The sequence below is a fragment of the Coffea arabica genome, chromosome 6e (genome assembly GCF_036785885.1).
Source record: "Coffea arabica cultivar ET-39 chromosome 6e, Coffea Arabica ET-39 HiFi, whole genome shotgun sequence".
NCBI classification, from domain to species: domain Eukaryota; kingdom Viridiplantae; phylum Streptophyta; class Magnoliopsida; order Gentianales; family Rubiaceae; genus Coffea; species Coffea arabica.
Window position 1 is genome coordinate 51,211,761 of NC_092321.1, and position 72,089 is coordinate 51,283,849.

Genomic DNA, 72,089 nt, shown 5'->3' on the forward strand with positions numbered 1-72,089 from the left:
AAAGAGATACCCTTAAACTTAATCTTGTCATGCTTGATCCATTAGCATATATGTGACGCCCGAAAGAAGAAGAAAAGGAAATTTCTGATGAACAGTGAGAATCCGGCCGAAAATCCGGCCAGTTCTTGGCCGGATTGGCTTGGGGTTTTGAAAAAAATGGATTTCGCCACTGCCCCAAATCCGGCCGGATTGTGACGTGGCACCTCAGCAGCCAGGTTTGATCGGCTGTTTTCCAACGTTCTTATCTTGTTTCTTGGCTGATATTTCCTTCATTTCTTTCCTTGGCTTGGCCGAACTCCTTGAGGGGAAAAGAGAGAAAGTAAGCTTCAACTTCATTCTCCATTCTTGCTTCAAATCTTGAGATTTCACCGATGGTCTTGCAAAATACTCCATAGCAGTTGTTGTCTAAGGAAGTTGGAAGGAGTTGGTGGAGTGATTTTGGAAAGGCAACCTCTAAGCTACCATTTTCTTGAGGTTTCAAGGTAATCTTTGCTAGAAATCCTTCTCTACTAGTAATACTAGCATATTTGTGATTTAGAGTTGTAAATAGGTAGCTTTATGAGAATATTTCAGGGGTTGAAGTAGTTCTATGGTGAATTTCAGTTTTATGATGAAATTTTTGCTCTCATGTGATGTTTTGAGGATTGTCCATGTTTTGATAGTTTTATTATGAGAAATATTGAAGGTTGATAGGCTAGTATATTTTGCCTAAAGAGATTCCAGCTTTTGTGCATCAATTTTAGTTCTAGGGTTTCGAATTTGGGGCTTAAATGTGATTGGTTTTGGAGCTATCAATTGGCTCAAATTGAAGGGGTATTATGGCCTAATTAGATGTGTGGTATATCTTATGATTCGTATGTGTAATTGTGGTTATATGCAAAGGTTAGTTTAGAAGAGTAATTTCAGTTTTTGCCTTGTTTCTGGCCTCAACTTGGACTGCACAATTCTCCATGTTTTAGACCGAACCAGCTTTTGGACAAAACATGAAAGTTGTAGATATATGAGTTAGCTATCTACCTGAAAACTTTCAGATCGATTGGAGTACTGTAGCTTGTGAAATGACCAAAATACCCTTGACTGCCATTAAACCCTGTTTCGCGGACAATTTCCATTTTTCTCTAAGATTTCGATTTTTTGACCATGAAAATGTATGATTTGGCTTTGGAGGTCTTCATAAGAAATGTTGGTTTATGTCTTGGCTTCGAAACGCCTTAAGATTTGTTTCAATCCGATAAGTGTAGCTTCAATTGTGATTAAAATGCCAAAAGGTGATAGGAACTTGATGCTTTTAGAATTCCTTTTGTTTGACATGATATTTGTGATCTAGGGTTTGGACTTGAGCAAGGCAATGAGTTATGGTGGATGAGATTCATGAGCTGTGGTTGGTGAGTGATTCCACAACTATTTGCAAAGTTTCTTTTCGAACTATTTATTGCATTACATACTCGATTGCATATCATGCGTGCTTGTGTGTGTGCCATGAAATTTTGGCTCCAATGAGTTCTTAGGAAGTCTTGTGCTTAAAACCAACGTCTCCATTACTGTTTACCTGGAGCACAATGGCTCTCTATTACTGTTGGATTGTTAATTGATCTATTTGAGCGTTGGATGTTTAAGTACAATAATTTCACTGGTTCACAAGAGCAATATACGTACATTTGATCATTGATTCATGATATCATTTAAATGCATTATTGTGACGCTTATTTGCTTAATGACTTTACTGGACACTCGCTGAGATTCTAGCTCACCCCAAAAATATTTTTCTCCCCACAGGGCTCGAGGCAAAGGAAGCGCTTGTATTAAGTTCTTCGTGTGGCTGGATGGATTATCTCGTGTATAGTTTGAATTTGGAATTCATCTTGTGTAATAGTTGGGATTGTATGAATGTTTGGAATTGAACGGATGTATGTGTACGTTCCACGCTTGGAACTAGTATTTGCTTTGTTTTGATATGTATATTCATGGAGGAATTGATGTATATTTGAGATTTACATTGTATTATATTTGAGGACTGTAGTGAGTGAGTGAGTCCCGGCGAGAGCTGGGCAGGCGGTCCGCCGAACCCTTTGATTCGCCTTAGGAGGAGGTGGGGCTGTCTCAATATAAAACCTTAGCAATAGTCAAATTTAAAAATTTAGCCATCGTTGATCAAGAATAACCACAGAAATATACAAAAAGTGACAAAAATTGGATAAAATTCAACAAAGGCGAACAAAAAATTCCAACAAAAATGCCTATACTTGCACTTTTTTAATATACTGCCAATATACTACTCTCCCCCCCCCCACACCTAAATATTACATTGTCCCCAATGTAAAATAAAAAATAAAATAAAATTAATGGGGATAACGAAACTTCCCTGATAACTGGGGGGATCGTGGATAGCTACGGGTGAGAGGCAAATGACATGTGGAGCTCGACGTTGGCCAACCAACTATTTATTTAGTGAACTCGCTCATGCAGATGTTTCAACTCGGCAGCCCATGTAGTAGTCTTAGACATGGGGGTGCCTTTGTCTTAGCCATTTACACGCAGTTTTTGGGATTGTTTTGGCTACAGCAAAGCAAAGTGCCAAGACAGAGTAGCTCCCTGTCGATGTTGTGAGACAGAAACCCGTTGAAAAATAGCACAGCGAACTTCCAATGGCAGGCAAAAGGCAAAGTGATCTTACCCAACAAGCAATCAGCAATAGCAATTTAGTCTAACCGAGATAACTTCAATCCATCTAATCAGCAACATAAATCCTTCAAAAGTTAATCGAAGTTGAGGCAAATGGTAAAACAGCGAGTTTTGTTTTCTTCTTGCAGGATGACAGCTTGCGCGATGAGAAAGAGAGAGATGGACGGTGTGCGGTGGTAGTGGACGAGCGGAGAGAGAGAGACGGCGGCGCGATATGTGGGCTGCAGTTTGGGGAGAAGAAAGAAAAGGAAAAGAAGAAAGAAACAAAGAAAGGAAAGAAAAGAAAGAAAGAAAGAAGAAAAAGAAGAAAAAGAAAAGAAAAAGAAAGAAAGAAAAAGGAAAAAGAAAAGCAGAAATAGGAAAGAGTTTCGGTGAAATTTTTTCTTGTTACCCTTCCCTAGGACACAACGTGGGCACGTCATGATGGTATGAACCCTTCTGACAATGACTCGTTGAATATGCGAGTTGGCGTGGGCATGTTATAATGGTCCAAACGCTTCTGACGAAGAACTTGAGAATTTGCGCATTACCACGCGCCCTCAAGACGTGAGTGTGTCATGTTAGTGGAAGCGCTTCTGATGGTGGAGTAAACTATTTGTGCATTATCACGTGCCCTCAAGGCGCAGGCACGTCATGTCAAGAGGAAGTTTTCTGACCATTGAAACATCAAAAATGAAAATGAAATACACCAAATATGAAAAATCTAAGATAAATATAAACTAATAAAAATAAACAAAAAATTGAATTGGGTTGCCTTCCAATAAGTGCATTTTTTTAATGTCTTTGGCTAGATATTACTCTGTTTGTTCAGGGAGGATAAAATCTTGTGACTCGTTTCAGCTCTTCATCCTCTATATAATCCTGATAGCTCTCGTAAATAAAGTAATCCTTAAGCACATGAGCTATGGTCTTCCATGGACTAGTAGATGGCGCCAAACAAGTCAACAATAATCTTAATTTTTCAACCACTCCTCCATCACACGCACTTATTGGTTCAAGATATTTTGCCATCGCCACTCTTAACTTATTATTGTTATGAAACTCAAAATTTTCTGGTATAATAATGTCAATATCGCTAATAGAAATTAAAGAATAATAGTCAGGAGAATGTTGATTAAGGAATAGAGGAGGTGTCACCACATTTGGAGATTGTTCGCTGGATTCATTCACTTGAACGATTTGGTGTTGGAGTCTCATTTCTTGCACTTGAATTCTGTGAGGACCCGAATTTTTACTTATTTTAATCTTATTTTAATGGCTTAATTAATTATTTATCCACCCGTTTTCTCCAAATAATTTATTTCAACCATTTTAAGTCCATTCATATGGAACAATGTCTTCCTTATGTTTTTAAAACATTCCGTTAGTAAATTTAATTTTCGAAGGTTCGTTTAAGTGAGAAATAATGAGTACATGTGTTTCGAGGTGATATTCTATTTGAGAGTGTAATTATCTTGGGAAAATTAAGAATGATCAATAGTAGATTAAGAAAAGTTAATTGAGGAATTAAAGGTGAATGAAATTCTCCTTATTTTCAATTCCTATTGCTAGCTTATTTAAAATATTTAATTGCCGTTTGCTCCGAATATTTTATTTCAATCTTTTTAGACCTAATTACATGGATCTGTGACTTACATGTATTTTTAAAATGATTCGTTTCAAAATTTAATTTTTGAAAGCTCGTTAAGTAAGAATAGTGAATATGCGTTTGGAGATAATGACCGATTTGAGAGTACAATAAGCTTGAAAAATTGGAGACTTATACATTAGCCTTGAAATAGGTATTTTTATGTTTAAGTGCTCAAGTGATAGTTAGTTATACTATCGTTATAAGAATTTCTTGAAAAATTCACTTTATCGCGCTTAAATCGGAAGTACGCGTTTTTACGCGCGCGATCAATTAAGGGACTTAAGGCCTTTATTTTTTTGACCATTAAGAGTGAATAATAATAGTATGAATATAAGTGCATTAGAGGTTTAGTGCACAAGTGAAACAAACCCGAGAGGAATCGAGCACAAAACGCACGCGTACGCGCACTATTCCTAGTTGACTTTTGAAATAACTTTTGGTCAAATTCTAAAGCTTCTCACGGAAGCTTACTATCAGCATTAGCTCTTCTTTTCCTGCTCCAAAACAGCCGGCCATCAAGAACAAAAAGGAACCAAGAAACACTTCCATTTTCTTCATCAAATCTTGCTTCATTTCTTACACAAATCAACTCAAATTCACACCACACTTAGCTAATCACTTGGAGACCACATTAAGCTACAAAAGGGGGCTGCTTTTCACGGTTTTTCTTGGCCAAGAGGGGACCGAAAATTCTGCCTTTGTTCATCACACAAGTAGGTAACAATCCGACCATCAAATTTTGGTTTATGGAAGTAGAATTACGCGTATAAACTCTTGCATGCATGTGGGTAGTCTTGTTTATGATGGATTTTTGTTTGGTGGGCTCTATGAACTCCCACCTTTGATGGAAGGACTGATTTGGTGATTGATGATGAAAATAATGTTGGTTTAGTGCTTATTATACTAGAAATGAGTGATGCTATGAGTAAAAACTCAAATGAGGTGCAATGGGAAAAAGTGACCATTTTGCCCCTGGTTTGTTCGACCACTTTTGTGCAAAATTTTGAGGTTCTAATGGCTTGTTTATGTTGTTTACATGTTATATTGATTGTGTAAAAAGTTTCATGGAAAAATAATATGATTTGGTTGGTTAAATGAAGTGATTTCCAAAGTTTAGAAAACTGGAAAATGATTCCCGTCACTACCCAGACAGTCATCTTGTTTCGGCTATAATTCATCGCTCCGATGTCAGAATTGAGTGCCGTTTGCGGCACTGGAAACTAGACATTCCCAGATTTCATTTGGTATAAAATGCACATTCTGGTTCCTCTCGAGTGAGCCAAACCATTTGTTTAAAAATTGCTGTCCTGTTTCGTTTGTCACTGGGAGGCAGATTATGAACTACGATTTGATGCTCACGTATGAGCTGGTTATGGACAGATTTTGAAAATGGTTTCTTCTGAGAAAATATAACCTTATGAGTCTATTTTCTAATGCCATAAACCATGCTCAATTCCGAGTTGAATTGAGTGATTTATGATTGAAATTCAAAACTGACTTTGTGAACGAAAACAGTGTTTTGGACTGATTTGAAACTAACTATGGTTTGGGACTTGTTATCTGAAGCTTCTTAGTGTAAATCATCTATCAAATGTACCTTGAACACATTTTGGACATTTCCTACTGGAATGAACCATGTTTGAGATTTCCCTTGACCAAATGTTTGGAAATGGCAAAACGGAAGTCCAAGGCAGATTTGTCTTGGAACTCCTTGGAACTTTAGTGGTTTTGTTAACCATCTTTCCGTGCATATTTTTCTACGAAATTTTACAGAAAAATAGTCCCTATATGGTAGTATTATACTACTAAATTTGGTACCATTTCGAGTCCGTTTTGCTGCTCAACTAAACTACCAAAGTTCATGATTTGAGTTTGGAAAACCCTTGATTAACAAGGAAATCTTAGTAACTTTGAGCTACCATATCTTGGTGCTCAAAACTCCAAATCTCATTCTGTTTGTTTTGTTTTAAACTTAGATTGTAACTCTAATAAAGTTCCAAATTTCAGAGGTTATTTCGGATCAAGTGAATTTTACCGAATTTTCAAAATTGGCCAAAAACCAACCTAAACCTGTCTTCAATGCCCCAGAACAGCAACTTTGAGCTAATTTTTGGATACCTTGCATTTGGAATCAGGGAAAATTTTCTTCTAAGAACTTTTAGTACTTTCTAAGAGGTTTCCAACGGTACCAAGTTTTCCAATTTTGGACTTGTAAAGAGTGAGTTACGATTTTTCAAAGATCTCATATCAAAACTGAAATTTCCAAATCATAAGGAAATGGAGTTTTCGAATTCTTCTTATTCCTTCGATATTACTTGAACGTTGTATACTTGATTTCGAAGATGAAAACTAGATTTCTCTTGTGCTTTAAAAACCCCACTTTTGAGCCTTGATTCGCGAGTAATTTAGGCTCGCTTTCGTGAAATTTTCTTAGATTGTACAAGTGTACAATCATTCGTGATAATTGGGATTTATACATGATAGTTCACTATTAATTGCTCAGACTTGCACGAGAACCTTCAAGAGGATCCCACGGTGAACGCCTGACCTTCAAGTGATATTTCTTCCTTGTTTACTTGGTGAGTGTCAAGTATGTGTTAAATGCTTATGTGATTGAGATATTAGTTGTACAAGTGTTATACATGATGCGTAAACTTGCCAAGTCGAGTGTGTACTTTATCACACTCGTTCTCATTTGAAATAAAAGACTCATACTTGACCTGACTTGACTTGCTTGACCTGACGTGACTTGACTTGAAAAATATGCTACGGCTGCATAAGTCGATTGGAGCGATGTCTCATCGACCTCTGAACGATAGCAAGTATCACACCGATTTGGTGGGAGGTACCTCTCGAATCGTCTCAAACCTATTAATTGAACGATTGTAAGTACCACACCAATTCATGTGAGAGGTACCTCTCGAATCGTCTCAGTACCCTAGACCTCTGAACGATAGCAAGTACCACACTGATTCGGGTGGGAGGTACCTCTCAAATCGTCTCAGAACCCTAAAACATTCTAAGTCGATTGGAGCGATGTCTCATCGACCTCTGGACGATAGTAAGCACCACACCGATCCGGGTGGGAGGTACCTCTCGAATCGTCTCAGAACTATAAACTGAACGATAGTAAGTACCACACCGATTTGGGTGGGAGGTACCTCTCGAGTCGTCTCAGAAACATAAATGAAATATGTAAAGTGCTATGAATTTAATTATTTACCCGGGTGACGGGGTGTCGTCACGAGAATGTATTGAATTGAACTTGGAGCAAAGTAAACAAAGATTTAGCTCCTGAGAGCTCCTACACCCTACTCAAGAGGGTTTATTATAAATTTGTGAATTTCTTGAATGTTATAGTTTTCACTATTGTTCAAGTGCTATTGCTATTGAATTACTTGTCTTGCATGTTTTCTTGGTCTCACGAACATCCGCTCACCCCGTTAGATTTGTTTTTTCTTAACAGGAGCTGAAATGGGAGGAATTTTGGAGAAGCTTAATTGATACTTCACTTGATTAGAATTGTGAATGTATTTGTTTAGAATTTGATTTTGGAAGATATATATTTTGGGAATGTAAAGTAATTGGTTAGATTATGATGTAAGACTTGAACGGTTATGGAGGTATTGACCTTCCTTTATCTCTTCGATTTTTAGTATCGATTGGTTATTATTGAGTGTAAATTGAATTAGTATCGAGTTCTGGCGAGAGTTGGGCAGGCGTTCCGCCGATACCCTTGGGTTCGCCCTTGGGAGAAGTGGAGCGTCACAAATTCCCTTTTCATTTGCATCTTTAGATCTTTTTTCTTGAGACTTTTACAAGTCCATGTCACTTGTCAGGATAATTGTATTCTCATCTTCGTTAAAGTCAATGATGGTCTGTGAGGGCAATTCTTCACACATTTGAGAAGCCAATTGCATCACTCTAGATGCCATCAAACACAGTTGATTCCTTATGTTACGAATGTTCATTTCTGTTTCCTGTTGAAATCGATATGTGTTAACGACTAGTGATTTTATCATTTTTTCAAGAGATATACCTGACGTGGGTGATGGCTGTTGTTGAAAATCTATTGGCTCTGTTGCATAATCAAAGTTGAAGTTGTCCCACCATTCTTGATCACACTCGTTTGAATAAGGGTCATATCACGTTTGAGATTAGGGTGAAAAATCTCCAAAAGTATTGATTGGAGCACTCAGATCATTTTGAAATATGGGGCATATGTTCGTTGAATGATTTCAGACATAATAAGTTCTAAAAGTTGCAACAGCCAATTGACCATTAGAAAAACACGAGCCTCATTACCCCTTCTAGAAATAAAATTCAGTTTATCACCAAAATACGGAATATTAGCAGCCATTAACTAGTAAAAAAGAAGAAAAAAATAAAAACAAAAACAAGATGAATTCAAAAAGAAACAAACTAATCAGGCACCAGGCCCCGAGAACGATGCCAAAAATTGACAGTTAGGGGTGTCAATGAATCGAATCGAGCTCGAATACTAGTTTGATCAAGTTCGAGTTTGACAAAGTGTTTAAGGCTCGAGATCGACAAATATTAGTTTTACATGCTCGAATTCGATTTGTAAGAAAATCGTGAGCTTCGAGCTCATGTTCAAAATTGCTCGAATTGCGTTCGAACTCGAGTTCAAGCTCGAGCCATTAAATATTGTGCTCGTTTAAAAAGCCTATTGAACCAAACAGTCTACTATTCTTAGTAAGCAGAATTTGCTCTTTCATTCAGTCTTTTATCTGCCATTTGCATTTGAAAATTCAAGAATTCCCACAGAAATCTACAAAATAAAAAATTTCAAAATCCAAATTCATCCATATGATTGAGAGTATGAGACAAGCCAGTTTTAAGTAACAATTTAAAGTCCAAAGCATCAAACTGTAAAAAATTTTGCAATCGTTATGCCAACCAATATCCAAATTCATCCATCCATATTTTAACATCAAAATTAGCATCCAAATTCAGAGATAGGTCAAACAACCAACATCCACCAAGTCACACAAATAGAAAAAACAAAGACAAAGTGTCAACATTCAAGTGAATGTCTTCAACATGCAATGTCAATTGTCAAGAAATAACCATACTTAAAAAAATAAAACAAATTTTGCAATTAAAGCAGTAAAACAGCAGCTTGTTGTCCATTCCACAATAAACTTTTCCAACTTTTGTTTATGGATTACTAAGTGGCGACTTTTATTTTTTATTAAAAATCATTTTTAAACTATATTTTGGGCCAAAAATCGTCGTACTTTTAAACCCCATTTAGGCCCATTTTATTTATTTACTTTCTAAAATCCAAAACTCATTTTTATTCAAAATAAATCAAAAATCCATTTTCTATAAACAATTTATTTTTCATTTAAAAATGAGGCGCGACATGTGCAAATCGAGAAGCATTTTCCTCCTATACTCCAATAGGGGATGATGAAGAGGTGATCTACTTTGGAGACTCACGAACTGCTAAAGTTCTGGGTAAGGGCAAAATCTCCTGAAACTTACATCTGGAAAAACTTTGGCCCTCAATGATGTGCTGCATGTGCCAAATATTCAGGCAAATTTGGTTTCTATAGTATTGTTAGGAAAAGTTGGGGTGAAGTGTCATTTGAATCTGACAAGATTGTAATGACAAAAAATAATGTATTTGTGGGTAAGGGCTACTGTAATTAGGGATTCTTTGTACTCAACATTTTAAATGTGATCAATGGAAATACATCTTCTTCTGTTTATATTGTTGATTCAATTTCTTATGGTATACTAGATTAGGACATGCTAATGTTAAGTACATAAAGATAATGCAATCACTTGGATTACTTTCTAGTGTTAATAATAATGACATGGACAAATGTGAATTATGTGAATAAACTAAAATAACTAAGAAAAGTTGTATAACTGTTCAAAGAGAAATTGAATTATTAAATTTAATTTACACAGATTTAGGTGATTTAAAACAAACTATGATTAGAGACGAAAAAAGATATTATGTTACTTTTATAAATGATTATTCTAGATATAATAGTTTATTTACTTAGAAATAAAAATGATACTCATAATGCTTTTTTATCTTATAAGTCTGAGGTAGAAAATCAACTTAATAAGAAGATAAAAAGAACTAGATCAGATAGAGGAGGTGAATATTCAGTTTTAGATAAGTTTTGTGAACATGAAGGTATAATACATGAACTAACACCTTCTTACTCACCAGAATCTAATGGAGTAGCAGAAAGAAAAAATAGAACACTAAAAGAAATGATGAACTCTATGTTAATTAGTTCTCATACTCCAGATAACTTATTGGGAAAAGCTATATTATCTGCATGTCATCTGCAAAATAGAATTTCACATAAAAAATTGGCAAAACACCTTATGAGTTATGAAAAAATTATAAACCAAATTTAAAATATTTAAAAGTATGGGGGTGTCTTATTAAAGTGTTATTACCTGAACCTAAGAAAAGAAAATTAAGTTCTAAAACTTCTGATTGTATGTTTATTGGATATGCTGAACATAGTGCTGCATATAGGTTTCTTGTTTTAAGAAGCGATTTACTTGATTGTAATACAATTATTGAGACAAAGAATGCTGAGTTTTTTGAACATATTTTTCCATTGTCCAATAGAATTTCTCATGTACCTGTTGAAAGAAATAAAGAAATAACCTCTACTGAGGAATTGAGAAGAAGTAAAAGACCGAGAAAAGAATTTTCCTATAGAAATGATTTTCAAACATTTCTTATTGACAATGATCCTTTAACTTATTCTGATGCAATTTCTTCTTCTGATTGCAAGTTTTGGAAAGAAGCAATTAAATCTGAAATTGATTCTATTTTGAAAAATAAAAAGTGGACTTTGGTAGATTTACCCCCTAGTGCAAAATCTATTGGTTGCAAATGAATTTTTAAAAGAAAATATAATTCTGATGGTTCTATAGAAAAATACAAAACTCGTTTAGTAGGAAAAGGATTTTCTCAGAAACAAAATATTGACTATTTTGACACATTTGCACCAGTAATAAGAATTTCTTCTATTCGTGTATCATTTGTCTTAGTTTCTATCCATAAACTTGTTGTTTATCAAATAGATGTCAAAACAGTTTTTTTAAATGGTGATTTAGAAGAAGAAATTTTGTATGTTTCAATCTGAAGGATGTGTTGTATCTGGACAAGAAAATAAAGTATGTAAATTAATTAAATCTCTTTATGGCCTAAAACAAGCTCCTAAGTAGTGGCATGAGAAATTTGATCAAGTATTGATAAAAGACGGATTTTCGTTTGTAGAAATGGATAAATGTGTATATACTAAATTTGTGAATAATCAATATGTGATAATTAACCTATATGTGGATGACATGTTTATATTTGGTACAAGTATAGATATTGTTAATAGTACTAAATATTTTTTTTCTTCTAATTTTGATATGAAAGATTTGGGTGAAACTAAAATGATATTGGGTGTTAAAATCATAAGGAAAATGATGGTATAATTTTGTCATAAGAACATTATATAGAAAGACTTCTTAGCAAGTTTGAAAATTATGATGTGACACCTATAAGTACTCCTTATGATGCTAACATTCAATTAAAGAAAAATAATGATGACCTAATTGCTCAGTCTAAATATGCTCAGATTATTGGGAGTCTGATGCATATGATGAATTTCACAAGATCTGACATAGCTTATGCTATGTGTAGACTGAGTAGATATACTCACAATTCTAAAAGTGAGCATTGGTTTGCATTAATCAGACTAATGAAATATTTGAGAGGTACCATAAATTATGGTATCTTATATTGTGGATTTTTCACTGTATTAGAAGGGTACAGTGATGCTAATTGGATTTCGGATTCAAATGAGACAAAATCCACTAGTGGTTATGTAGTTACCCTTGGTAGTGGTGCAGTAGTACGGAAGTCAGCTAGGCAGACAATCATTATTAGGTTAACTATGGAATCAAAGTTTGTAGTTCTAGAGTTTACTGGTTCTGAGGCTGATTGGTTAAGAAACTTCTTAGCCAATATTCCTCCGACTAAGGATCTGTTGCCTCCTATATTCATACATTGTGATTGTCAAGCGGCAATTGCTATTGCAAAAAATAAATCATATAATTGTAAAAGTCGACATATGAAACTAAGACATGATGTCGTAAAGCAGCTGCTTAGAGATGGAATTATTTCCATTGATTTTTTGAAGTCAGAGTTGAACTTGGCCGATCCTCTGACTAAACCTGTAGGAAGAAAATTAATTCTTCAAACTACAAGGGAAATGGGATTGAGGCCAACAAATTGTCAATAGAGATAGTAACCTAACCTATGTGATTGGTGATCCCATGAAATAGGTTTATATGGATAATAACAAGTCAATATTGACCGTAAAGTACTTCAAATCTAAGTCTCTCCGGAGATAAGTGCTTTGATTGCTAGTAATTGTGAGGATGAGTTTAAAATTCTTAATAAATTCATATCTCTTTAGGGAGGTGTATTTAAAGTAATATACACTCGATGAATTCACCTATATGAGAGTGGAGTGGGGCCGCTCCTATAAGATTTATTGGCCGAATCTTTATAGCTCTCATGAATAACCAGACAGGCGCATGGCCTAATAGCGTAAAACCGCGTTAACAGCAAATTATGGGTTGCAATGTGATTGATAAAATCTCTATCATACATCAAGAGTTATTGGTTCATAGAAATTTATATTTCACCAATAATTCTGTAGGTCATGTTTTGTCAATTTAAGTTTGGTTCATAGTCCAAAAGACACCACACTAATTACATTTCACCCAAATAAATCCAGCGGATTATTTTCTTATCTTTTGACCAAAATCTTTTGAAATACGAAGGAGATTGTTGTAAATAAATGTATTTCAAAAGATTCTTGGCCCATGTTGTAAACTAGAGGAAGTTATCTTGGATAAAAGTTTGACCCTTTCAAAGTTTTATCTGCACAACTATTTCAAAACTTTAGCATGTGCACTCTGAAGGATAAAACTTTACCTACAATCTAATAGCTTTGACCACAACGGTTCTGTTGGTTCCTAAACATTTGCATCACATGGATAAAATCCATGATTCTCTTAACAGTCAACAAACGTGACTTTTGATCCCTTTGCACGTTACTTTTTCTAGACCTATAAATACTAGGCATTCTTGTTTCTCCAAGTACATCACCAAACTTTCCAAAAGTCATTCTCTCTTTCTCTTGCTCTCTGGTCTTTATTTTACTTCTCCTACTCTCTGTTGGATATAGTGCAACTTGCTGTTCTTGTTCCTTCTTGATTTAAGAAGATGGCTTGTTTAATCCTGGGGAAATATTTCAGTATCCCTAAAATAGTTCTTAGAACAGTACTATTTAGCACAACTCAAGCGTGTTCGTGTTCCTCATTTAGTTACTAGTGTTAGCATTGTTAAGCATTTGTTCCTACAGTTAAGTCATTATGTGGCTTGAAACAAGCACCTAAATAATGGTATAAAAAAATTTGAATATGTATTACTTTCAGGTGAATTTAGGTACAATAATACTAACAAGTGTGTTTATTCTAAACTCACTCAAGAGTATAGTGTGATAATTTGTCTCTATATAGATGACACAATAATTGTTAGTAATACCATGAAATGTGTTGAAAACACTAAGAAGTATCTTTTTTCAAGGTTCAAAATGAAAGACCTTGGCCAGGTGGATACCATCTTAGGTATTAAAGTTAGGAAACAATATAGTGGGGGTTATGTTCTATGTTAATTTCACTATATTGACAAGAAGATATTGAACAAGTTTTAGTATCTTAAAATCAAAGAAGTGAGTACTCCCTTTGATCCTAACTTGAAGTGTTATGAGAATTCTAAAATTCTATTGCTCAACTTGAATATACTAGTGCAATTGGAAGCATGGTGTATGCAATGAATTGCATAAGACTGAATATATCATATGCAGTTTGTAAGCTTGCTAGATATATTAATAATCCAGGTATAGATCATTGGAAGTCTATTGAAAGAATTTTTGGTTATCTTAAAAGAACCAAGAGTCTAGAACTCTTTAATAATAAATTTTCAGCACTACTTGAAGGTTTCTCATTTGCTAGTTGGTTCACTAATGTGAGTAATAAGAATTCCACAACTAGGTAGATATTTAATTTGGATGGTGGTGCAATCTCATGGGCTTTTAAGAAGTAAACCATGATTGCCCTCATTCCACAATGGAAGTTGAATTTATAGATTTGGCTGCTACGTGTAAAGAGGCAGACTGGTTTAGGGACTTGTCACTTGATACCAAGTTGCGGCCACAATCTATGCTTCTGATCTCTTTATATTGTGGTAGTGAAGCCACTATGTCTAAAGTCTTAAATAAGGTGTAAAATGATAAATCTAGACGTATTAGTTTAAGACATAAGTATCTTAGACAAATGTTACAAGATCACATCGTGGAGATTGTATTTATAAGAACATACAATAATTTAGTGGATCTGTTGACTACATCCTTGCCAAGGGATTTAGTGAATGCGACGTCATTGATTATGGGGTTGAAACTCTTTATCTAATTAGTTGTGAGCATAGAATTTTCTATATGAAGTTACTCCACTATTGCATAAAAATGGGAGGTTGAATATATGATAAATTATATTTTCAATGAAAAATAATTGTTCTCTAAGTACTTTGTTATATAAAGTTTGAGAGTGTTTTCACTTATATGATCATGGAAGTGGTACTGCTTCTAGCAAAAGTTTGGTTTACTTTTGTCACTGATCACGAAACTAGGATGGAGCACATGGCTAGTAACAGTGTTAAATTCTTTGTGAATTGATCAATATACTTAATGCTATATGTGTACTATTTCTTGACTAAATTACAGATCTCAGTTTAATGCTATAAGCAACCTAGATTTGATTAGTTTTATTGATATATCAACACTAAAAGAAAAGTTTAAATCAAATGATACTCTTTTTTATGCATGGTATTATATGTGTTAGTTTGTTATTTCGTTTTACAAATTAAGTGGGGATTGTAGGATTAGTTTATCAAAATGAAACGAAATGTGACTTGTGAAAATTCAGAACCAAGGATCAGCAGACGGATCACCAGTCCAAGTGGATCCACTCGCGGATCTCGAATCCTGCCATGGATTCCTCGCTTGGATTCTGTTTAAATAGTTTATAATTTTCTATCTAGAATCTGGCCATGAGTCTAGTCTAGATAAATAGCAATTCGAAGCCAGATTATGGTAACGGTCAGAAGTTTTTAGGCATATTTTCATTTCAAATGGTGGTTATATTTGGTACCAAAGGTTGTTTTTGGAAGACACTTACATTGTTTTTGAATGTTAGAAACAAGTGAAAACACCATTTTCTTATAAAAATAAACAAGTCTCAAAAAATTAAACTAATTTTGTTATTTGATCATTTCTTAGTATAGAACTCCTGTTTTTACTAACAATGGTTCTTTCTTTTTGTTCTATCCTTAGCCTGATAGCAAACCATTGAATGTAGTGGGGCAATAAACATCTTAAGAATAGTGTTTAATCACGTCTCAAGAACTTATTAAATTCCTCCTACTTCTTTAGTAACTTTGTAAGAGAATTTTCTGCACTCTTAAAAGTGCATTTGTACTACTTGCATCAACATCCATCTAATCTGAAACCTTCCTTTTCATGCTGTACGGGGTTTTAAACCGTTTTAGATGCTAAACTCGAACTAGTGTATGAAGGCCTATAAAACGTTGCTAGTATGGGTCTTAATAACAGTAATATTACTACAGCGGCAACTTTACCTTCACTTGGTCACGTTTTCACTCCACCCATTAGCGTTTTTTATTTTTCTTTTTTGTATTGCTAAATTCTCAATAAAACACCTGTTTCTGCAATTTGATTATTTTTTTTTTCGAAACGATATTTGATTATATTACTTCCAAAACATGTACAAGTGCGAGCAAAGGCTCGAGATAACTTTACAATCAGTGTGTTTAACACTGAGGAAACAAAAGTTCCTCATCGATTGTGATGCCTAAGGCATATAGACTAATCCTAGAACTTAGATGATTGTTACCACTATTAACTAGACAAAAGGAGCACATATGAAACAGCCCTTTCAATTGTACAATATCCTCCACCAAAGTAGCTATTCTAATATCACTTGCCTTTTGAGATCGTATGTGATTGAGGAGTTGCTTGTTCAGAACCTGGAATTGTACCTTCCTTTGTTGCAAGGTGGTTGCTTTGCACATAGCCAGCTTAAGTGCTACTGCTTCGTCCACTAGCTGCACCCCTGAACTTCTTTCTCTTAATGCCCATCCTATCTTTGGCTCTTGGTTCCCCTCAGCTAAAGTGATTCCAATGCCTAAGACAGGTTTGTCTGTGTAACTTGTTGCCGCAACTCTCATGATCACTGTTCCTCCTTCCGGCTCTAATTGCTGGTCATCATGGTTGTCAAGTGATGTTTCTCCTGTGCTCATCCTAGTTTCCTTGTTTGTTGCTTCTTCAAATTCTAGCCATTCCTCCTGAGCCTTCTTAATTGTCCTCCACGGCTGATGATATTCCCCCTTGAATTCCCAATCATTTCTGGCCTTCCATATCTGCCACAGAATGTTGACAGTTAGGGCCAGATGTTGTGATCCTGATGCTCTATACCTTGCCTCGGTGATTGCTGTCCACCATCTTTTGAAACATCCATGATATTCTTGCGTGCCTTCCCATTGGATAGGTGCAAACTGCCAAATTTGTTTAGCTTCTCTGCAATTCAGTAGCGTATGCTCTACTGTCTCCCTTCCTTCCCCACACCTTCTGCAAAAGGGATCACCTACTTTGGTTCTTCCATGGATGATCTCTCTCACTGGCAGTGCATTATTCAAGCATTTCCACAGGAATATCTTTAGCTTGTGTTTGATTTTGAGTCTCCACATTACTTTCCACATCTTATTATTTTGTTGCTCCCAGCTCGTGGACACCTCCTCCTGAATATCTTTTTGTGACCTTTCTCTACTGGATATCAATGCCTTGTACCCAGAAGTGACTGAGTACTTACCATCAGCACCATGCATCCAGAAGTAACTGTCCTCTCTTCCTGATAAACTAATTGGAATGCTCAGGATTCGTTCTGCATCCACTTCATTAAAAAGCTGGAATACCAAGATCCTATTCCATCTTTTCTGAATTATCAGTTCGTCCACCTTGTGAGGACTGCTATCCAATTGTCTCTTGGTTGTCACCCTCCCATTGGTTGCGTCTGGAATCCATTTGTCATTCCAAATTTGTGTACTCCTTCCATTGCCTATTCTCCTTCTAACTCCTTGTTCCACTAATTCCCTTGCTTCCATCAGACCCCTCCACATCCAAGATGCATTGTTTGGAACTTTGCACTTGAATATGGAGCTCATGGGGAAATATTTGGCCTTTAGTACTTGACTGACTAGGAGATTTGGTTGTGTAAGTATCCTCCACACCTGTTTGCCTAGCAATGCAGTATTGAAAGCTTCCAGCTCCTTGAATCCCAAGCCGCCCTTTTCCTTGACTTGAGTGAGCTTCTTCCAAGAGCACCAGTGAACCTTATTCTTACCATTTACTTCTCCAGTAGTTAGACATAATGGAGCTGATATCTTTGCACAATCTTTTTGGTACTTTGAAGCACGACATGGTATATGTGGGCATAGCCATGGACACCGACTTGAGCATTATCTCCTTTCCAGCTGCACTAAGAAGTCTGTTCTGCCACTTGAGGAGCCTTTGTTGTATGTTAGTTCGTATGAAGCCAAAAATCTATTCCTTTGTTCTTGTGACCACCATTGGCAGGCCCAGGTACTTGCCTTGACTGACCTGTTGCATGTTCCCCATGATCTGGCAGATCTCTTGCTTCTCTACTGGACTCACATTTTTGTTGAACAGGATGGAGGACTTGTCGAGATTTATCAGTTGACCTGATCCAGTGGCATACACTTGCAGCACCCTCATAAGCTCTGTTGCTTGTTGCTGGTTTGCTTTGCAGAAGATTAGTGAATCATCTGCAAAGAATAAGTGCGTAATGCTTGGTCCCCGTCTGCAAATTCTCATCCCTGAAATCTTCTTGCTCTCTGCAACTCGTCTGAGGAGATTTGAGAACCCTTCTGAACAGAGGAGGAATAGATAGGGGGATAGGGGATCCCCTTGTCTAATGCCTCTTCCTGGAGTGACATATTCTTTAACTTCTCCATTTATAGAGAAAGAGTATGTTACTGTTCTTAAGCATTCCATGATCCAGTTTCTCCATTTATAGTGGAATCCCAGTTTTGCCATCATTGCATCCAAGAAGCTCCATTCAACTCTGTCGTATGCTTTGGACATGTCCAGCTTCACGGCCATGAACCCCTCTTTACCTTGCCTTTTGTTTTTGAGATAGTGCAACTATTCATGAGAAAGCATGATGTTATCCAAAATTTGCCTACCAGGGATGAATGCGGATTGATTTTTGCAAATGCAGCAATGCAAGACACTTTTAAGCCTATTCGCTAAGATCTTAGCAATGATTTTGTACATAGTGTTACAAAGACTTATAGGCCTATAGAGTTTCAGAGATGTGGGATTTAGAACCTTAGGAATGAGGGTGATCACTGTGTGATTGACATTTTTAAGGAGATGGCCACTATGAAAAAAAGATTGGACTGCCTTTACCATATCATTCTTAATAATGTTCCAGAATTTTTGGAAGAAAATTGGCGACATTCCATCAGCCCCAGGGGCCTTATCAGGACTCATGGAGAATAAAGCAGATTTAATCTCCATTTCCTCCACAGGTTTTATGAGGTTTTCATTCATTTCCACGGTGATATTGTTTGGAATACCCTCTAGTACCTCAGTTAAGTCCCCATCTCCACTGCTAGTAAGGAGTTTCCTATAGTATTCAGCAATCTCCGAACTTAGCTCCTCCTCACTTTCAGTCCATGATCCATCTTCTCTTTGCAACTTGTTCATTCGATTTCTCCTCCTCCTTCCTTTCACAGTTGCATGGAAGAATTTTGTGTTTTTATCTCCCTCCCTGAGCCATTGAAGCCTTGATTTCTGTGCCCAATACAATTCTTCTTCCTTGTATGCATCCTTAAGTTTCCCCTTCAGAATGTTCATACTACTATTCCTATTGCTTGTGTCCATTTCCTTTAGCTCACTCATTTGTCTTTTGATCCGATCTATCTTCCCTCTAGAGTTCGCTTGGAAAGTATTTTTCCATTTTAGTAGAGCAATTCTGCAATTCTTGATCTTTTTTACCACTTGAAACATCCTTGATCCTTCCGTGTCCAGCTTCCAAGCAGTCTTGATAACCTCTCCTATGTCCTCTCTTCTTAACCATCTCTTTTCAAAATAGAATCGCTTCTTCCTCCTATCTGACCTTGGTCTTGTGTCGATCATGATCATGCTGTGGTCAGAAGCATAAGTATCCAGATGTCTACACTTGACTTGGTCGAAAATCTGGTACCATGAGTAGCTGCATAGCCCCCTGTCCAGTCTTTGTTTAATTTCACCTCCAGATTCCCAATTATTACACCATGTCCACGGGTGTCCCTCGAATCCAATATCCATCATCTGATTTCCATTGATGAACTCTTTAAAGTCCTTAAAGCTTCTATCCTCCCTCCAGTTTCCTCCCCACTTTTCATCATTAGAAACTATGTCATTAAAGTCCCCTGCTATTATCCACCTTTCCCCCCACAATCTTTTCCTTTTCTGAATCACTTTCCATTGCTGTCCTCTCACCTGATTGTCACAGCTCGCATAAATACCGATGAACCACCAATCTAGATTAGCTTCTTGGTCCTCCACATGTGCCTCGATAGTAAAGGCAGATATCAAAATCTCTTTTATTGTCACTTCCTCTTTCCATAGAAGAGCCATACCACCTGTTTTGTTCATGGCATCAGCTACTACAATCTCATCAAATCTTAGAATATTTTTTACTTTTTCCAGGTATTTTTCCTTGTTTTCTGCAATTTGATTAACATTAACCTATTGTACATTTCCAATTGCTGTCACAATTTGGCATATGTTGCAAAAGTTAAATTCTTTCTACTTCATCTCTACTTAAAATTAATTTTTCATTTTGCTACAAGTTTATAGTTATGTATCCTAAATTTTATATTAGTGTCTTTTATTACCATGCCATGCAAGTAAGCAAAAATTTCATAACAATTTCATCCCTCGTACAGTTACCCCTGCAACCACTAGTCCCTCAACAGCTTTTTCACCAACTAACTATGCCCCTAACAAATAATCCTATGACAAATCCACTAGCAAATTCTCCACCATCGACGTCACCTAATACTTTTCCACCGACAATTTCTACACGTCCAACAACTACTCCATTAGTTAGCTCCAACAACTGCTATAGCTAAGGTGAGTCTCGGAGACTCAAGGCGCATTTGATAAAATTGAAATATAAAATATAAAATTGGAATCTATTAAATTAGTGAATTGTTAAGTATTAAATTTGATATATTTGAATGTATATCACATTAAATGATAAGTGAATAACTTATCACTTATTTTTGGGATTAATTTTTACTTGAAAGATTCGGTACCACTTCATAAATTCAGATGTTCTAATTTTAATTATCAAACGTATCTGAATACGTTAAGATCTGAATCTATTAAATTTAAGTGCTGAATTAAGTTATCAAACAGATCCCGGAAGAAATTACCTTCGTGGTAAAAGTGGTTGGCTTCTTGATTTACTTGTGTTGACACAATTGGTACAAGAAGGAAAGGCAAACTCACAGGAATGCTTTGGGACTACTTGCTGGGAGCAAGCATGCTGATATTATAATCGATTCTTAAACTGCCAGTTCCTCAATATACAGCACAAATTTTCAAGTATTTAAGCATAGTAAGTCTTGATCATTGCTCATCGTTAACAATTGCAACTATAAAGCCTTTAAACATAATTTAATTTTTCAAAGTCATGATGCAATTCAACAATGCTATTGTTTTACATCTTTTACTGAAAATGTTTATTAGGTTTGGCACTGGTTTAACAGCATAGACTTGCATATTCTTTTGCAGCAGCGTGACTTCTAATTTTTTTCATTTTCAGAACTGCCAAATTTGGTGATAAAGCTGCTTTTAGAGAAGGGGAAATGAGAAAAAGTTACTGTATGATACTTTCAATTTTTGCTGCAAAAAATAAATCATGCTACATCCTTCCGTCAGCATGAAAGAGAAGAAAAAATATCATGTCTTCGTATGCTTGCAAATTTCTCATGAACCACACACACTACAAATTTATCCACTGGAAGGAGAATATGAATCTAAAGAAACTCCTGCTTATTTTATGGGGATAGTTCATTTTTTTTTTATGCTGCTCCTGATATCTGAGTTGACACTGAAGTTTTGCTAGAACCTGTAGAACAAAAGTTATTCATAGAGAAGATCGGGGTTGGCCAGTATTGCATTCTTAGTTGTAAGTTTCCATTTAGATTTAACAAGTTTCAACTCCTTTTAGATTTCACACCAGAAACTTTAGTCCCTCCATATCATTGAAAAGATCTATTGAACGATAAATTTGCAGACTAGAGATGTACTGATGGACCAAATTCGACCTTGGCGAGTTTTCCTGGATAAGAAGGTTTCTATAATATGAAAGCCTTTATTACTAAATTTGTTCTGTCAATTTTCCTTTTCAAAATATTGTAATATTCTTCTCAGATGATTTTACCTGGTCTGGCTGTTCTGTTGTACATTGAGAGTGACATGCTCGGTTGGTCAAAGCAAATAGGAACACATTTAAGTTGAGAGAATCTTCATTTACTCCTTTTCTATTGGTATTTCTTTAAATGAAGATTCAGAACAAGAATTGCAATTCTCTCAGGATCCAAACAAATAATACATAATGAACTAATTCACAAGGTCTGTCTAATCTATGATAATTTTTAATATGGTTATCCTCTGTGTGTGTGTGTGTGTGTGTTATCCCCCAAGAACAATCCCATTGCTATGCTACACTATCGCCCACAAAAGGCCTTCTATCTTGAAATTTGCAACATTGATGCGCTTCCAATCCCAAATATGCTTTTTGCAGCAAGCGAGGCCATACAGCAAATTTGAAACAGTGAATCCTCACCAAAAATTATTTGGTAAATTTATTGAATTAAGCCATCCTTCTCGAGGTGCATGAGTTCGAGAATATCTTTTGCCTTTGTGCAACTTCATCTTGATAGCAGGAACCTTTCTTGCAATGGCCTGCCATATCATTTGGACTGCATCATTCGCCCTAGATGGGAACTGATACTCAAAGAAACTCTCAACCTCTTTAAGCCTTTTCCACATTCTGGTCCACTCATCTTTTCTGATGCTCCTTGTAAGATTTATAACAAATTTTTCCTTGAGAGCATCTGATGTCCGAATGAAGATAGAGAACTCTGAATAGTCCAAAACGTCTTCATAAGGAAGCTCTATATCATCACTAATGATCACTGGAACACAGTGACTAGCAATAGCATCAAAGAGACGGTTTGATGAGGGAGTGTCACCTGCTATATTGAGGCAGAATTTAGAGGAGTGCATACCCTGGGTAGCACTCTTGATACCATCTTTCTGGACACTTCCAAATGAGAAATGCACATCTTTCTCATCTTTCAGCATGTAAAATAACTCTTGACGAACAATTCCACCCTGAAATATGGAAAACCAATATTACCAAAAAAATCATTGGCCAGTTAGCAGACATGCCTGTAAAAATTAATTTAATGTAGATCAAAGTGTGAAAGTATTTGTCAGACAACTAGGAACTGTAATCCACATTTCATTTCAAGCACGTAAAAAGAACTATGTTTCTTTTAGTACAGGCTAAGAGTTTTTTATTTTTTATTACTCATAACAGTGAACCTTGTTTCAAAATATGCAAGCCTTAATTTTGGCAGTAAAGTAACAAAGTAATCTACTGGTCATACTGGTGAAATTTTTTATTCGAGGGAAGGCAAAGTCAAAGTTGAATATCTGGCTGAGCGAGTATCACAACTCAAAATGTCTGGCTTATCTTAGAAGCCGCAGTCACTGTCTACCAAATTTGTGGGTATGTCATTGTGAACTTCACACTGAGAAAGTGTAGCTTTAAAGTACCATTTGATGGAGCAAAAGTGAGGGGAACTGAGAGTGATGTGGCTGATAGTTGGAACCAAAGTGAAGCATCAAGATGAATAGTAAATTGCATGGAACCAAAGCAAAGAATCTTGGTTGACCAGTTACATGAAGTTAACAAGTTAACAAATTAGACTTTCACAATTTTAAATGGTTCAGGACGCAACTTCACCAGCCCCCCACCCCCCCCCCCCCCCCGGCGGGGACTGAAATTGAAAACGTGAGGAACTTTATAACAGAAAATAACCATCTAACTCTTCTTCGTCTCCTTTTTTTTTTGGCAGAACCATCTAATTCTTCCCCTTTCTACTACTCGTTTTGAGTCGAAAGATAAGACAGCTAAGTACAACAAGCCCCTGTAAAGCTAAAATTTCAATCTCTACTTCATCTGATACAAAACCTTAAGAAGTTAAATGATTTCAAATCATTATTGTTGCTTTTCCTCCACAAACTTCCCTCATGGTTAATGCAACTTTCATGTAGTCGTTACTTTTTTCTACACTAGGATCCTTGTCCACTTGCTTCCCTTACCAATCTGTCCTTCCTTGGATGCATAGTACAACAATCCTACCATTCTAGACTATCTTTTACAGTCAGATTTACCAAATGGCCTTCTACAGCAAAATGGCAAGGCTTAAGCCGTACTTACTGCCTATCAGCTTTCATTTCAGGGAGATCAAATTGAACCATACATATCAGCTACAATCTTGATTGGCAACAAAGATAATAAATGACTGAACTTCATTGCATGCTCGCAAAATTCACATGAAAATTCGAAGAATTTATTCACCAGTCCCTCCCCTCTTTCTTTTGTTTGCCTTCAAAAAGATACTAATATTTCGATATATATTCAATAAAATGCAAATAGTGTATATCTGCTGGACAAAACATGGAGAGAGAGAGAGAGAAAGAGAGAGAGACACACATTTCTAGATATTTCTTCTCTTCAAATAAAACTCATGCAGCTGAAAGTCACAAGAGGAAGTTAATGTAATTCGGACATGGAATCTATCCTTCTCAGTAGCATTTTATGTTGATGCAAACTTCATTGTGCATTTTTATGGATGAACTAAGTAGTAGTGTTACAGCACAAGTACTAAACTAACATTTGTGGTGGCCTGAATTCTAAACAGGAGTAGCAAATGAACAAACACAGGTACAAAATGATGAAAAAACTAACAGCTAACAACACTAATCTAATTGCCAGATGACAGTGGTCAACTTTCAAATGATTAATCCAGCAGTAAAAGTTGAAAATTTTAAGTAATAACAGATAGTTAAGTCATCACAATAATGATGGAGTAAAAGTAACTTACATCTTTTCTGTATATAGCTCCCTGGAAATAGAGCAAAGTTGGACGGGTATCAAATTCAGATGAGTCATTGACAAAACTTCTAATTACATGTTTGTAAGGTGCAATTACATCTTTGTCAACATTTGCAATGGTTGGTGGATACCTTCCGAAATCTGAAAGGATGAACATTGCTGGCCAAAGCTGTGATCTGGCGTCCAAAAGGCTATTAGGATGGTGTGCAACAACTATATGGTCAATACCCCCAGATTTTTGCCATTCCTTCTGAGACGTTACATAGGTAACCAATTTTTGCTGAAGCAAGGTATTGCGAGTCTTCTTTTCATGTGGTTTCAACCTTGAAAACCGGTTGTAGCAGATAGATGAAAAAAATGGAACAAACACAACATCAGCTTCACTAGAATTTCTGACTCTTACTGCACTTCTGCCACTCAAATCTTTGCTTACAAATTCAGAATATAAAAGATCTAATGTCAACCAATACTCTATACTATGTTGCAAGTTCAATCCTCCAGGGTATTCAGGTATATTAATCCTAATATCTGGCCAAACACTTTTGTTGCCTTTATCTTTCCAACCCAAAAGGTCAAAATGAAACTCCGAAGGTAAATCATACATAAAAACCTTCAAGACTTCTTCCCTGTTAGAACTGCATTTTATGACATCCTTGTTAGAACTGCTGACTTCTTCAAAATTATCACCATATCGGGATTCCGAATTCTCGTCATTATCATCTGGCACAGCAAGATCACTGGGGCTTTGCCATATACTAAGGTCTAAAGAATGAGTCCGTCCACTCAAGCGCAAGACAGAGAACCAAGATAATATGAACAGCACAGAAGTTATCAAGAACAAACAAAAAAATGATTTCTGAGATATTAGCCCCATTTCAATTCAAGAATACAGCTAACAACACTTTCTGCTGCAGACTACTAATACTACTTCTCTCTTCTGCCATTTACAAGCCACAACTCCCAAAGAATCACTAAAACTTGCCTAAATTAATCCCATTTCCTATTCCAAGAACAACCCTTTTCTCATTTAAAAGAACGAACATGGGCTAAAGGTTTAATCTTGAACGTTATGATGGAAAAAATATATCAAATGGGACAGAAGAAATGGGACAGAAGGAATGGGACAGAAGGAATGCAGAATACTGAGAACAATAATGTAGAATCAAGGAAACCATAACAAACAGAGGAATAAGACAAAAGAGAAACCTAATAATAATCGATATTAAATCCTACCTACATTTGTCAATAGATACATATGTATGAAAGATAGATGGGTTAAAATAGGAAGGAAACAACAAGATCCCAAAAGGAATAGGATGAAATGGGAGCCAAGAAAACGGGGGTTTAATTAGATTCAAGAAGATTACAAGACAAAAACAGATGAACCATAAAAGACATCTAAATAAAGAAAAAAACAAACCCGCAATTTTATTCCATTATTTCTGTTGGTGCTTTCTATAAATACAAAGGGAGAACAAGAGTCTTTCTTGAGATCTGATACGAAAACATCAACTCTTTTTTCCTGAGCAATTTTTTTTTTTTCCTTTTTGGCGGCGTTGGAACAGGAGGCTCTACTGAAGGAGCGGGCTCATCGCCCACTATGATGGGAATTTGGCGGGTAATTATTTGGGATAATTTCAGAAACCTCCCTTGAGGTTTCTGACAATTGCACTCGGCTCCTCTCAGGTTTAAGAAATTACACTTACCTCCCTTGACATAGTAAAAACCTATAATACCCTTCACTGAGAAGAAAATTTTAAATTTAAGGCAATAAATTTACAAAACCTAAAAAAAATCTATTTTTCTATTTCTTGTCTATTTTCTAGTTAATATAACCTCTTTTTATTACCTTCAATTTTGCGGATATTAGCAAATTGAAATTACAAAATCTACAAAGGGAATAGATTATGTGTCAAATTAGAACGAAATGAAGAGACTCGCAGTGATAGAGAAATAAATAATGAAATTAATGATTGAATAAGAAAAAGAACTAAAGATGTGGAATTTGTCATATTTTGTTTATTGTTAAGAAAAACTTTTATAAAATGCCAATAATTACATAATGATTTCTTTCATTAGATTAGAAATTTTTTATTATGATTTTATTGTGGAGGTAGAATTTATTCTCAACTTTTGAGATATTAATATTTTTAAGGTCATAGGAGAATTGTAATAGTGGTTCTAGGTCAAATTAACTTATATTGAAAAGTTATTTAAGTATTGATATTTAATTTGAGGGTACAAAATCGGTTGTCAATGGGGTTTTGTGTATTTTTTTTATCGTGGCAAGTATTGATATTGTATATGCAATTTGGGATCTTTTGAATAGTTACTTGATTTTAAAACTTATGCTTGGATAGTTATTAGGGATTTGGCTTGTTGATTTATGTAAAGTGTGGAAGAAAATGATTGAGTATATTATATTTTTCTTTCTTAGTTTTGTACAAAAGAACAATTTAGGATTTTTCAAAGAAAAATCCAAATTCTTGGACCTATATTATTACTAAATAGTAAAAGTAGGGGAAATATATGTAATTTTTAAAACCTGAGATTTGTGCTTTTTGCAGTTGTGAGAAACCTCAGGGGAGGTTCATGAAATTATCCCTAATTATTATATATCCAATTTATTTGTTTAGGTAAAATGCCCAAATAGCTCTCAAACTATTACAATTTTTAACTTTTAGCCCTACAATTATTAGTTGAATAATTTAGCCCTCAGACTAAGTAAAACGTATACTTGTAACCCTTTCATCAACTTAAAACAGCACCACCGGGGACAAGCAAGGGTTTGTTTGCACAGGAGATATTCATTCAACTTTCACATTAATCATCATCCAAGCATCAAGAACAAGAAAACCACCAATTCTTTACCAAAAATCCAACCACTATCTTATTTTCCCTTATCCTTAAGAATCATCATCATATAACTTCATCATCAAAAGCCTTAATCACTCTAACCACAAACCTCAACTTCCATTTTGCATCGTCCCTTAAATTTTAGTCACAAAAATCCATTGCCCATTTTCATCTTTTCAACTTTTCTCTAAAACCAACCTCCAAAAGTCCTCCAAATCTCAACTTTAACCTCTTAAATTTCATCCAAATTCAAAAAGAAAATATCAAGAAAAGAAAAACTAGAAAAAAATCAAAAATAAAATAAGTAAAAGAGGAAAGAAGAAAGTGGAAGTGTAAGAGTTGCCGATGCCTCTATCGCCACTAAAATCATCCACACATGCTGAACCATTATCAAAATAGTATTGTAAAGGTCTTTCTTCCTTCTATCCCAAATTTTCTTTTGACAATTTATGAAGTTTATGTGAACCACATGCCAATTGCTTTTCATTGCTCCTAATTAGCATGCTTATTTGCTTTTGTCGTTTTATCATTATGAATGAACTAAAATGTAAGAGCTCGAAATTTTAAGTCTAATTGCATACACTACCATTCGAAATTTTGATCGTGCAATCTTGTTGGATTATCGATTACTGGGAGTGTTTAATTGATTGCCTTATACTTAAAGTGTATTAGAATATTTTAAATTCATGCATGATTCACATTCATGGAAATTTAATACGAATTTAACAAGAAACTAGTAGGGTAATAGTGAGATGGAATGAAAGTGCAAGGTCTAAATTTTTATTTGTCCATGCATTAGACACTTGGCGTGAGTTTGACACTTGTCAAACCACTAAACCAAGTCTACGCCAGCTCATTTGTTTCTTGACATACAAAAGCAATTTTGACCAAGAAAGCAAAGGCTTTGTTTGGATTATAAGTATTTCATTCTTGTAATTTCGGAATAATAAAAATATTTGACCAACTTCTTTTCTTGACCCAAATAATTCATCCCCAACTTTTGCTTCAAAAACAATAAAAAGACAATACAATTTTCTGATCATTGTACTGAGTTTCACAAACCAACATAACCGTAGCTGAAGTCTTTTTCTTTCTTCCTCTTACTCCCCCTCTTCATCATCCCTAACCTCCAAATGTCATAGCATTATCTTAGATGACATATGTTGTTTTGTAAAAAATGAAGCTGCTGTTTTGTAAAAAAATGAAGCAACCAGCAATTTTTTGGAAAAACCAACAACTTACGATTACATGGATCTAATAGTTTCCATCAAGTTTGACTTCGATCAAGGTTCACCATCTTTGTTAGCTCAACGCCTTTTTCCGCTGCCGACCTTCTTTGTCAACCTCGTTTCCTTGGCTCTACGTGCCACATGTTTCTAAATTAGGTATGTTTCCTTGGCTGGAATTCACGAAGCTTCGTCTTTATGCTAAAAAACATATGTATTGTATAGTGCCCAAGTGCTGCTGTTGTTCAAAATTAGGGTTCGGTAATTATTCTATAAAATTTGTCTCCCTGAAACAAATGCATGATCGTTGCATTTTAATTAGCACTTGTAGTGATCCAATTTGCTTCATGGTCTAGTAGTAAGCTCATTTTTTATTTGGGCTATTTGCGATTTTGATAAAAATAAATGCACTCAGTTTGAATGACTTGCACACATCTCTAATATGGAACCAACATTGTTTACACTAGCAAAAATGTAAATGCTGTGTTTAGGATGTTTTGACTAACCCACTGCACCAAATTGCAATTCCCCTATTTTCACCAATTCAAACCTATTGCCAATGATTCAATTGTTCTTTAGTTCGTAACTGACTATATTGTAGGTATTCGCTTTCTCGACTGTGGCTTCTTATGTTTTTCTATTGTTTCTGGAGTTGGTTGTTATGGTTACAATGGATATTGTGTATGGCTGTTGATGTAATTAAGATGTGCTTCGTAAATGGAAATAGCACCTAATGTTTTCAATTGCAGCAGGCCTCATTCTTGTAATATCCATCTAAATGATTAAATGATTGCATTTCATTTGGTTAGTATCTGAATGATTATTAGGGTGTGTAGTCTGTGATGGTGTGCTTTTGGGAATAGGGTATTTGAATGGGGGTATGTTAGGTTCCTTGTAGGCAGAGAGGAAATAGGTAAGAAGAGCTGGGGTTGTCGGTGGCCGCAAGGAAGACATTGCATGGCACAGTCAGTTTAGGGGAGGGTGGTGGTTAGAGAAGGAAGAAGAGGTGCGATGAAAGAAAATAGTGATGGTTGAGGGAGGGAACGCTGATGCTTCTGCTTCTGCTTTAGTTGCAAGAATTCAAGCGTTAAGATGATGCTGACTTCATTTTTTTTGTTCCCTGTTTGCATATTTGGCTAGATTGCAAAATTAGCTATGTGTGTCCTATTACTTTACATTTTTTAATACTTTGATTCTTGTAATATTAGTTTACTCAAATTATTAGTGTAGTTGAGGGTGAAAAACCTTAGTTATGTCTTCTAAAAATTCCATATGTGTGTTTATACCTAAAATTTGTGCATTAAATTGCCACGGTTATACACTTGCTGTGACAGCCCCACCTTCCCCTAAGGCGAACCAAAGGGGTTAGCAGACTACTTGCCCAACTCTCGCCAGGACTAACGGGACAATTCAATACGGTCTAAACGTTCTGGAACATACAAGCGCGCTTAAACAAGTCAAAATCACAAAATAAAAAAAATGAAAATCGGAGCCGACATGAATAGTAACTGACACGTCAGAATCCGGCCGGAATCTCACCAAACATCCATCTAACATATACACCTTGAAATTAAGCATTTACAATCCAAAGTAGCATACAAAAGTTATCCAACAAGTTTGTACATGTACGGTTTGCAAATTACAACTCAACGACTTGGTTGGATCAAAATGCACTTAGGATTTTGCCCAAAAGGAGCTATTCAAAAGATAGTTACAACAAGCTCAACTCGGCATCCAACTATCAAAAGCCATTCCAAAAGTGTTTATATTCCTGTAAGGAAAACAAAAGGAATAGAGTGAGCTTACGCCCAGTGAGATACTATCACTCAAGCAACCAAGTTCATATAGGCATAAAACGTTCAATAAAGAAGTAAACCAAGATCACACATTCACAACATGGTTAAAAGGATACGGACGGCTCTCAAGAGCCCCTTTCCTCGCTTGTATACTTGATCGGATTTCATTGACCCTCCGTCAATGTTTACAAAGTAACCAACCGTAGACTCCACTTTACTTTCATTCCTTCCACCCAACATACCCCTACCGGGCCCGAACTCTAAACAGTATAAATTTGGTAATACTCGAGTATACCGGAATCGAAAGTCTCATACTACACGATTCCATATAACGGTCCCCATGGCTCGTCAATTTTCACGATCAAACCCTCGCCGGCTCAATTCAATCGACTACCACTGGGGTTGAGTTCAGCAGTAACAGTAATGACCGTTGGAAACTCGTCCAAACGACACCAAATCAAGTATTTACATGTGTCACTCAATTATACAGTAAACAGTCATATAAGATAAAAGGGTGAGAGTGATCAAGTACCCTCTCACCTCAATCAAGGTCAACAATGCAATTAAGCCATCAAATCATCGATTTCAAGTGTAACAAAGCCACATAGTAACAAACAAGTGAGTAGTACACTCACCAAGTAAGCAAGTGAAATTTCATAAACTTCCGCCCCACGAGCGTCTTTAATCACCGTCACGCCCTAAAATATTCAAATAGGCACAATAAGACTCGATTACAAGTTATAAACCAATTTCCACATACTACCAAAAATAAGACTTCATTAGCACGTATAAGTACTAAAGTAAGCTAAGGAAAGTCCGGAAATGAAAGTTAAGCTCTAAGACCTAAAAACAGTTTTGACGCCATTAAGCGTATTGGACACAACTGGCACTACGAGTATCGGATGGATGTAAACTATACACCGTTTCGAAGCTAAAAGATAGGGCTACAATGTTGAAGAAGGCCACTCAGTCCAGTTTGTAGTGAAACTAGGTCAAAAGATCAATATACCAAACCAGAACCGCATAAATAGGTTAATAAACCGCATTCTGGTTAAATCATCATAAGTCAGGCTACCTAAGTCCCATTCAAGTGATTCCAAAGCCATCCGAAAGCTAAGATACCAGGATATATTTCTTAAGAAGACATCAACAACCAAATCAATTGTATTCCCAATCAAATTAACCAATTACCAAAGCTGATTACCAAGTTCGGACAGAAACAGGGCAGCAGGGGTATTTCAGTCTTTTCACAGGCTACGTTGCTCCGATTGGCCTGAAATTTTGTAGGCCACTATAAAATATTATTCCCTAAAACTTTTATGTTTTAACCCAAGGCTAATTTGGCCTCTAACTAGGTGCAACAGTACCGGGCAGAATGGGTTCAATTGCAACCCTAATTCCGAATTTTTCCGTTCAATGCGAAAATTTTCCGCAAACAACCACAATTTACGCATTCTAGCTTCATTCTAGATCATTTCCAACCATCATACATGGCCACACAATAGTAATCATCTTAAAACAGAAAAATCATGAATAAATAGAAAAGTGTCATCAATCTCACTAAAATCATGAAATAACCCACAAAACACCTCTTAGGCTATCACAAGCTATTAATTAAACATCATCAAGAACAAAAGAGGAGTTCCTTAGATACTCACCTTAAAATGCAAGAAAGGAAGCAACTAACCACCTTAGCCTTCCAAACAACTCCACAACCAAGCTTAACTTCACTAAACTAAGAGGTTTTATGGAGAAATTTGAAGATTAAACGGTTTAATTGAGAGATTGGGCAAGATGGTAGAGAGTTTTCTTTTCTTTTTTGCTTGGAGAGAGCCGGCCAAGAAGAGGAAGAAAATGGTGAATTTTTGGTCAATTTTTGTATTAATTTGGTAAAGTAATGAATAGTGGTAAAAAATGCAAGATTTAATCATATGGTGACACTTGTCACCCTATTTAATGCATGCATATCCCTTTGTTTCCTCAACTCTCATCCATATGGTATCCTCTAATTATCTCTTAACACCTAGTAAAATAAACCCTGTATACAAAACTTAACCCAATTGATCGAATTTTACCGAACTTTCTGCACTAGCGGGTCCCACGTCCGATATACGTTCTTAATTTCTCAAAAACTAACCGATACTAGAAAAATCATCTAAAAACTATATTTACTCATAAAAATTATCCGAAAAATTTTCCTAATAAAGAAAATGAAGAAAAACATGCCATTAAATAGAATAAAACCTAGAAAATGAGAAAATTTACGGGTTCTCACACTTGCACATGGTGTCTCTATCCAATTAAAGGCAAGGGAGATAGGTTTGGGGGAAAAGGCTTTACTACTTACCATTCCAACGTCCTATTGCACTCGTTTTTTGTTTAATTTTTTTGTAGCCACTGAGTACGGAACTGTAAGGTTCCTCCAATCTTTGTTTTACCCACGTTTATCTGCCACATAAGCGCTGTCGAGTCTGTAAAAGCATCGGTGAGACCCTCGTCCTAATAAATTTCTGGTTGCATTGCTACTAGTTTATATTACTTGTGCACTCCGTAATTGTGTAACTATTTTGACACAAAAAATCTGATGAATTATGACACATACGAATGGTTCAGAGGTCTTACTCAGCCCCTAACTTGTGTCCTGTTGTTTGTAATTCATTTCGATGCAGTCCAGCAAGCACATTGCTAGACCAGTTCAAACGATTTGGGTGCTTGTGCAAGAAATTACTTCGTAAGGTTTGAAATGGCTCCATCTTTGAAGTATCGGCACCTACTTACGACTGTGGCTTTCCTTTTACAATCTGCCTATGATTTGTCAATAATATACATTTATTGCATTAGATGAATGATGATTCCGAAGTGGCAGATTGGAAAAATCACCCAACGTTTGAGGCATTCTTCGTTGCGACACTTATAGAGTGGCACATGAATGGTGCTTGGGACAAGCCACCAAAAGCACAGGTTAAACTGGCATCACCTGAGCCTATACATGAATGACAAGTGCCACGTCAATTTGAGATGGGAGCAATATCACTCTAAATTCTATAGGCTGGAAGTTGAGTGGAAGTGTTTTGTTTGCCTAAATGGGATGTCTCGGTCAACAGCAGAGATGGGAGTTGGGTTTAACTCGGAACTTCTGTGCTTGCACGCTACAAAGAAAAAATGGAGCGCTCTTAAGTAGGTAAACTTCTTCTTCATCTCCATTTTTCCCTAGAACAATTGACCAGTATGTTGAAATTTTAGTGCAATTGCATAATTTTAGTAGAGCCACAGAGATGGTAAAACTAAGAACCACAATTTTTGCTTTGCTGACGTTTCACTATATGCGGTATCGCTTATGAGTACTACTTTTGAGTTTAATAATATGAAGTAGTGCTTCTGAGTTTAACTATATAGGGAACAGATTGTCATTGTAGGTCAATTAAAATTGTTACTCAAATTGCTATTATGCTTTGCTGCCCTCAATATTTATTTAAATATTGTTGCCCTGTTTATCATTGACATTGCTGCATTAGGTTGGTTCTACTTTTGTGAGTGCAAGTTATAGTTCGTAAGTACATTTCTTTGCTTGTACCTTTGGCAGTATCTTCTTGTCGTTTTGAATTAGCCGACATTTCACATGGCTTGCAGGAAAACAAGCACTATGCAAGGTTCAAAGAAGGCCACAACTGCGGTTGCTTCTATGAATTGACAGACATTCTTGAGGGTTGAACAACCACAAGAAAACATGCCCAATCATCTACTCAGAGTGATGTCCACCACTCTTTGTGGTCTGCTGAAAAGACCACCGCTTCTGCATCAAGACTCAAGAGGAAGGCAAAGGTAGATGAACTTACCTCAGACTTTTGGTGACCAATTTTGGATTGTTAGTCTCAACAAAAAGCTTTCACATTCCTCCAGCTGTTATTTCTAATTAGTGTGGCATTTCAGATAGACTTTTCCTGTGTCTGGAACAACTTTTAATCTCTTCCTCTTATGAATTTGATAGTAGTAGCAATTAATTTATCGATTAGCTGCTGAGTACTCCCGTCGTTGTGCTACAATTAAAGGTTGAGGACAATTTTCTTTTCAATTTTATAACACCATCATTAGCATAATTGGATTTGTATATATATGTAACAGGTATACATATATATAATTCAATATTGTGTATATATCATATTAACTATATTATATATAATGTAGTATGTGTATATATATATACACTTACATATATATACATAATTTTGTTTCAAAATATATATAAATTGGCATATGTTGTAGTTGTATATGTATTTGAATATACAAATATTAAATTCAATTTCTAGGTGTAGTACATGTATTACATACATATATATAAATATATTTATATGTAAACTTGTGAATATATATATATAAATATATGTACACTTTTGGGCATGCTTTGCTCTATAACTACTCTTACTAGTTGGAACCCAAGGACGCTTTGCATAAGCTTTTGCTATTGGTTGATATATTACTACTAGCGGTGGCTACTCAACTTCGTGAATATGAATATGGTTTTCATAAACAAGTTTGCATGTGACTTTAAAAAATAAGGTAGATTCTGTTGCACCTTCGAGATTCAAGTGTACTAGTAATAGTTGGCATAATAGTAATGCAGGAAATACACATAAGTCTCTGGATGAGGAATTGAACACAGATAAGCCTTTTGTGAGGCCTCCTAACTTTTATTTCACTGCTGCTTGGGTTGGCAAATTTGTCCGAGCAACATTCATCTGTCAATCAGTATTAGGCTACCGACACGCAATGTGCTATTTGGCAACAACTTTTGTTAGATGAGTTTTTTGCCAAAATAACCTTTTTTTTTCAAAAAATATCCCTACAATGATTCAACTCCGAATTTTATTACTAATCTAATCTTCTGACCTTATCCGCTAATAAGGAGCAGCCTCCTCCATGCTTTCTAAATCAAATTCTTCAAACTCAATCAAATTCTCGTTACCACCATTATTAACATAGGAGGTTCCAGACTGACGAGTATCCATTCCAAATAAAAGCATAAGACTGTTTTCCTCAGCCCCACATGCCATTCCTCCCATATAGCCACATGCACAATGAGTTCCCGTTCAATGTAGTATGACAAAATCAAAACTAATTTTTGTACAATTGATTGAATGGAGAGAGTGACGGAAAATTTTGAATTAACAAGTGACGGAAAATTTTGTATAAACATGACATTTGTTTGGATAGGAAGTTATTTGAAATATTTATTTGAAATAATTACTGTAGCACTTTTTGTGATTTGATGTATGTGAGATAAAAAAAATGGTTGAAAATTGTGTGTATGATGCAAGCAAAACAAAATCTGAAATTTTTATTTGAAAATCTTGCAATCCAAACAAATAATTCCAATTTTGCTAGATTTGTAGTGAGTTTTTCCTTTTTTTCTTTTTTATTTTTAATAGGAAAGAGAGCATCAGAAACAGAAAATTACTGCAACTAAAATGGAGGTGAACAATCAAAATTCTAGATTTTGCTTTCATGTTTAGTGATAATTCCAGTTTCCCTAGATTTGTAGTGAGTTTTTCTTTCATTTTTTATTTTTTTTTAATAAGCAGGAAAGCATCACAAAGAAAAAAATACTGTAACTGGACCGAAGATGAATGGTCAAATTTTAAATTTTGCTCTCATTTTTGAAAATATTGTCAGGTTTATTTAAATATTCGAGACTTTTGCTCTCATGTATAGAAATATCGTTAGATTTATGTTAAGTATTCAAGACTTTTTTGGACAGTAAAGTGACAAGTAAAATCAGAGTATAGTATTATAGTCAAAAAGGAAAAGATAGATTCAGAATAGAATATTATAATCATGTAGGGGATTTTTGGACTATATTAATGGCTCATGAAGGGTTTTACCCTTTTTCTCATTTCCATTTGAATTTGATCAGATGGATAACAGAAAAAGTTGTTATGGGAATAAAGTATGAAATTGAATCATTTTAGGAATATTTTTTGTGAAGGGAGTTATTTAGGCAAATAACTCTTTGTTAGACAGCCTGTTGTGGTCATTCAAAGTGGGAGCCTATGCACAGTGTCGGTAGCATGAAATTCTTATAAAACAAGTTCCACAAATGTTACTGTAAAATCATAATTTTTAAGAAGTGTAGGTAGTTTTTTTTATATGCTCTTACCTAAACAAACCTAGGCAAAGTTGAAACTATAGGAATTTGCATCGTCAGCAGGCAGCAGGCCTCTCCGTGGCTACTTCCATATCCTAGCGCAGGTAAATAATTTGATAAATATTGTTGTACTAATTTTTGTCGTATTTCTCCAAAATCATTTTTTTAACAGAAATTTTGAACATTCTTTAAATCGTTGTAAATGCCCAAGCTTTTACAACGCCCAACTTTTTGTTTCCTTGATGTTATTTATTATTTTGAGTATATCCTTTTTATCAGTAATATACGTAGGAAAATTCTCACGCATAGTAGTAATTTTTTAGCAATTTATAGTTTAAGGACCAATTTTGTGGTTTTCTGAAAAATACTCACTTAATGAGGGGTTTTAAAAATTCTCTACCTTAAATTCCTCTGTAAAAACATTCTAAAAAAAGATATAAACAAATTAATTTAAAGAATTGGAAAAAACTCAAATGAGGTTTTGACCTACTAATGCAGTTAAAAGGATACAGGTATTTGCGTAATTTTAGCTCAGTTTTAAATTAGATTCTTCACCATTAACTCATTTGGATACTAGTAAACAAATTTCTAATTTTAGGCAACAATAAACAGAAAAAGGAAAATGATGCACATGAATGCTAAAACATGACTATTACTGGACATGTATCATAATTATAATTCATCCCAATAATAAAATGTTAACAATAATCAAAAAATTCTGAATTGCATCAAATACTTCTTGTTAACTCACGTATGGTCACGAAAATCAATAAACATTGACATGGATCCCAAATTTACATGCTTTTAGTCCACTCTACTTTTATGTACATAGCCTAATAAATAATATTAAACTCTAGAGAATTACTTGGAGATACGTAATCTGTAACATGAAAATAGCTGGCATGTTGGCATAATTGGTTAAATCAATGATCTGCCACATGCGGTACTTCTTTGTTTAAGGATTGTAAATCTTAGGCTGAGACTCCTTGTGCGCTTATAGGCATCCTATAAGTTGGATGGGACAAATATAAGTGTAGTTGTAATTCTTTATTGTTTGAGGGTTACAAACATCAAATATATATATATATATATATATATATATATATATATATATATATATATAAAGATACAGTAGCCCTATTGGTTAACATATTGGGTATATCTTCTACTCCTTTTGTATGGCTGTTGGGTATGTTGTAGTTGTTAATCTTCTTTTTTTTTTTGATGGGTTATACTTGGTAATACATGTTAGATTCACATATATAATCTCGGTGCAGACTAAGTATTTGATTTTAAAAAATTGTGGAGTCATTGTGGAAGAAATTAGCTAAATAGGCTTCAATAAATTATATAGCAGGTTCCATATAAAAAAAAAATAGAAGTATGGATGACAATTGGAATACTTGGGAATCATCTTCAAATTATCATGATGATGACGACGAAGACTGCCAACTCATCTAATGGGCAACGCTTTTTCTATTTAATCCTATGGCTGAATGAGCAGCTGGATATATATTGCCTCTACTGTGCAAAAATAGCATGCTAACTAGCAAAGATTATGTACAAGAAGTGATTCTGTGAGGACCCGAAAAAATTTATTTTATATTTTCTCTTATTTTGAAAATTTTAATTTTAATTTTATTTTATTTTACTTTGCTAGTCTTAATTTGATAGTGATTTTAAAGGTTAAGTTAAAATTTTTCTTTTTTTTTATATTTTAAAGCATGTTAATTTTTATAGAGTACTAAGATAGTTTGACCGACTAGTGAGATGTATTTATTATATTTGATGGACAAGAACGAGTGTGGTACTAGAGGGATTATGTGATTAGAAATGTTAAAAGTGTATTAGAGAAACCCTAGTTGTCTTAGAGATTAGAGACAAACAAGAGAGACAAAGAGATAGGCTTGAAGCATGTGATGCCACTTGTCAATTCTCTAGAGCACTTTGACCAAGACCAAGTTTCCTTCCTATCCAACCAAACTATCATTCCATCACCATTTTTCCTTCTTTTCTTGCTTGTCTTGGTCGAAATTTTTGAAGAAAGCAAAGAGAGATATTTAAGTCATTAACTAGATATTAATCCTTACCTTTCCAAGTGTCAATTATCCATGGAATTTTGACCAAGACCAAGACAACTTTCTTTCACCATTAAGCTTCTATTTCACTATTATTTCTCTTCATTCTTGGTTTGGCTGGCCGAAATATTAAGGGAGAATGGGAGAGAAAAGAAACCAACTTCTAGCCTTGATTTCTTGTTCAATCCATAAGAAATTCAAACACCAACCCTAATCCACACTGATTAATCTTGAGCTAAGCTTGGAGGGGAGCGTGGTGGAGTTTTTGGGAGGAAGAAAGTTCTTGTCTTGCAACTTATTTTGGGGGTTTGAGATATTATACTAAGAACTTCTCTTTTTTCTTCTTACTTTGCCATTTAGGTAACATATGACTTGATTGTGATGGATTTCATAGAAGATTCATGATTTTTCTTAGTAGGTTGAAATTTTCAGCTTTGGAATGTGTTGGTTAGCCTTGATATGAATGGTTTAGTTTTGATATGAGGTTGGATGAACTTTTAAGCTTTGAGATGAGGTTTTCTAGATTCTATATTCGAATTTCCAGTTTTAATGTTAATTTCCAACTTTCATTCGAAATTTTCCGGCCATGAATTATTATTTTCCAGCTTGCTATGAAACTTTGGGCTGTCATGAGAATTTTCCAACTTGTACATGTATTTTTGGCTTCACTTGAAGGATTTCTAGCTTTTGGTGTTAAAATCCAGGTTAGGGTTTAAATTTCCAACTTAGATATATGTCGAATATATGCTAGGTAATGGCCTAATATAGCTAGTTTTGTAGCTGAAATAAGGACCCTTTGTAACTTATAATTTGTGAACTTGTTTGGGGCTGTTTTGCTATGAGATTATAGCTTGAAATTGAAGGAAAATGTAGGGGAAAACGGGGGAGATGCTGTCCGTTTATTTTCTTGTAGTATAAGTGAGTGAAAGTGATAGTGGGAATGTGATTTTTGATAATTTGGACTTCGGTTACTTAGGGATGCTTGAGTCTACTCTAGCAGCTGTATATGAGTTGAAATTTTGCTAACATTCATACATTGTGCATGGCGAACGTGATGACTATTTTACACATGATGTTTAGTTGCATATGTCAAGTTTTAAACTTAAAATAGTCTACTCGTTTTCTTCCCAAAAAACAAAGAGGAGCGTGCATGTATCTTGCATAGGGTTATTAAACCATGAGATTTATTTATATAAGTTCTATTTACATGATCTTCCTTTGATATTAACAAGCGAGGATTGATGTGTACATTTAGAGCATTTTTGTTTTCCTCTTGCATATGATTTTACTCAAAACATTTGTTACAATCTATTTCTTTGCATGTGTGTTAGTTTTGAGTCAAGACAAAAGGTTTAAAGGAAAGGAAATGAGTTTCTTTAAATCATTTTCAAGTCGGACAACTTCCAACTTTGCACTTTGAAAGTCTTAACCTTATTTCTTCAAACGTTTGACTATAATTGATGCTCTTATGCTCCAAATGACTTTTGCAACATTGATTTAGTATGCACATGAGGTTTTCTCCTCGATTTGAGCAAGAAGTTTCAAAACCTCAATTTCTTCATATAATTTGGTTTTGTATTGCTAATCTTTTAATGTAGTATATGACCACAGGACTCGCGAGAGTTCAGGCGGACGAACCAGGGTTGAAGTGAAATATTACTATTGATTGGTGAGTGTTCCTTGCATGTTGTGCTTCCAATGACTATGAAGAATGTTGTGAATGTTTGTTTGAATATTAAACATTTTCAATGATTGCTTGATGGATTTTCAATGGGCGAGTGTGTACTTTATCACATTCGATCTACATGAATGTGAATTTTCAAGAATCAAATGATGGAATATTACTTCTGCATGAATGTAAGCGTTTGGCTGAACTGGGCCCTTGGCCTTCGTTGCCAGTTGACTTGAGCCAAAAGCGGATTCGGTCAGGCAGTTGGTGACCCTGGGACAATATTTGGTATACTCGAATATGACCTCGAAGTCTGGTGGAGTACTGGCCAGTGAACACGATGCAATGATTTGAATGAATGAATGAACGAAATGAATACTGAAGGAGTTTTTACTTCTAAATATTTTCACATGTCGGAGGAATAAAGGAAATGGTCGGCGACTGAATGACTGAATAAATGGTTCCAAGTGAGCACGTATCCTTCCAATGATTAAATGTTTGTTTCTTGAATGACTGCTTATTACTGTGCAAAGTGTGTAAATTGTTAAATGTGATACTTCTATGTTTTATCTACCTGAATGCTTGTTTGGGAATCTCACTGGATTTTAAGTTCATTCTTTTAGTTTTATTTTTCTTACAGGAGTGGAGGTTCAGAGCAATTAAGTGGGAACTAGTGTGTACAACCCTCTTGTACTATACTTTTGGTAGATAGAATGTATTTTGACATTAGATGTTATATCTTACATTTAGCTTTTGAGTTATAAATAAGTTTGAATTTTGTTTGAATTGTAGATTTTAAATTTTATTTTTGGAGGCTTGAATGGTTAAATCTTGAGAGTTGATTGAAATGAATGAGTGAATTCTGACAAGAGTTGGACAGGCGATCCGCCAAACCCTTAAGTATGCCCTAAGAGAAGGTGGGGTCGTCACATATTCATGGCCATCCAGCAAGAGTTCTTGAGAACTCACTATAGATTCTTTCATGCACTTATATGACATTCTTGTGAGCAGGGAATATGTCCCACAAAATCCCCAGAAAAGAGTTCTCATAGACGACGTAGTGTGCATGACCTTAATTATGTTAAGCCACAATCATCAAATGCGTTGTCTTGCTTAGCGATTCCAGTATTTTCCGGAGACCATATGTAGGAACATTCATGAGGTTTTATGGGGGCTTTGTGAGTTGGGGAAAAATCTCATTTGTCCAAGACGTCAGAACGAGATTCATCCAAAGATTTACACGGATCGGAGATTCACCCAATGGTTTATGGTAGTTTAATTTTATATTCATTTATAATAGTAATATACAATATTACTATTGGATAAAGTAAGAATATATTTTAGGTAGAAACAATCACATGTATACACTTATGCACTTAGCAATTAACTCGTATTTCAAATCTATAGAATGCTGTAGGTGCAATGGATGGTACACATGTTCCAATACATCCTCCACTTGGAGAGCAAGTGACGTACATGAATAGGCATAACCAAGCAACTCAAAATGTACTATCGATTTGTGATTTTGATATGCAATTTTCATATATTTATACTGGTTGGAAAGGAAGTGCCCATGATGCATGTGTCTTAGATGGAACACTAACAGGACCTATACATTTTCCAATGCCCCCATCAAGTGCACTCGATTTTTTTCTAAATAATTTTTCTGTGCAAATGTAGTATGTAAGTAAGTGAGGTCTAAAGAAATTGTGTGTTTTTTCTTAATTTTATTCCGGCAATTCTTGTGTTTCTAAGGAACTTAGCATACAGAAATATTCCTGGATTTCTTGCATCTTATCGTGGAACAACTCGACAACTCTGCACAGGGTCAATGTGGGTTTCCCTCCCCATAGCAACTGTTCAATACTCGGCATTTATCACTTAAAACCTAATTGAGAGATGCTTTGGGGTGCTTAAAAGGAGATTCACCATCTTATGTAGTTCTGTACCTAATTTTTATATGAGTATATACATAAATGTGGTCATAACTTGCAACACTCTACATAATTTCATATTGGATGAATTGCCGGGGGATGACATATTCAATGATCATGATCAAGAGATGGACGTTGAGTGAGAATGTAGGGTCCCATTAATGCCAGAAATTCAACCTCTAACTGCCTCACAAGAAGAGGTCAATGAATGGCATGAAATGAAAGATGAACTGCCAAATGGGATGTGGAATGCGTATCAGAGTGTGAGACGAAGGTGATGGGGAAGAAATTTATGACTGTTGTTTTTAATACTAGTGTGATGCGAATAAGGTTAATGTATTCAGTGAAGTTTCATTTTAAATTGAACCAATTTGCTTGTTTCTGTCATGTGTGGATGTGCCTAATTGGTCCATGCTTGCTCTATAAGTGTGTGACCACATTTTTGTATTGAATGTAGTCTAGTCTACCTTAATGAATTCCCCTATTTTTATGAATAACTAAAAAAAGTATATGCAACTTTAAATGCACTTAAGTGTAGATTAGGTTGCATGAGGTTTCTATTCTATGAAAAGGTGATATAATTAAATTATGGTGGTCAAATAAATAAATTAATACTTGGAAGTATAGAATACACTATCCAAATGTGAATCCTATATTGTATTCTCACAGAATTGACTATCCATACGAGATGAGTTATTCTAAAATGGTTAATACATTTGACCGAATAACAAAAAATTATTCATTAGAATACTTATAATCCAAACAAAGCCAAACATATTTCTAGTTCCATATTTTTCCAACCTGCAACCGAGAGAGTAAGGGAGAGAGTTAAACCATTTTCCTTTTATTACTCCAACACAAGAAAGAGAGTTGAGAGTGAGGAAGAGATTGCAGCTTCTTGATATCCAAACCAGCCGCATTGAGGGAGAAAATTGGAACATTTGTCTTTGAGAAACCGAGGGAGAAGAAAGGCAAAGAGTTTCCAATTTTTCCAGCTTTAATTTGTGAGGAAACAAGAGGTAAAACTGATAAATTTCCCTTATTTCCTTTCTACTTTGGTTCTATAATGTCTTAACTTGAACTGCCATCAAGAAAAGAGAAACTTAACTAAGGAAAAATGCCTCAAAGCTAGAAATATTCTGCTAAACCTATTGCATGTTGTCCGTTTGCAAAGTTGTGGTTGTTTCACTCAAAAATCTGTTAAGTTGTATTTGTATGCAACACACACACACCCTGCCTCTTCTATCTTGTTATGCATGCAGAATTTCACTTGAAGCAAAGAAGGATCAGTGTAAAACTTGAAGGAAAACTCTGCTTAAAAACTGATTACTTGCTGGAAATTTTCTATGTTGGTCGAGAGGAAGAAAGTTTGAGCAAGGAAAACTCTGCTTAAAAACTGATTACTTGCTGGAAATTTTCTATGTTGGTCGAGAGGAAGAAAGCTTGAGCCTCACAGCTTTTCATTCGAAATTTTGGAAGAAATTTCACTATGAATGATTGATATATGTTTTATCTCATCTTATATGATATTCATCTTTGAAATTAGTGAAAATTTGGTGAACTTAGCTGAAAATGTTGAAGGACCTTGCTGGAATTCTGTTGAGATGGCCGAGAGAGAGAGGAAGAATTTTTCCAGTTTTCCTCTATGAATTGTGGCTACAAACTTTTATATTGTGGTTCAATACACCTTATACCACATAAATCTTAACATGTATGTTGGATTTGCGTGTAAAATAAAGAGTTTTATTCGAGAAAATTTATTTTCAAACTGTTTACTTGCTGAAATTTTCTAGCTTTGGCTGAGAGGAAAGGGAGTTTGGTTTCCCAAACTTATATTCAAATTTTTAGGAGTCTGGCTAGGAGAATTCCTGTTATGTGCTTACTCTTTATTGTATAAATGTCGTCGTATCATGTGTTTCACTTTTGGTTCTAGTGAAAAGTTGGTTGTTTTAAGAGAAAACTTAAGGAAATTGCTGGAAATTTTGATGAGGGCCAAGAAAAGAGAGAGCTGGAAATTTTCAACTTTAACTCCATAACTTTAGTTATTAATAAATATATCTTTGCTTCATATACCTCTTAACATCTAAAACTAGACATGCATGTAGTACGTGTTGAGTTAAAAGTTAGAGAAGATTGATTTTGGGAGGAAACACTAAAGCTGGAAATTTTTGATTTTCTTGCCAAGAATTTTGTCGAATTTGGTATAATCAATTTAGAATCGGGTTTGGGAAATGGAAGTAATTGCATTACTAATTATTTTTAGAATTATACCATAACTATAGTGCTTGTAATTTGTCTCAGGAACTACTAGTGGGTGTGAAAGCAACCTCGAAACTGAGGTGTAACCCACTTGATTTGAGTGAGTATTCTTAAGTTACTAATACTTGTTTATTTGGTTGTTTGGTTTTACTGGTTTGTTTGCATATTGGTGAATGATATGAATGAAAGAGAGATAAGGTTATTGTTTTGATATTGAAATTACTGTTAAAATGTTAGGGTGTACTTTATCGCCGCTTGCCTTATGGAACTAAAATAGTTACTTACCACTGTGATTATTGAATGGAATGTGCATGACTGACTGTAGGCCGTTGTGTACTTTATCATATTGGTCGAATTGGGCCCTAAGCCCTTAGCAAGTTGACCTAACTAAAGCCAATAGTGGACTTGGTCGATTAGATCAGCCACCTTGGGCAATTTTATGGTAAACTTGTGTTTTACCCTAAAGTTTGGAGATTATTGAACTGTTTAATTAATGTTGGAGATTGTTTATTATTTTAAAGGTTATAAGGGGAAGGAATGGCAGAGTGAGCAGAATATGTATCCTTTAAATTGATTGATTACTTTTAGGGTGCGTTTGGTTCAACAGAATTGGAATTGGAATTCTATAGAATTAGAATTCCATGAATTGGAATTCCAAAACATTGAAATTCTTTTGTTTGGAAAATGCATAGAATTGATACAGAATTCATTTGGAATTCCAAATTCTTTGTTTGGATGGGAGAAGAATTCATTAAAAATTAGAATTGTTTCCAACTAACATTTGCTGACATAAAAATTTTCTTTTTTTTTACTATATAATAATTTTTTAATATTTAGCTGATTGTTACTAAAGCTTTAAGGAAAAAAGCAATTAGTGCCTTAAATAATTTATTTTTTCTTGCATTTAACTAATTGTTACTAAAGCTTTAAAGAAAAAAATTAGTTACTTTTCTACAAAAAAATATTATTCTTGTTTCTTTTTTTCTTAATTAAATTATATTAAATAAAAAATAACTGTATATTCTAACTTAAAAAGTAGTTAATATTTATCAAGTTAAAACCTTGATATTTTTTTAAAGTTAAGAACTTTAAATTTTTGAAAATCAAAAGCCTACTCTATGATATGAATTGGGGAGGAAAGTCATAGCTTGTGCCTATTATAAATGTTTGAGTTTTGTATCTTACAAGAAATTCCAATAGATGAATATGCAAACAAAGTGATTTTAGCAACAAAAAGAGAGAGAGAGAGAGAGAAAGAAAAGCACAATTATACAAAGCTAATTCTTCAATAAATGGCCATTCTAATATTAAATTAAGTTCGAATAAGTTCCTATCAAATTTCGACTTCCATGATGGCCTTGTCTAATTTGATAGTCAATAAACATTGCTCGTGCTAAAGCATTCCTAAATTGTGTCCACTCCCTGGTTGGTTGTATTGTTCAAATTTGATTCTCATTAATAGCATTTATGCCGCCATCATTATTTGGACCATCACCTTCCATTCCATCTTCCTCATCTTCATCTTCCATTTCATCTTCATCATCAACCTCATGTTGTACTCTTTGCATCTCAGCATCAACTTCATCCAAGTAAGGATCATTTGGTTGTTCTACTCGAATAAGATTATGAAGGATGGCACATGCATTAATTGTCATGACATGAGTCTTAACATCAAAAAAATATGCATCTCTCAAAATGGCCCATCGCTTCTTGAACAAACCAAATGTCCTTTCAATCACATTTCGAGCAATTGAATGTCGAAGGTTCAATAACTCTTTAAAATTTTGAGGCTTGTTCCCAGTAGCAGACCACTCACTAAGATGATATCTAACTCCCTTATATGGAGAAATCGGGGCTATTTGCATCTCAGTAATATTTATAGTATCCCTCAACCAACAATGCTCTCTTAAATTTGTACATAAAACAGTAAAACAATGTTTATTGAGTCGAAGTTGCTCTACACAAACTCTGTTGTTTCCATAGTAAAGACGCCTTAGATATATTTCACGTGCTACTTTAAAGTCAAAATAAGGCTCCTTTACTATGTGTTTCTCATGCCATCAGACTACTAATGTGGCTACTGTTACCATATAATTTGCAACTACCACTTTTCTCTTTTTTGGATTTTGCTCGTCTTCTTCTTTATCCATGTCAATATCCAAATTCTGCAATTCAAAATCATGACAATGATGTCATGGTAGCCATGTACCCATTATCAATTCAAAGGACTTCTAGTAAGAATCTATCTAGACTAATAGTCTTCATGAAAGGCAAGGTATCAACCGCAGGTTTGGAGAGAAGAGGTCTCAGGACCCAAGTAAGAGGATTTTAGAATGCAACCTACATCAGAGTAGGATATCAAACAGCCAATCGCAACCTAAATGAAAACCCCAACATCATCATATGACATGTTCTTCAGAAACAGACATTAGTACAACTTCAAAACTTCAAAATTGTAATATCAGCACTTAAAACTTCATTATTGCTATTAATTTGAAGTGGTATTAGTAATGGAAAAGCAAAAGTTTAACCATGAATCTGGATAGATATGTAGTCTTCCCAAGAAAATAAATGATTCAAAAAGAACGTAACCAATTCATTTTAAAATCATCTCACATTCGTATTATCCAACATTTAGTGAAAAATTACTCTACTTTAATGATATTTGTTTTTGAACACTGTTTTAAAAAAGTGCAAAAAGCATTTCCATCTGTTGCACGTAAAGAGAAAAAGTGCAACCTCTTTTAGCAGTAGTAATAACTTTTTCAGAAAATCCATCAGAGTGAAGTTAAAATACTACCACCAGCAATCCATATGAAGTAATAGTATAATTCAGACAAATGATATATAATAGTAGTATAAGGGAAGATTCGATTGATGGATTAATTTAAGGACCAAGTTTTTGTTTGTATGGAAGACAACATCAGATATACTGAGCCAGAGAAACAGGTGCAAAGGAACTTCTTTTGTCATTAGACATCTGATGAACAAGATAAGAAATGGGCCAAACAAAACTTGAACAAGTCCACCTGAACAGAAATGGATATGAAAGATAAAATGGATATGGTTTCGTTTCTGTCTTGCTGCTGGGGACAACTAATAAGTTCCCCTTCCCTGATCATTACCCTGAGTACACCACCAAGAAACAATTCATTGACTACCTAGAATCATATGCCACCCATCAAAAGTGGTGAAAGTGGTGTTTGTAACAGTATATAGGTCCGTAGAACACCACTTTCACCAGTCTCCGTCCACCAAACAACCCTCCACCGGGCCCGCACTCCATAAACAGTAGTTTGGTAATACTCGAGTATACCAGGAATCCGAGTTTCCAATGCTCAAGGATTCCAATGAAACAGTATCAAGCCGAGGATTTTATCACTGGTGGTGCTGGACAACAAAACAAGCAAGCACAATGGCTATGTTTCACCAGGGACCTCCAAGCAAGATTCAATTTCCAGGGAACAGTAAACAGTCCTCAAGATTTATCGGCTTCTTGACCAAGCCCTTGCTGGCTCGATACAATCGACTCACCTATGAGGTTGGGTACCCAAACAGTAACAGTAGTTGGTGGAATATCATCCACGCAACTTAAGCACAGTCATGTATAGTAATATCTCATTTCATGTTAATTCATTCAGTAAGTAGAGCCTCAGTGAAAAGAAAAAATAAGGAAGGTCGAGTGCGATATAGTACACACTCGCCTCAATTTTAATTAAAACAGTGTTTGGTTCAAACAATAACAATTCAATACTTTCAAATACACAAATATTTCACATAACAAGTAGCAGGTAGTGAAACACTCACCTGTCAAGCAAAAGTAATAATCGACGTCAAACGTCTCAGTTACGATCACCGTCGTTGCCCAAACCTAGGTCAACGAGTGAAAACATTAATAATTGGATTCGTTCCCTACTAAAGTATAGGTTCATTAAGAGGCCAAGTGAGTAGCTTAAACTACTTAATCCGGCATGCAAATAGGGTCTAAACCACGGTGAAAGTTCATGGAAAACAAGTCTAGTATGTACATGAAAGTTTGGCAAAAGAAAAGTTTCACTAAAGCTCAAAGGCTTCATTACGGGTTAAACTGTCTCGCCCGGCCAGCCTCGAGAAAACGATCATTGCTCATTGTGGGAAAGTCGGAATTAGGCTCCGTCAGTTGCATTGGAAACTAGGTTCATAAGGTTAAATTTGTCTAGAAGAAACCATTTCCAAAATCCCAACATAAGTGGCTCAAAATTAAGAAACCAAATGAACTTTCTGGACTGTCTCGGATGAACAGTACCACCCCGGACAGCCAACTTTCCAGACTCGCCACGGATCGCTCGGGATGAACCAGAAAATGAACTTTGTACCGTTTTAAAGCTCTAAGAGTCTACTTTCAATTTCCACAAACGGCACTCAATTCCGATCAGTGAGTAACACGTTATGACCTTAACAAGATTGCTGGACAGAAAATTTCTGGACCTAGTCCAGTTTTCCTCCTTTGTTTATAACTCAAAATTTATTCAACCAAATTGGCTATTTTTTTGTAGACAACCTCCACACACATAACCCAACATATAACACTCACATTTGTAGCCAAAATGTGCATGAAAATATCATGGAAAAAACGGGCAGCAAGCTTAAAAAGTTTCGGTCAGCACACTTTAAAAATTTCTAACTTCTACTCTTCTTGTTATTTTCATTCCTTGCACATAACAAGTATTAGATCCAACTAAATAGGGGTTTAAAACATATCAATACTTCATAAACACACATGAATAAGGGTTAGACATTTCATCAAACACTTGGTATGCATATTAGTAAACCTAACCATTACTTGATTAACTCAAGAAACTAACCCCAAATTCAACCATAACAAGTTGTTTTTACCATTTCAACCTCAAGTAGATGATATAACATCATAAACCCAAATTTTAAAGATTACATACCTTACTTACAAGTTGCTTTGGTCACCAAACAAACCACCACAATAGAAGCTTTAGGCTTGAAACAACCTCAAAGATTGAAGGAAATTTTTTCACAAACTCTAGATCTTTCTCTTTTTGGTTTTTGTTCAAGATCAAACTAAGGTTGTCATAGCAAGAAGATGGAGTTTTCTTCCTTCCCTTGGAAGCCCTTAAGGTGGATGAAATTTTGGAGGAAAATGAAGCAAAGTTGGTTTAAAATTCCTCTAATCCTTTGGTCAAACAAGATACATGGCTAGGGTTTTGCCACATGGCTCCATTATTGTCCTAACCTTTCTTAACCTTTGACTAATGCCATTCTTACCTTTCCAAATGCACCAATAATTATTCAACACCTCTAATCTCTCACATAATGTCTCTACCACTAATAAAGAACACTTGGACAATTACAAGTGGTGAATTATTTACAACCTAGCTCAAGGAAATATTTTACTTCAAGTAAAATGAATTGAAATGAAATGCATGGAAATTATTATAACACATAGAAAATAATTTGTAAGGGCATATATTAAATGGTCTAGATTTTATAATAAGGCATGTAAGTAAGAAAATTGTGTTTTAAAGTGAGGGTCAATACAAGGGATTTGTTGTAACACATTGTGAAATATAATGCTAGGGCATATAAGAGGTGGTTTAAATCTCGGTGCAAGGCATGTAGTTTGGGGAAATTGTATTTTAAAAATGAGGGTTCTCACACTAATCCTGTGAGTGCAATACAAGAGCTTTTCTTACCCTCTAACCTTTCTCTTTTTGTTTACTTCCTTCGCTTCTGAATAATTCCGCATTTGAAAGTTAGGTTGAATAAGCAACTATTCATAGTTTAAGCCTTGAATCTTGCTAGTGCTGCATATGCATTGTGTTAATAAGGATCTCAACTAAGGATGCTTAAGAGGAGCACGCTACAAGATAGTTGAAGAGGGCTGCTCATGGCAAAGGCAAAAAGGACAAGTCAGCCGTTTTGATAACCACTAAGGTCATGACTTGGTGCTTATCGATAGTTACATTAACATACATGCAGCCTCAATACATGCAGCCTCAATACATGCAGCCTCAATCTTGCCCGACTACCACGGATTGGATGGGCTTGATGAGTTGTGTGCATGCTAACCTTCGTTCCCCAACTGGGCTAGACTTTTGAGTGATTGCGTCCAAATAGCCATGTTGTAGGCAATCTTGCGCTTAATACTCCTTGCTTTTGCATAGGATGCACACATCAAAATTTTTGTCTGACTTTTCGTTATGACTATTCTTGTCCTTTGCCGTCTTGCTCTCATGGATGTCACCTGATCGCGTGATTTGTTTAGATTTGTCTTCTCCACTCTTTCCATTACTAGGCGGCTTCTTGCTTTTGTCCTAGGTTGAGTCCTTCTAGAACTTGAGCAACTTTTGAGCAGCTCTCATTGCTTGGGAGGCGGATCCTTATCCTTAACCCGCTGCCTTGCCCATGGCTTTAAGCCATAAAAGAATGTAAAGAGCGCATTTTTGGAAAACATGTTAGGAATCTTCAGCAACAAGTTGGAGAACTCATCCACGTACTCTTTCATACAGTAGTCCTTATGCTTGAGACGGCAGAACTTGGCCCTAACTTCATTTAGCGTTAATTGGTTCACACTTCACCTTTAACTCTACTTTGAATATGCCCCACATGGTAATGGCATTTTCTCAACTACGTCCATTATCACAGCTTCTCCTCTGCCATATCAATGCAGAATTCTTGAGATATAGTAAAACGGTATGGAGCCTAGCATCATCCCCAAGAATGCCAAGCATATCAAAATAACTTTCCAAACCAAAGAGAAAATTCTCTATGTCATGCACTTTCCTTACCCCAACATACGCCTCTGGATATGGAACCTCGACACTTAATGCAGCCACCGCAGCACCACATGCCTCTTGTGTCCTTATCACATCAACGTCGACCATCAAATTTGCAACCTCCTCCTGAACGAATGACGGCTCCTCTGTGGACACACTAGCTACCTTTGCTAGTTGGGCTCTACGCATCTCGAGCTCATTCTTGAGTTGGACAACTTCATCATAGAGAGGCTCGACTAAAAGTCTAATGACATCATCGTCCTTGAAAAGCTGATCAATGGCCTTGTTGAGTGGCCCTTGCATGTCCTCTCACAGCTCCTCACACAATGCATCCTTGTCAAGCAGCTCCATGCGTTGGTCCAACTCATCCCACCAGTCCAACAAGTGCAAGTATTTTGATTGGGTTGATGAGCCAAAATGCCCAATAGGAAGAATTCTTATACCTGATTTACTGAAAAAAGGTGAATAAGATCGAAGAAAATATTGAAAAAATGTAGAAGACAGAGAAATTTTTTTTATTATCATATAATTATAGTGTTAGTTGTCTTGTTGATTCTGAGTTGGAGGAGAAAAGGGAAAGAGAAGCAAGTTACTATAAAATCTAGAATGATGCTTTGCTAAATTTACAAAAGAAAATTTGAAAGTGTCCTTATTTTATTATCAAATGGAAATTGCATTTTGTGAGAGAAAAATTGCAGAAAAATGGACTTTTTTGTTTCTAAAAATGTCTAAATCAAGTCTACAAAATTGATGTAGAAAGTAGAATTTATGATTGAAAATGTATGAGGTATATATTTTTTATGAAGAAATGGGCATGTTTTATTTATAAGAAAGTAGTCTCAATTTTACATTATTATTGTTCTCAAATATCTCGTCCCAATTTTGTATTAAAGGGTCCTTGTGACACGAAAGTATAAATCAAATGAAAAAGTTACAAGAACAAGTCCTGATTAGAATTAGAGATTCTAGGAAATCTCTCAAATATTGGAGTAACCAACAATATTTTGTTAAGGTTGAATAGAAAATGCCTGAAAATAACCTAGGTTTTGCCTTTTACAAATAACAAGATTTATTAGCGAAAAAGAAAGAACAAGAAAAATGATTAATGACATATAATCCCACGACTCAATCACAATATTCTTTAAATTACAGGCGTGCTTTATTTTGAAATGACATAACCAGCCTTAACTTTCATCTAAAAGACTTTGCTCCAGAAGATGTGCCCACGTCTTATGTTGAACTATCCACTAATAAGGCATACTTCTCACGTGATACATTTTTAACCAAATTGTTTGTGTTTCTGCCAATTATCCTCAATTGACTAAAACTGAAAAACTTTGAGGATGAAATATGTTTTCGGTGCAATTTCAGAGATGAAATTGATCAACAACCCACACATTAGAGATGAAAAGTGTATTTCTCTATATATCATACACCATTTCTCTTGTTAGACCGCATTGAATAAAGCATAGTTCAGATACCCTAAAAATTAGGGATTCACTTGCATTATCTCTACAATAATAAAGCTATTGTATGTAGTTTTGAATCATATAAATTTTCCTATCACTTTTTATATTTCAAGTTTACCCTCACTACAAGTGTTCCACTGCTGCTCAAACACTGCTTACAAAATAACTATTTCAATCCAATAATCACGTTCTCCTCTACTAATCAACTCAAGTATTTGTATTGTGACTAGCTGTGAGTATTTGACACATGCACCAGAATATGAATAGGGAACAAATTAATAGGAGGAAACTATAACACATAAAAATTAAATAGAACAATTCAAAAGGCAATAGTTAGCATGTAGTATCCCTAGCATGAGATGATTCAATCAAAATCGTCAAGGCAATTTAAAATCCTTTGCTGAATCTATTGAATTGATATAAGTAAATTATAATCTCAACAGGGACGGAGCTATTTAGTGTTAAGGGTGGGCAATTGCTCCCTCCTCAACTTTAAAAAAATATTCTTGATATAAGGTAAAATTTCACGTAAGTTTCATTATTTGCCCCTCCCCCTAAAATAAAAGGAATGAGGGGCAAAGTTGTGAAGCAAAAGTATGATGGCCCACCATTATTTATTATGAGAGAGATAATGTAGGAACCATATTTTGTACTTGTATATAGTGGATTCTTGACTGAATTCATTCTCAAAAATTAGGAGACATTTATTCCCTTAAAACGAGGAGACATTTATGGAATAGGTAAACAATAAACACATGTATCGGTTTGTCTAACGAATGCCCTATATTTTTGGAAATATAAAATTAATTAGGAAAATATAAGATATATTTCAAGTGTTATATTTTTTAAAATAAAACACATATATCGTTAAGATATATTTCAAGTGTTATATTTTTGGACATATAAGATTAATCAAGGAAAGTAAATAAATACAATGGAAGGTAGGCAAGATTAAATAGGAAAAGTATATAAATACAAGAAAGAATAATAATTGTTAGTATGTGTGTGTGTGTGTGTATATATATATATATATATATATATGATAGGTTAGGTGAATACCATTTGTGTTAATAAGTTCCCTAAGGGTACCTATTAGAAAAATTCCACATATATTAACTATATCTCTCAAGTTTCCATACATGGGAAGTTTTCAATGATCAATCTATTCCTAATTTTTAGGGAAAAAATTATAGAATAACTAAACAATTAATGTCTATTATACATGAATTCCTATTTCATTTTTAGTAAAAATTAAAGAAACAACTAAATAGTCTAGATACGAAATAAAGGTATCGTGAATTTGTTTCTAATTTATAGCAAAAAAAGTTAAAAGTAACTAAATTGACTTTCAACTTTAGGAACAAATTTCACAAAATCACATGTTGTTAAAACATCTTCTACCACGTCTTTACATCTAGAAGAAGAAAATCTCCTAAAACATTTCATCAAAACAATAATTCTCTAAACAGTGTAGTTAAGTCTTACAAAATTAACAAGAATTATTTCTTGCAAAATTTTTTTCACAATTCACACAGGTCAGTTGAACAACTCAACATATCTCTTCATATTTATTTGATTTTTTGATATTATAACTACTATTATTCCTTGTTGTATAACACTTATAATTTTATCCTTATAGCGTTAATTTTATCTATCGATTTATTTTTATCTAACATAGAGAAAATATATTTTAACTGCTCATAATTGAGTTCTTAGTATATGTAATTAATTGTAGTATGCCTAATATTTGCATAATTTTAACTTTTGTCATGATTTATTCTTTTAAATAGGTGATGGAAAAATATTATGCAAGAAAATCAGTTGAAGACAAACAAGTTGATGAAAAAAATAGATCCAGTGATTTAGGGCAAAGCTCTACAAAACATCGAGTTGAGATAAATTTATATGATTTTCCATCAGATCCTAGGTTACGTGTCAAAATTGTGAATTATGATCCAAATGATAGAAATAAAGTTGGAAGAGCATACTTACAAATAGGGCCTACAATTCATCAGTGGTTAGAATGATTTATTGAAGCAAGTTAGACTATTTTGAAATAACTACAAGATTGAAATTCTGAATATAGGTGATATTCATGTTCTTAAAGAGAGGTCACGGCGTAAAATTCCAAGTCATAAATTTACATGTCTACAAAGTTGATTTATTCAACAGTGTTGTAGATATGCAACTTTTGGAGGTTAGTGATTGATTTTCAGAGACAACTACTGAATTGCTTCTTAGCATGGAATGCCTTAATCGTGATAATTGTTTCTCATATTTTAACAAGGAAAAGGTGATGCATTTTTCTCAATTTTATCCCTTGGAGTTTTCTCTAATGGATTTAATGGCGTTGGATAACCAGCTGTACATTTATGGTTAAGAAAGGATTTTACAAACTTAAAAGAGATTGGAAGTCTAGCTAAGAAATTAGTTGAGACAGAAAGAAACATTGTTCATCCAATGGTTTATTTACTTATAAAATTGGCATTGATTTTACCTGTTGCTACTGCTACTACTGCTACTGTAGAAAGAACATTTTCAACAATGAAGATTGTAAAGAGTTGGTGGCATAATCGAATGGGAGATTGTTGGATGAATGACTACTTGATGACATACATTGAGAGAGATATTTTCAATAGTATTGACAATGAAGATATAATTCAGCGTTTTCAAAACATAAGCACTCATTGAGAACAATTATGAATTTTATGTATTTATGTAGAAATAGTTTCATTATTTTATATTAGAATTCAATAAATATTGTACTTAATGGCATTTTTTTAATGTAACTGACAACTTTTTAAATAAAAAATTACTTCTAGTTCTCAATTTTCTTTTCTTTTTGCATATTCAAATTTTTCTCATTTTATTGCCAAGTGAACTAATTAATGAATGTTCCTCTCCTAAAAAAGTTGAGCAAACAGGTTAACCACAACAATTCTTAAATTATAGAACTCAAAAAATTCATTAAAAAGATATAGGAGATAAATTTCATAAAAATAATATATTTGGGGAGGCAATTTTACATACATAAGAATATGTGTGGGAGAAAAGAAATGATACTAACAATAATATATTAATCACATAATAACAAAATTAAGAAAACCAAGAAATTCAAGCAAGGAAGACATTTAAATTTTGTGAAATTACGTAAGTTTGTTTGTGAGTTGTCATGGATAGGGATTTTGTCAAAGACAATTATTAAAAGAAAAGATATGATTTGTTATTTTTTTTTACCATTGTGTCAATAATGATCATTTGAGAAATCGTGGTAGTTTCATTGGTGAATAGGTCAATATGGAGGAATTCTTTGACAAGGCAGAATTAGCAACACATTTGTGTACAAAGTACAAGTTTAATCTACTCCCATGTGTAAAAATAAAAATGGGGAACAATTTCTCATTGTCTACACTATGGCGAAACTTGAAATGATGATTCAAGTTAGAGATGATATTGGATTATACGGAGTTTGGTTTAAGGGAAGCAATGTTGACAAAAAAATTTAATCAAGCTATTTAGAATTTTAATAATTTTAGAAATTGATTTGTTATTTGATAACTAGATTAGAATTGGTATCAAAATTGGTTTAGGAAATGCAGTCAAGTGATGTTTTAGTATTACAATTAGAATAGGTTTCATAATTTTATTTTTCTATTTAAGGACTTGAAATCTACGTTTGTAGGTTGAGGAAGTCATCCGTGAAATAAAATTCTTAGTCCCTCCAAACTATCTTATTCCTTGAGTATTGTTTTTATTGTTCTTTTCATCTAAGAGTCTTGTCCACTTAATATTTTACGTTGTTGCTTTGCCTTCTAGGTGATACAGTGTCCCTTTATCTTTTGAGTGACCAATTAGAGTCTTGTGGCTTAGTATATTCGTATCAAATATATTTTTTGAGTGGTTATTTACCCAAATTTTCATACATTGCATAAATACTTCAGTTGCGTGATTTTTTGTACTAATAAGATTGCCTCAAACCAATGTATTCAAATTTCACTATACTAAGCATTTTTCTCAACCATAATGCTTGAATAGCACTATGTAAAATTGTCATATATTTCGCTTAGACTATGGATAATGTCACCACTTGTTGTTTCTTTGAAAATTATGAAAATATACCCCTACCTAAATAACAAGGCATAATCTGAATTACTTATCCTTTGAATTATGTCACCAACCCAATCACTATATGTAAAGTTAATAAAACTAAAATTATCAGCACATGGATAAAAGCTATCATCAAATTGTGTATCTCTAATATATCTCAAAATCCTCTTGACTTCTTGTCAATGTGATTGGCATGAAACTCCATAAACCTGCTAATTAACCCAACACCAAAAGTAATGTCAAGTCTTGTTGAAATCAAATATCTAAGACTTCCTACCAATCTCCTAAAATTAGTGACGTCAACAAAATTTATCACTACGGTAATGTTTCACCAACTTCAACTTCTTTTCAACTGGAGTCAATATAGGCTTGGCAATATTTTTATTTTAAACTTCTTCAATATGTCACATACATACTTCGTCTGTGTAATAAATATGCTATCATTTGTTTGAGAAACTTTAATGTCAAGAAAATACAATATTAATCCTAAATCAGTCATCTCAAAGTGATTAATCATAGCCTCCTTGAACTCTGAAATCACCTTGGGATTATTGTCAGTAAAAATTAGATTATCCAAATATAAACGTACAATAAGAATATCACCATCAAAATTGAATTTGATATACAAAGTATGAAATCCATTCCCAACAAGATAAGAGTCGATACGAATATACCAAACTTAAGGTGTTTGCTTCAAATCATATAAAATTGTCTTTAACTTGTAAACTTTATTTTTTTGGCCTTTCCTCATATAGCTTGCATATTGCTTAACATATATTTATTTCTTAAGAATACCATTTAAGAAAGCAAACTTCACATCTATTTAACAAATCTTCCAAGAATTATTGGTAACAATAGATATAATCATACGAACAGTATTAAGTTTGAGAATAGGAGCAAAAATTTCAAAGTAATCAATGCCTACCTTTTCATTGTATCCTTAACAACTAATCTCGTTCTGGAATGATCCACTTCTTCAGTTGGCTTATACTTGGTCGTGTAGTCCCATTTGATATCAATTGGCTTTTTCCTAAGTGTTAGAGAAGTTAGCTCACAAATTTTGTTTTTCTTATTTGCGTGCATCTTTTCGTCCATTGCTTGATTCCAATGATCATCTTTGATAGTCTCATCAAGCCTAACTGGATCACAATCTGCAAATAAAACAAAGTTTATAATATTTTCATCAGATAAATAATTATCATCACTAACAACATACTCATTCAAACGAGTTGGCATGTGACGTTCTCATTATGGATGACTGAATAATTGTATAGAATTTGATTACACTCTAGAAGATGAAGAATCATCAATACGTTGTCTAAACTACTCTACTAGTTTATCAAATGAATTCTCTTCCTCCAAATATGATAATATTGATGGATATTTTGGTGTAGAATTTGACATTTTCTTATACCAATCTCAAGCTCCTTGCTCGTCAAATATGACATCCTTGCTACTAATCACCTCTCTTATGTCTAAATTGAAAAACCTATACCCTTTGGTTTCATGACTATAGCCAAGAAGATACACTTTCTACCTTATCATCCAACTTTTTGATAACATTTGTGATATTGGAATAGGCAAGACAATCAAATACTTGCAAATGAGAAATATTTGATTTTTTACCAGTCCATAATTCCTGTGGTGTCTTCCCAAAATTGCATTGTATAGGAGATCTATTAGAAACATATATAGCACAACCAATAGCTTCTACCTAAAACGCTTTAGGTATATTCTTGACATGTATCATCAACCTCATTATGTCCATTAGAGTTTGATTTTTTCTCTTTGCCACTTCATTCTGTTGAGGAGTGTATCTGGCTATCAACTGGTGCTTAATCTCATATTTGTCCAAAAAAATCATCACAGATAGTAAATTCAATTCCACCATCAGTTCTCAAAATTTTAATAAAATGGCCATTTTACTCCTCAATATACACTTTGATACTCTTAAAAATATCACAAGTATCATATTTGTTTTTCAAAAAATATGCCCAAGTCTTCCTGCTAAAATCATTAATGGAGGTAATAAAATATTTACTACTACCATTGAAAGGTATCTCAACAGAGCATAAGTCAGAATGTATTAACTCCAACGGTTAACTAGCCATCCAAACCTTGCCTTTAGAAAAAGAATCCCCTCAAAATACAAGACTCGTGGTGTTTAGTAGAAAATCAATTGAAGGCAACCCATACACCATATTTTTCCTAGCAAGATAACTCAAACTCTCAAAATTCAAGTGGCCAAAATGCCATGTGTCACAACCAAGTATCATTAAATACAATAGAATTAAAACAAGGCAAATCATGACAATTAAGTAATATAGGCCATAAATGACTAGGTTCATATATACCTTTACTATTAGTTCTAGACGATCATTAGTAATAGTACCAATGCCATACTTAAATCGCAAATTATATCTTTTCTCAGATTGCTGCCCAAAACTCAGCAAATTATGATAAAGGTTCGACACATAAAACACATTAGAGATAAAATTAGATTTACCATTCTTCAAAGTAATACCAATTTTTCCTTTTCCAAGCACATGCATCCTTTCATTATTACCAAATTTAATGAAAGATCTAAAAGACTCATTCAAATCAGCAAACATATTTTTATCACGACGTATCTGGTTACTGCAGCCATAATCCAATAATAAAATAGCCTCTTCTTTTTTTACTATTATTCTCTATTATATTAGCATGCCCACTTTATTGTCGGAATTGCATCAATACTCAATTTTATAGTGACCATTTTTTTTACAATTATGATACTGAATATTACGTTTGCGAGAATTATTATTATTTTCTAACTCACTATTGGAATTATTGTTACCTCTCTACTAGCAAATATTGCCTCTACCAGGACCTTATCCTCTTTCTCTGAAATTTTAGTTCCGCTAATTCGAAATATCACCTTTCTCTTTGGATTTATTTGTCTCCACTTGTAATCCTCTTTCCATCTTTTCTTTCTCTGATACCAAGATGTGAGCCCTCAAAATAATATTTAATCGAATAACTCACAAATAGTGCTATGAGTCGACTAGGGGTGTAAATGAGTCGAGTCATTTCAAGCAGTGCTATACTCGCGCTTGAAATCAACTTTGTGAAAACTCACAAAATTTATCTATTTTAAACTCCTAATTCTAGCTCATTTAATTATTCATTTGGTCAATTGCCCCGAATATTATTTGCTAACCTTTTTAGACCTAATTATATGGATCTATAGATTAGTTATATTTTTAAAGTGACTTGTTTCAAAATTTAATTTTTGAAAGCTCGTTAAGTGAAAATAGTGAATACGCGATTGGAGTCAATAATCGATTCGAGGATACAATAAACTTGGAAAATTGGAGACTTGTACATTAGCCTTAAAATAGGTATTTTTATGTTTAAGTGTTCAAGTGTTAGTTAGTTATACTATCTTTATAAGAATTTCTTGAAAATTTCACTTTATCGCGCACAAATCAGAAGTACGCATTTTTACGCGCGCGATTAATTGAGATACTTAAGATCATTATTTTTAGACCATTGAAAGTGAATAATAATAGTACGAAAATAAGTGCATTAGAGGTATAGTGCACAAGAGAAACAAACTCGAGAGTAATCGAGCACGAAACGCGTGCGTGCGCGCGCAGGGAGAGGGTTGACTTTTGAACGAATCGTAGCCACACATTAAAGCTTCTTTTGGAAGCTTCATTTCAGACCAAAACCTCTCTCTCTCTTGCTCTCCTCTGGCCGGCCACCCTCAAGAAGAAAACAACCAAGTTCTTCAACTTTTCCTTCATCAAATCTTCACCATTTCATCTCAAATTTCACCTACACTTAGCTAACCACTTGGAGACCATCTCAAGCTAGGAAAAGAGCCTGCTTTCCACGATTTTGTTGAGCTTCAAGAGGCCAAAAATTTTTGCTTTGTTCATCAAGAGAGGTAAACCATGATCAACTACAAGAATCTTAGTTTATGAAGACTATCTTGCACTTATAAGTTTATATAATCATGCGGGTAGCTTTATTTATGTTGGAAAGTTGGTGTGTGGGCTCTATGAACTCCTACTATGGCTTGATAGACTGATTTGTTGTGTTTTGATGTTAATAATGTTGGATTAGTGTTTAATCTAGTGAAAATAGGTTGTATTGTTGAAGGAAAACTCAAAGGAAGTGATGAGGGAATTTTTTCATTTCTGCCCCTGTACATGCCATGGCCCTTAGAGCAAATTTTTGTGGTTCTAATGACTTGTTTATGATGTATACATGTTGTGTGGGTTGTGTAGAAAGTTTCATCAAAAAATTTCGGGATTTGGATGGGTAGATGTTGAGTTTTTGAAAGTCTAGTAAAACTGGAATTTTCCCGAAATTGCTCTGGCAGTGTTTTTCAAACGGCTATAACATTTTGGTCCGATGTTGAAATTGAGTGCCGTTTGTGGCACTGGAAACTAGACATTCCCAGCTTTCCAAAGGTATAAAATGTACATTCTAATTCTACTTGAGTAGTCCATACCAATTGTTTGAACATGACTGTCCTGTTTGGCGTCTACACTGGGAACTCTGTTTTAAGCAGCGAATTGATGCTCAAATATGAGTTAGCTGTGGACAGATTTTGAAAATAATTTCTTCTAAGAAATTGTAGCTTTATGAATCTAGTTTTCAACGCCACTAACCATGCTCAATTCCAAGTTGAATTGAGTGAGTTGTGGCCAAAATTTGAAACTGATTCAATGATTTGAAACCCTCTTTTTGGCTAGTAAATGTCTAAATCTTGATTGGGACTTATTGTTTTTAAATTCTTGGTGTTAATCACCTACCAAATACATCTTGGATGTTTCTTAGACATTAACTATATAAAGGGACCGTGTTTGAGACATTTTTATTGGCCAAACGTTTTGAAAACGGAAAACTCATGTACATGGCAGATTTGCCTTGGAAATTTGGAAACTTTGGTGATCTGGTTAACCAACTTTCCGTCCGTATTGTTCCATGAAAATTGATAGAGCAATAGCCCTCATATGGTAGTATAATACTGCCAAATTTGGTGCCATTCGGAGTTCATTTCGATGCTCAAACAAAGTCCCAAAATTTGTAAATTGAACCTGGAAATTTGCCTAACCGTCTCAATTTTTCAGCAACTTTGAACCACTATATCTTGGTGCTCAAAACTCCGATTCTTGTTTCGCTTATTTTGTTCTAAACTTTGATTGTAACTCTAATTGAGTTTCAAATCTGAGAGGCTACTTCAAATTTTGTGAATTTTGCCGAATTTCCAAAGTTGGCAAAAAACCAACCTAAAAACTGTCTCGCAAGTCTAAAATAGTAACTTTGAGCCAATTTTTGAATGCCTTCCGTTGGGAATAATGGGAAAGTGTATTCTAGGAACTTTTAGTACTTTGGAACAAGTTTCCAACGGTACCAAGTTTTCCAATTTTGGACTTGTAATGACTGAGATACGATTTTTCAAAAATCTCGTATCAAAACTGAAATTTTCGAAACTTAAGGAAATGGATATTTTCGAATACTCCTTTTTCCCTCGATATCACTTGAACGTTTTACACTTGATTTCAAAGATGAGAACTTGATTTCTCTTGTGCTTTAAAAACTTTTGAACCTTCATTCGCGAGTAATTTAGACTCGCTTTCATGAAATTTTCTTAGATTGTACAAGTGTACAATCATTCGTGATAATTGGGGTTTATACATGATAGTTCAATATTAATTGTTCGGGCTTGCACGAAGACCTTCAAGAGGATCCCACGGTGAACGCCTGAATTTTAAGTGACATTTCTTCCTTGTTTACTTGATGAATGTCAAGTATATGAATACTTGATACATGCTTAATTGTTATAATTGATTGAAAATTTTGAAAATGAAGGCGAGTATGTACTTTACCGCACTCGTTCTTATTTGAAAAGAATAACTCATGATTGACATGAAATGAATGAATTATTAATGACTTGATTAAATGGAATGAAATGATTAAATGTTTGAATGAAATGAAATTGTGTGCTATGGCTGCATACGTCGTTGGAGCGAATCTCTTCGACCGGTATGGGTTTGGTCGGGAATCTCGATAAGCCATGAGAATAACATGATAAGTTTGATCTATTGAAGAGATCTTACTTGGCCTACTCGTGCAGTGGCGCCTTTATCGTTGTTCGGGCCCGGTGGGGGTTTGTAAGGTGGACGGACATGAGAAGTAAGTGGAGTTCTACGGATTGAAAATATCGACCCGGTTGACGGAGAGTTCTCACGGAAAGATATACAAATGAAATTTGCAAAGCAAGTGAAAATTAGCTCCTGAGAGTTACAATATTCTTGAATTGTTTCTGTTTACTTTTTTCGATCGAATTATTATTTATTGCAATATTATTGCTCTACTTGTTAAATTAGGATTGTTACTTGAACAACGTGCCTGCATGTGTGTTCTTGGTCTCACGAGCGTTTCGCTCACCCTGTAGATTTGTTTTCCTTAACAGGGAAGGATCTAGAGTGAATTTCGGAGAAACCCCTTTTGAATATACTTTGGTATTAGGGTTTTCAATATACTGGGTTAGACTCTTGATTATTGTATATTTTGGGATTTGATGTAACTTTTGAGAATTTGATGTAAGGATTGGATACTTGACGTATTTTGGAATCCGTGATGTAAGTTTGAATGTTATTTATGGGAGTGACCTCCCTTTCTTACTTATACCATCGTGATAGCTGATATTTCATTAAGGTTGAACGGGATTTATCTTGAGTCCTGGCAAGAGTTGGGCAGGCGTTCCGCGGATACCCTTTGGTTCGCCTTAGGGAGAAGTGGGGGTGTCACAATTGGTATCAGAGCTCTAGGTTCGAGATCTATATGGGAGTTATACTAGAAACCTTATTTTTAGCATTTGAGATAGAATGACTAAGTCATACTTTAAGTGATACTTGGGCAAGTTAGTGACTAAGTTAGGCATGCCGTAAGAGACATCCGTGTGAGTTAGCGATTAAGTTTCTAACCCGAAAAGTGTAATTGTTTTGTAGGGATGGAAAATGGAGATAGGACCCCCGCGGCGAATGGGAATGGCCACGCTAATGGTCATGTAGAGTCTCCTAAACCTATTTACTATCGAGCTCTAGGTGAGGGAACTCGTGTATACGCTACTCGCTTGCTAATAGGTATATTCGGTGTCCGTGTAGGTTGACCTTTACCCACCCGAACCACCTAGTACTTGCCTTGGACGACGAGCGTCGTCAGTTGGTGAATTTTAATCAAAATTTACAGGCAGAGGTAGATGAGTTGAGACAGATGGTTAGTGCTCAGGGCGAGAGGATCGCTGAGCTTGAGGAGGTAGTAGGGGGCGATGTGGCTACAGTTGCAGTTGTTCGTGAGGAGCTCCAGAGTACTAGGGCTCGACTTACTAGATTAGGAGAGGAGATCCGTGATCGAGCTTCCGGGATTCTGGCTGATGGTACTAGGCTGGTAGATGAGGTGATGGATGTAGTCCAGAGCCCCGATCAGGAAGAGGATCCTGAGGAGGAGATCCCCCGGGTAGTCCTACTGTGGACTAGGCCCTTAGTGATTGACCCTGTTTTGACTCTTTTGACCCTTTTGACTGGTACAATTACAATTAGTTGGGGTGACGTGAGTGCTGAGGTCATTGTATTTTGCATGACTGTGTAGTCTTCTTTTGAGGCACTTGCTTTTACTTTAGTTTTCTGTGGCTAAAAGTACTCTTGTGGCACCTGTGTGCTATATTTTTGTGATTTCTCCATGACTTGCTAATTGTATGGATCTTGATATACTAATGAATGTAAATCATTGTATTTCTAATATTTTCTTGATTGGTTCTTGTTTTCGACTTTTCTTGCATAATTAATTTATTTCTTGCACTAGGCACGTCTAAAATAATGAAAGGACTAAGAAATGGCCGAAGCCGTGGGCGAGAGACTAGACAGGTCCAACCCCATGGGGATAACCAGGGATCAGCAACTGGACCGACCCAGGGACAGAAAAATGTAGAGAAAAATCAAGTGACTACTGCCATCAATAGGATGACTGACATTCTAGAACGCTTAGTTGATAGGTAAGGTTCTGGACCGCTTAACCAACTTGGGGGACAGGATAGAAGAGAGGATAGAATCTTAGAAAGGTTCTTAAAGTTCAACCCGCCTAAATTTACTGGTGAACTCGACTCTGAAGTAGCGGAGAATTGGTTGGAGAGAATGACCAATATATTTGTCGCTTTAAACTATTCTGAAGATAGGCGAGTGAATTTCGCTGCATTCCAATTTGAGGGAGTGGCGCGTGTCTGGTGGGATGTGATAAAGGAAAAATGGGAGAGAGACCAAACTCTTTGAATTTGGGAGAATTTTTCGAGGGAGTTTAATGAAAAGTTTCTTCCCCCCTTAATCCAAGAAAAGAGGGAGGATCAATTTATCAAGTTGAAACAAGAAAACTTTAGTGTAGCGGAGTATGAGTGAAAGTTTACTAAGCTTTCCAAGTACGCTCCTGAATTAGTGATCAATGAACGAAGGAAGATCAGACGGTTTGTACAGGGGCTTAATGTGGAAATCCATGAGGGTTTGGCTGCAGCCCAAATCTCTACAATTATTGAGACTTTAGAGAAAGTGCAACGAGTCGAAAGTGCGAGAATGCAAGTTAAGGACTTTCAGAATAGGAAGGGAAATTTTTCTAGTCGTACTTTTGGACAGACTAGTAAGAGTTCACAGTCTTCCAAAATTGGAAGAGGTATGGGAGGAATAAGGACTGCTGGAGTTTCTAGGGGAGTTTTATCCAGAGAAGGACGTAATGGACCTGTTCGAGCGAGGGGAGTGCCTTCTACTGGTTCGGCTGTGATCCCTCAAGTCACTTGTGGGTATTGCGAAAAATCCAACCACTTTGAGAACGATTGTTAGAGAAAGTCTGGGAAGTATTTGGTTTGTCGTAGTACTGAGCACCAACTCGCGACTTGTCCAAATAAGCTGAAGGTGGGAGGTAGCACTCAAAGAACCAAAAAGTCAACCTCTAAACAGATTAGTGTTGGAGGAAGCCGATCAAAAGTACCTGCTAGGATTTATGCACTGGATCATCAACAGATACCTGATGCGACTGAGGTGTTGAAGGTACGGTTCCTGTCTTCCACCGTTTAGCTAAGATTTTAATTGATTCGGGTACGACACATTCTTTTGTAAACCCTAATTTCATGAGTGGAATAGACTTGAAACCAATTAAGTTACCTTATGACTTGGAGGTTAGAACGCCTACTTGGGACCAAAGTTCAATCGCTAATTTGGTATATAGAAATTGTGAGATCTGAGTTAGAGAACGTAAATTACTGGCCGATTTGATAGGTTTAATAATTAAAGGATATGATGTGATCTTAGAAATGGATTGGTTAGCCCGTTTCAATGCTCAGTTGAATTGTAAGACAAAAATAGTAGAATTGTGTATTCCGGGAGAGATAACCCTGAAATTGGATGTAAGGGGTAGATTAGCCTCATCTGCATTTATCTCAGGAATCCGAGTTAGGAAAATATTAAGTAAGGAGTTCAGGGATATTTGACTTTTCTAATCAACACTCCTAGTGATAAAGTGAGATTGGAGGATATGCCTGTAATGAAAGATTATCCGGATGTTTTTTCCGAAGAGTTAGAGTTCTTACCCCCAAAAAAGGACATAAGTTTTAAGATTGATGTGACTCTGAGAGTAGCGTCTATCTCTAAGACGCCATATCGGATAGCTCCAGCCGAATTGAAGGAATTGAAATTGCAACTACAGGATTTGTTGGAACGGAGCTTTATAAAAGAGAGTGAGTCTCCGTGGGGAGCCCCGATTTTGTTTGTTAAGAAGAAGGATGGGAGTTTGAGACTGTGTATAGATTACCGAGGCTTGAATGATGTTACTATTAAAAATAAATACCCGTTGCCCCACATTGATGAATTGTTTAACTAATTGCAAGGGGCGGTAGTATTCTCGAAATTGGATTTGAGACAGAGTTACTCTCAATTGAGGATTTTGGAAAAAGATACACCCAAAACTGTTTTTAACTCAAGGTATGGACACTTTGAGTTTGCAGTAATGCCATTTGAATTGACCAATGCACCGCTGCTTTTATGGATTTGATGCACAGAGTCTTTAAACCTTATCTGGACCAATTTGTGGTGGTGTTTATTGATGATATTCTGGTGTACTCTAAGAATGTGGAGGATCACGAGAAACAATTGAAAATTATTTTACAAACTTTGAGGGAACACCAATTGTATGCTAAGTTTAGCAAGTGTGAGTTTTGGTTAAAAGAAGTGACTTTTTTGGGACACATAATTTCAAAGGATGGGATTAAAGTAGATCCAAGTAGAGTTGAAACTGTTTCAAAGTGGAAACGACCGGAAAATCCTACTAAGGTTCGAAGTTTTATAGGGTTAATAGGGTATTACCGGAGATTTATCCAAAATTTTTCTAGAATTACTGGATTCATGACTGAGTTGACCAAGAAAAATGAAAAGTTTATTTAGAGTTTCAAGTGTGAAGAGAGTTTTCAAAAATTGAAGAGACGCTTGACACAAGCGCCTATACTAACTCTACCAAATGGGAAAGACAGTTTTGTGGTCTACACAGATGCTTCTAAGGAAGGATTGGGATGTATTTTAATGCAAAATGACAAGTGATAGCATATGCCTCTAGAAAATTGAAATCTCATGAAAGAAACTACCCGACTCATGATTTGGAGTTAGCGGCGGTAGTGTTTGCTTTAAAGAAGTGGAGACATTATCTGTATGGAGTGACATTCGAGATTTTTACTGACAACAAAAGTCTTAAATATTTGTTTTCTCAAAAAGAGCTGAATTTGAGGCAACATAGATTGATGAAATTTTTGGAAGATTACGATTGCACGATAAAGTACCATCCAGGGAAGGCCAATGTAGTGGCCGATGCTCTAAGTCGCCAAGTACAAGTGGCCGGATTGATGATCAAGGAATTGCACTTGTTAGAGTAAGTTAGTTATTGGAACCCTAGACTTGAGCCGAGAAAAGTAATTCTTGAAAATATTGTAGTGAATTCCACTTTGTTGAAACGTATTAAAGAAACTCAGGAAAAGAACCCCGAAGTGCAAAAGTGGGTGGAGAAAGTCAAAAAGGGAGAAAAGTTGGATTTTATCTTAGGATCAAATGGTATTTTGAAGTTTCAAAATCAGATAGTGGTGTCAAAAGATGAGGGACTTAAGAAGAAAATCTTAGAAGAGGCACATCGATCGAAGTTTACGGTACACCCTGGAGGGAATAAAATGTACCAAAACTTGAAGAGTCTGTATTGGTGGGAAAGCATGAAGAAGAAAATTGCTCAATTTGTCCAGACTTGTTTGACTTGTCAACAAGTAAAAGCCGAACATCAGAAATTATCGAGACTTTTACAACCTTTGGAGATACCTGAGTGGAAATGGGAGAACATCACTGTGGATTTTGTATCAGAACTACCCAGGGCACAAAGAGACCATGATGTTATTTGGGTGATAGTGGATAGATTGATCAAATCGGCTCATTTTCTGCCGATTAATATGAAATATCCATTGGAGAAGTTAGCAAAATGTACTTGGATGAGATTATCAGGTTACATGGAATATCTGTAAGTATTGTGTCCGATAGAGATCCAAGATTTGTTTTAAGGTTCTGGTAAAAGATGCAAGAGGTGTTGGGGACTAAACTGAATTTTAGTACCACTTATCATCTTCAAACCGATGGGCAATCTGAAAGGACAATTCAAACCCTTGAGGACATGTTAAGAACTTGTATTCTGAATTTTGGGGAAAGTTGGAGTAAGTTTTTGACATTGGCGGAATTTGTCTATAACAATAGCTTCCACTCTTCTATTCAAATGGCTCCGTATGAAGCACTTTATGGTCGGAAGTGTAGGTCTCCGATTTGTTGGGATGAAATAGGTGAATGAAAGATTTTAGACCCAACTACAGTGCTTTGGATCGAGGAGGCTAATGAGAAAGTAAAGTTGGTACGCCAGAGGATTCAAACCTCTCAAAGTCGTCAAAAGAGTTATGCAGATAATCGGAGGAAGGACTTAGAATTTGCGGTTGGAGATATAGTATTTCTTAAAATTACATCTCTGAAAGCAAGTTAAATGTCAGGGAAGGGAAAGAAGTTACAACCGAGATTTGTAAGAACTTATAAGGTTATCCAACGCGTGGGAAAGGTAGCGTATAATTTGGAATTGCCACTGAGTCTGTCTCAAATTTATAATGTTTTCCACGTGTCCATGCTTAAAAAGTATCATCCAGACCCTTCACATATTTTACAACCGGAAAGTATAGAGATTGATGAGACTTTGACCTATGAGGAGAAACCGGTAAAACTTCTGGATAGAAAGGTGAAAGAATTGAGAAATAAACGGATACCTTTGGTAAAAGTTTTTTGGAAGAACCACGGGTTAGAGGAAGCGACCTAGGAAGTTGAAAAAGCAATTCGAGAAAAGTTTCCAGACCTGTTCGCAAATCAAGGTAAATTTCGAGGACGAAATTTTCTTAAGGGGAAGAGTATGTGAAGACTCACAAAATTTATCTATTTTAAACTCCTAATTCTAGGTCATTTAATTATTTATTTGGCCAATTGCCCCGAATATTATTTTCTAACCTTTTTAGACCTAATTATATGGATCTATAGCTTAGTTATATTTTTAAAGTGACTTGTTTCCAAATTTAATTTTTGAAAATTCGTTAAGTGAAAATAGTGAATACGCGATTGGAGTCAATAATCGATTCGAGAATACAATAAATTTGGAAAATTGGAGACTTGTACATTAGACTTAAAATAGGTATTTTTATGTTTAAATGTTCAAGTGTTAGTTAGTTATACTATCGTTATAAGAATTTCTTGAAAATTTCACTTTATTGCGCATAAATCGGAAGTACGCGTTTTTACGCGCGTGATTAATTGAGGGATATAAGACCATTATTTTTAAACCATTGAGAGTGAATAATAATAGTATGAAAATAAGTGCATTAGAGGTATAATGCACAAGTGAAACAAGTTCGAGAGGAATCGAGCACAAAACGCGCGCGTGCGCGCTCGGGGAGAGGGTTGACTTTTGAACGAATCGTAGCCACACATTAAAGCTTCTTTTGGAAGCTTCATTTCAGACCAAAACCTCTCTCTCTCTTGCTCTCTTCTGGCCAGCCACCCTCAAGAAGAAAATAGCCAAGTTCTTCAACTTTTCCTTCATCAAATCTTCACCATTTCATCTCAAATTTCACCTATACTTAGCTAACCACTTGGAGACCACCTCAAGTTAGGAAGAGAGCTTGCTTTCCACGGTTTTGTTGAGTTTCAAGAGGCCGAAAATTTCTGCTTTGTTCATCAAGAGAGGTAAACCACGATCAACTACAAGAATCTTAGTTTATGAAGACTATCTTGCACTTATAAGTTTATATAATCATGTGTGTAGCTTTATTTATGTTGGAAAGTTGGTGTGTGGGTTCTATGAACTCCCACTATGGCTTGATAGACTGATTTGTTGTGTTTTGATGTTAATAATGTTGGATTAGTATTTAATCTAGTGGAAATAGGTTGTATTGTTGAAGGAAAACTCAAAGGAAGTGATGAGGGAATTTTTCCATTTCTACCCTTGTACATGCCGTGGCCCTTAGAGTAAATTTTTGTGGTTCTAATGACTTGTTTATGATGTATACATGTTTTGCGGGTTGTGTAGAAAGTTTCATCAAAAAATTTCGGGATTTGGATGGGTAGATGTTCAGTTTTCGAAAGTCTAGTAAAACTGGAATTTTCCAGAAACTGCTCTGGCAGTGTTTTTCAAATGGCTATAACTTTTTGCTCCGATGTTGAAATCGAGTGCCGTTTGTGGCACTGGAAACTAGACATTCCCAGCTTTCCAACAGTATAAAATGAACATTCTAATTCCACCTGAGTAGTCCATACCAATCATTTGAACATGATTGTCCTATTTCACATCTACACTGGGAGCTTTGTTTTGAGCAGCGAATTGATGCTCAAATATGAGATAGCTATGGACAGATTTTGAAAATAATTTTTTCTAAGAAATTGTAGCTTTATGAATCTAGTTTTTAACGCCATTGACCACACTCGATTCCAAGTTGAATTGAGTGAGTTGTGGCCGAAATCTGAAACTGACTCAATGATTTGAAACCCACTTTTTGGCAAGTAAATGTCTAAATCTTGATTGGGACTTGTTGTTTTGAAATTCTTGATATTAATCACCTACCAAATGCATCTTGGAAGACATTACCTACACAAAGGGACCATGTTTGAGACATTTTTGCTGGCCAAACGTTTTGAAAATGGAAAACTCATGTACATGGCAGATTTGCCTTGGGAATTTGGAAACTTTGGTAATCTGGTTAACCAACTTTCAGTGCGCATTTTTCCATGGGAATTGATAGAGGAATAGCTTTCAAATGGTAGTATGATACTACCAAATTTGGTTCCATTCGGAGTTCATTTCGATACTCAAACAAAGTCCCAAAGTTTGTAAATTGAACCTGAAAATTTGCCTAACCATCTCAATTTTTCAGCAACTTTGAGCCACTATATCTTGGTGCTCAAAACTCTGATTCTTGTTCCACTTATTTTGTTTTAAACATTGATTGTAACTCTAGTTGAATTTCAAATCTAAGAGGTTAGTTCAAATTCTGTGAATTTTACCGAATTTCCAAAGTTGGCGAAAAACCAATCTCAAAACTGTCTCGCAAGCCTAAAACAGTAACTTTGAGCCAATTTTGAATGCCTTCCGTTGGGAATCATGGGAAAGTATATTCTAAAAAATTTTAGTACTTTAGAAGAAGTTTCCAACGGTACCAAGTTTTCTAATTTTAGACTTGTAATGAGTGAGATACGATTTTTCAAAAATCTCGTATCAAAGCTGAAATTTTCGAAACTTAAGGTAATGGAGTTTTTCGAATTCTCCTTTTCCCCTCGATATCACTTGAACGTTTTACACTTGATTTCAAAGATGAAAACTCGATTTCTTTTGTGCTTTAAAAACCCCACTTTTGAGCCTTGATTCGCGAGTAATTTAGGCTCGCTTTCGTGAAATTTTTT

The 72,089-nt window shown here is 35.1% G+C and overlaps 3 protein-coding genes and 1 long non-coding RNA gene across 4 annotated transcripts; 1 reads left to right on the plus strand and 3 right to left on the minus strand.

Moving 5' to 3' along the window:
* The first annotated feature begins 4,826 nt into the window (after positions 1-4,826).
* Positions 4,827-8,010, plus strand: LOC140009234 (uncharacterized). The gene is made up of 2 exons (XR_011816589.1): positions 4,827-5,029; positions 7,779-8,010. It is a non-coding gene; the product is annotated as an uncharacterized lncRNA (long non-coding RNA).
* Positions 8,011-16,268: 8,258 nt separating this feature from the next.
* Positions 16,269-18,636, minus strand: LOC113693252 (uncharacterized). Its single transcript, XM_027211815.2, has 2 exons — positions 18,115-18,636; positions 16,269-17,918 (listed from the first exon to the last, which is right to left on the minus strand). The coding sequence occupies exons 1-2, from the start codon at positions 18,634-18,636 to the stop codon at positions 16,269-16,271; spliced, it is 2,172 nt and encodes a 723-aa protein (XP_027067616.1).
* Positions 18,637-22,049: 3,413 nt separating this feature from the next.
* Positions 22,050-26,304, minus strand: LOC140009658 (probable arabinosyltransferase ARAD1). The gene is made up of 2 exons (XM_072055797.1): positions 24,714-26,304; positions 22,050-22,932 (listed from the first exon to the last, which is right to left on the minus strand). The coding sequence occupies exons 1-2, from the start codon at positions 25,596-25,598 to the stop codon at positions 22,378-22,380; spliced, it is 1,440 nt and encodes a 479-aa protein (XP_071911898.1). The 5' UTR covers positions 25,599-26,304; the 3' UTR covers positions 22,050-22,377.
* Positions 26,305-46,123: 19,819 nt separating this feature from the next.
* On the minus strand, positions 46,124-46,549 carry LOC113693253 (uncharacterized). The gene has a single exon (XM_027211816.1). It carries the CDS (start codon positions 46,547-46,549, stop codon positions 46,124-46,126), a length of 426 nt encoding a protein of 141 aa, XP_027067617.1.
* Positions 46,550-72,089: the final 25,540 nt, after the last annotated feature.

Bases quoted from the DNA above. Each gene is read 5' to 3' on its own strand.
- LOC113693252 (XM_027211815.2), bottom strand. From the start codon at position 18,636: ATGGCCGTGAAGCTGGACATGTCCAAAGCATACGACAGAGTTGAATGG. The intron at 17,919-18,114 runs GTCAGTCAAGGC...CGTGCTTCAAAG, and splicing joins TCATGGGGAACATGCAACAG to TACCAAAAAGATTGTGCAAA.
- LOC113693253 (XM_027211816.1), bottom strand. From the start codon at position 46,549: ATGCAAATAGCCCCGATTTCTCCATATAAGGGAGTTAGATATCATCTT.
- LOC140009658 (XM_072055797.1), bottom strand. From the start codon at position 25,598: ATGGGGCTAATATCTCAGAAATCATTTTTTTGTTTGTTCTTGATAACT. The intron at 22,933-24,713 runs GTAAGTTACTTT...TCCATATTTCAG, and splicing joins GAGCTATATACAGAAAAGAT to GGTGGAATTGTTCGTCAAGA.